This window comes from Ursus maritimus, unplaced genomic scaffold (assembly GCF_017311325.1).
Source record: "Ursus maritimus isolate PB19 unplaced genomic scaffold, ASM1731132v1 scaffold_14, whole genome shotgun sequence".
NCBI classification, from domain to species: domain Eukaryota; kingdom Metazoa; phylum Chordata; class Mammalia; order Carnivora; family Ursidae; genus Ursus; species Ursus maritimus.
Window position 1 is genome coordinate 36,411,705 of NW_024423786.1, and position 69,415 is coordinate 36,481,119.

The 69,415-nt window shown below is 50.7% G+C and overlaps 2 protein-coding genes and 1 long non-coding RNA gene across 9 annotated transcripts in view; 2 read left to right on the plus strand and 1 right to left on the minus strand.

Annotated features, from left to right (window-relative positions):
- The first annotated feature begins 656 nt into the window (after positions 1-656).
- RFT1 (RFT1 homolog) lies at positions 657-36,190 on the plus strand. 3 transcript variants are annotated; one of them, XR_571703.2, is made up of 14 exons: positions 657-785; positions 5,128-5,213; positions 7,266-7,382; positions 8,502-8,691; positions 9,248-9,349; positions 12,747-12,884; positions 18,956-19,034; positions 22,250-22,300; positions 23,664-23,794; positions 24,905-25,049; positions 29,310-29,415; positions 35,192-35,441; positions 35,579-35,684; positions 35,772-35,912. XR_571703.2 is itself a non-coding variant. In XM_008703666.2 (13 exons), the coding sequence occupies exons 1-13, from the start codon at positions 723-725 to the stop codon at positions 35,937-35,939; spliced, it is 1,626 nt and encodes a 541-aa protein (XP_008701888.1). In that variant the 5' UTR covers positions 657-722; the 3' UTR covers positions 35,940-36,190. The 3 variants fall into 3 exon arrangements, 2 of the variants coding, with proteins under 2 accessions (XP_008701888.1, XP_008701889.1); XM_008703666.2 differs by lacking the exon at positions 35,579-35,684 and having other exon boundaries at positions 35,772-36,190; XM_008703667.2 differs by lacking the exons at positions 657-785; positions 35,579-35,684 and adding an exon at positions 5,542-5,620 and having other exon boundaries at positions 5,122-5,213; positions 35,772-36,190.
- Positions 36,191-36,207: 17 nt separating this feature from the next.
- Positions 36,208-40,414, minus strand: LOC121102494. Its single transcript, XR_005834544.1, has 2 exons — positions 37,710-40,414; positions 36,208-36,454 (listed from the first exon to the last, which is right to left on the minus strand). It is a non-coding gene; the product is annotated as an uncharacterized LOC121102494 (long non-coding RNA).
- Positions 40,415-68,194: 27,780 nt separating this feature from the next.
- The window catches only part of SFMBT1 (Scm like with four mbt domains 1), a 121,821-nt gene continuing 120,600 nt past the window's right edge, over positions 68,195-69,415 (plus strand). For 2 of the 5 annotated variants that reach the window (XM_040628691.1, XM_040628692.1), the window contains exon 1: positions 68,195-68,318. The gene's annotated coding sequence lies outside the window, so the exon portion shown is untranslated. Of the gene's footprint in view, positions 68,319-68,810; positions 68,988-69,415 lie in introns of those variants that run through there. The other 3 variants (XM_040628689.1, XM_040628690.1, XM_040628693.1) reach the window with 2 other exon arrangements.

Below are 69,415 nucleotides of genomic sequence, written 5' to 3' on the forward strand. Positions count from 1 at the left end.
ACCCAGCAGCTGATGCTGTGTGTTGGGTGCTTTACGTTTTACAAAGCACTTCCCGACCATTCCTCTGCTCTGTCCTCACAACTGGTAGCATGTAGGCAAAAGCGGCAACTTTAGGATCTCAAGCCCAGGGTCGGCTCCACTCAGGAACAAGTTGTGCAGATTTGAACAGGTCACCTCACATCTCCAGGTCTCATCTTACTCATCTGACAACAGGGCCCAATTCTCAGCTCTTTAGGAAGGACTACACAAAACCACACACGTGAAAATGCTGATTTAACTTCCAGTCCTTCAGTCCTTTCTGTGTAAAATGCTGACCAATCCCGTCCTGCCTAATTCCGGGGACTGTGGCGCAACTTTCTAAACCAAGGCCAAACGGCAAGAATCTTACGAACGACGCCGGAGAAGTGGGTGTTTCTTGGTTGGTAGGCTGAGAGCCTCAGGGAAGGGGCTTTGGCTACTTTAACAGCTTCTCTTAACCTGTTTGGGAGGGAGAAGGGCAGGGACAGAGAGCTCACAAGCTCAACCCAAACGAGAGACGAGATGCGGCGCCGGCACACTGACGTCACTCAAGCCGGCCGCTTAAAGGACCAGAACCTCTCGTGCTCCGCCTCCGCTGCCCCAAGATCACCAATCAGAGGGCGGGCCTCTCCGTGACGCTCTCTCCTCGCGACGAGGCTGCTTGGCGGTGCGTTTCCTGGTGACCGAACCCGGGCGCCGAAGCTATGGGCAGCCGGGAGGTGCTGGGTCAAGCGGCCCGCCTGGCCTCCTCGGGTCTGCTCCTGCAGGTACTCTCTGCCCGCCGGCCCCAGCCCGACCTGCAGCCGGAATGCGCGGGGAGGCGGACCTGGGGTCCTTGAGTGCGCGCCCCGGGGCACACCGAGTCCCAGCGTGGACCCTACTTACAGAGGGGTTGGACAGGAGGCGGTGGCGGCGGCGAAGGGGCGCCTGGGCCTGGAGTGCAGAGCTCTGGCTGGGAGGCTGCAGACAAGTCACTTTCGTTCTGAGCGTTGTATTTCCCATATGGTAGTAGGCGACGGGTCAGGTGGCAGGGGTGCCTTTGGTGCTCTAGTATCTGATGCTTTCGAGGGAAGGAGTTCACTTTCTCCGTGCCCCACCGCTGACCCTCAGACACCGTTTTCAAGCGCTCTGACTCCCACTGAGTTCAGAGAGACAGTATGACATAACTAAGAAAAAGATACCTAGGTGTAGGAATCGTGGTTCTGCCTTATGCTTGCTCTATGACCCAGGACAGAGGACTTATGCTAAGCCTCAGCTCCTCATCGGAAAATTGGGGTCATAAGAGTATCTAGCTCATAAAGTCCCTATGAGGCTTGACTGGAGTCATTCAGATAATTGTACTTAATGCTGTACTTGACTCTTTGTATGCACTTAGTAAATATTGGCTGCATTTTCCTTCTGGCTATGTGACCTCGGATAAGTCACTTCCCCTTCTTGGCCCTAATTTTTATCATCTGTCAGATAAGGTACATGCCAATTGGTCCAAATGGTCTCTAAATACTCTTTTAACCCCAGGAGCTGGTCATTCTAAGTCAAGCGGCTCAATTTTTCTGTGTTGCACTCTTGAACCATTCAGCTCTTACTCAGAAGAGTCCTGAATCCACCCTCCCCCTTATTTTACAGGCAGCGTTTCACTTGGATATTACAAGAGAGAACCGGGCACACTTAAGGTCGTTTAGTCCTCGTTACTTGGCAGATCCCTGGCCTTGTGAAAAATCGCTTTACTTTGAGCATCAGTTTTCCTCATCTTAAATGAGAACAATAATGCAACCTCCTAGGGTCATTAGCAAGATTAGATGGCAGGACTGTTAAGTGCCTGGCTCATTATAAGTACTTAGTAAATGTTAGGTATTTTTATTATGGTAATAAGGATTTTTTAAATGGTCATTATAGAGATGAAATGATATAATCACATAAAACATGTAGAAGAGTTCCTTGCACAAGATACGTGCTTAGTAAACATTCACCTAACCCTGAAGTAGATGAACCCTGAGTTTACCGAGGTTTTTCCTTCTATTCCACAACACAAATAACTGAGTTCAGTGCTTTATCCACAGTGCTGATTGTTCAGGCTTTGATGATACCACCCAGATTGGCTTCATTAAAAAAAAACAGACCACATCTAAGCAGAAAATACAATGGACTAGGAGTCAGGTGGCCTACCTGTAAAGTGAAGCTGGGTCATATGATTGTTGTGTGACACTGGGCAAATGTCTTTGCTCTGAGTCTTAACTTGCTTCCTGTGCATTCACCACGTTGCTCTGAAGGGTCAAATGATTAACAGTTGTGCAAGACCTTTTTTTAAACTGCAAAGCCCTTGAGGGAGGTGGGTGGGGGATGGGCTAGATGGGTGATAGGTATTAAAGAGGGCCCTTGTGATGAGCACTGGGTGGTGTGTGTAGGGGATGGATCGCTGAATTCTACTCCAGAAACCAATATTGCATTGTGTTAACTACGATTTAAAAAAAAACCCACAATATATATATGATGCATGTAATAAATCCCTCATTTTTAATATAAAAAAATAAACTCTAAAGTCCTTTACAAAGTTAAATGAAGATTGTGTTGCTAATAAGGGCCACTACGTGGAGCAAATACCGCATAGCATGAGCAACTTCAGAGCTTCATTAACTCAACCCTTTCTTCAAACCAGTTAGGAGATAGGGATATAGCCTGAGACATTTTCTTAGACAATGATAACTTTGACTTTTATTTTATTTATTTATTTTTTAAAGATTTTATTTATTTATTTGACAGAGAGAGACACAGCCAGGGAGAAAGGGAACACAAGCCGGGGGAGTGGGAGAGAAAGAAGCAGGCTCCCAGCAGAGCAGGAAGCCCGATGTGGGGCTCGATCCCAGGACCTTGTGACCATGCCCTGGGCCGAAGGCAGACACTTAACGACTGAGCCACCCAGGCACCCCTAACTTTGACTTTTAAGTTAGCGTAAATGTGTGCGTCATTTGAAAACTATAGCCATAATCTAGGCTTCCTGAGTGTTTTAATTCCTGTATGTTTAATCTTGTATGCGTTCTCAAATTACAATGCAGACATTTCAGGTAGCTTTGCAATTAAGTTGTATTCTGCAATAATTCGAGAGCTTATTCTCTGTCTTAATTCTGAGCTGGTCATCATGAAAGTATTAATGTCTTTCATTTGTATGTATTTTTCAAAAAATGCTTTCACCTTCACGATCTTGTTTGATCCTTGTTACCAACACTATGAGATAGGTAGCCTCACCACACAGGAGGAAATTGAGACTCATAGCTATGAGTTAGGAGATGATGGGTTTAACAGCTAAAGGATAATTTGAGACTCTGAGCCGAGCGCTTTTTCCATTCAGGACTCCATGAATTGGCTTCGAACGTCTAAGATTGAGCCAAGAATTTGGTATATATGTATCTGCATGTTTCCAAGGAGAGCTACAGAGCTTTCAGCAGACTCTCAAAAGGCCACCTTTGACTCCATAAAGGTTAAGATGGTTATGTCTTGGCTTTGGAGACCTTGTTGCTCCGTGACACCCTAGGGTTACAGACACTGACAGTGTTACACTGTACTGTCTGTTTTTGGTCATACCTTTTACCAGAGATTTTCAAGCCGTCATGGCCCATTGACATATTTTGATTGAATCTTTCAAATTTCAGCTGTTGAGGGATGTCTGGGTGGCTCAGTCAGTTAAGCGTCCAACTCTTGATTTTGGCTTTCAGGGTTGTGAGATCGAGCCCTGTGTCCGGCTCCATGCTGGGTGTGGAGCCTGCTTAAGATTTTAAGATTCTCTCTGTCCCTCTCCCTCTGCTCCCTTCTCTTTCCCCCACCCCCACACAAGGGCGTGGGTGCTCTTTCTCAAAAAAAAAAAATGACCAAATTGCAGCTGTTCACAGGTAACTCTGAGAGTCATTTGTCATTTGCTGTGGAGCGCACTTGAGTTACACCTGCCGTGCTGCCTGGATGCAGAGGGGGGCTGAGGTTTGCACCTGGTCAACGTCCCCATTTAGCATCCCCACTTAGCACCCTGTTCTTCTCTGTCTCCTGGAAGAATTCTTTGCTCAGATAGTTTTCTTGAATTGACAGGTTTGAAATCTTGGGATATATCCCCTTCGAATGGCAATAGCTGGACTCTGTCTCCCTTTCCCCATTTTTTTTTTAAGATTTATTTTATTTATTTGACAGAGAGAGACAGCCAGTGAGAGAGGGAACACAAGCAGGGGGAGTGGGAGAGGAAGAAGCAGGCTCCCAGCAGAAGAACCTGCTGTGGGGCTCGATCCCAGAACTCCGGGATCACGCCCTGAGCTGAAGGCAGACGCTTAACGACTGAGCCACCCAGGCGCCCCTCCCTTTCCCCATTTTATATTATCTTATTGTTTGCCGTTATCATTTACTGCAAGTTACTTCACTGTGTGTCAATGGTACTCAAAAATTGTTTTAAGGATTTTATTTTTAAGTAATCTCTATACCCAGCTTGGGGCTCAAACTCATAACCCCAAGATCAAGTGTCACATGCCCCACTGACTGAGCCAGCCAGGCGCCCCTGTACTCAAATTAAAAAAGTTTTTTTTCAACTCCTCTCAGGAAAGTGGCAAATATGTAGTAAATACAGCCTTTTTTCTTTTCTAATTGGAAAAACAAGTTCAAAGAGATTAAATGTTATTATCAGAATCCCCAGATATTACTAGGCAGAGAAGAAAGAGAAATTAGACCCTGGGATTCCTAGAGATTCTGCCATAGCCTGTGGGCTCTCACTTGCTAAGTGTGTGCTATTTCTAAACAGGTTCAAGGGAGGGCCAATGTGAAGCATTAACTAGAATTTTCTTCTTCTGGAGTGCTTAACTTTGAACCCGAAGAAATTCACTGAATATGTCAGGGCCTCCCTCTTATCAGAAAATTAGCCTTCCAAGTGCCTTTGTGGGTTCTTTGACCATCGCACAGGAGTGCCGAGGGACCCCAAGGCATGAAATTTCAGAAGAAATGCAGACGGGTGGCATGTTTTTGAGAGGGCAAAGCTGCCGTATGTCGGTATGTTATTAGGAAGAAGAGCCACGTTGTTTTCGTTTCACAAATAAATATTCCCAACATAATTCCCTCTCATGTAATTTTCCTCTTTTTCTGTAGGTGTTGTTTCGATTGATCACCTTTGTCTCGAATGCATTTATTCTCCGCTTCCTGTCAAAGGAAACCGTCGGCATAGTGAATGTAAGGTAAGAAGGCACGTGCCCTGGCATTGCCCACAGCTCACATCCCTAGGCCGGGCCCCTGTGTGTCGGCCTCGGGTTTTAGAAGCATGGACCTTTCCCAGAAGCGGAGTGTTTTAGCGGGGGCTGAGGAAGAGCACGCCAGGATAGGGGAATGAGCTTGCGATGTTGCTTTTAATGGCCCCATGGAGTGTTTTCCATTAGCGGCCTCCAAATGCACACTTCTCTGCCGGCTGTTCCGGTTTGCCTACTCTGAGAACCCAGGAGAGGAGTGGGAGTCGTTCCTTGCAAACCCTGGCTCAGGTGTGATCCTGTGTTCTCGTCCTGCTGACAGCGCAGGAGGCAGGGATTCTGCAGTGCATGCGGATGTGCTTCGTAATTGCAGGGCTGGAGCCGGCCGCCTTCCCTCCTTGGTGAGTTTTATAATCGGAAAATGGTAGTTAGGGTGAGAGCTGGAGTCCTTGTCATGAGTCCCTCGGCGCCTCTTAGAAAGCTGCCTTGCTTTGTCTTTTAGACTCCATTTTGTTTCTTCTGCTCTCCTTTCTGCTCAAGGGCACCCACACGTGTTCTGTATTCACAAATGACACAAAAGTGTATGAAGTGATGGGAGTGCTCAGAATAGCTCAGCTTCTCAGGTGGATCTTCACGTCCTGATAAACAAGACAGTGTGTTCCAGACAGCGTTTCACATCGAATACCCACCAGACATATGCTCTGGGCTCTGTTCTCAGAGCTTGGAGGAGGTTCCCAAACTTGGACGGGCAAAGGAATCATCTGGGGAGTTTTGCACTAGGTGGGACTGAGGAGGGGCCCAGGAATCAGTATTTTGACAAGCTCTTTGGGTAATTTTAAAGTAGGGACCATACTTTGAGAAATACTGTTTTAAAAGCGGGAAGAGGGGTGCCTGGCTGCTCAGTGGGTGGAGCACATGACTCTTGATCTTGGGGCTGTGAGTTCGAGCCCTATGTGGGCTGTAGAGATTACTTAAAAATAAAATCTTCAAAAAAATTTTTAAAAAGGGGGCACCTGGGTGTCTCAGTCAGTTAAGGGTCTGCCTTCAGCTCAGGTTATGGTCCTGGGGTCCTGGGATAGAGCCCCGTGTGGGGCTCCCTGCTCAGCAGAAAGTCTGTTTCTCCCTCTGCCCCCTCCCCCTGCTTGTCCCTCTCTTTTTCTCTCTCAAGTAAATAAATAAATCTTCAAAAAAATTTTTTTTTAAAGCAGGAAGGAAGAGGACCAAATCTCCTCTTAGGTGCTCAGATTTGAAAACAGTTTGGGCCTCTTGCCATCTGGTCTCCTCCAGATTGGCAGGTCTCTGCTTTGACAACCATGGTGTGGCCTGCCCCCTACTTAACATATGGTTCAGTCTCCTCATTGGCAGTGACAGACGGAAGCACTGGGTAGCAGCATGATCCTTGGACAGCCTCAGACAGACCTTAACCCTGGGCTGTCCCCGCTCTGGCTTCATCAGCCACAGCCTGTTGATGAGGGAAAACCTCAGCTACCACTCACCCAGGTGCAGGAGGGTCCACGTAGGTACTGGCCACCCGGGAAGTATGCAGACAAGCCTTGCTGACCTGGGTTGCAGTGACCTCTGTAGCAAGTCTGTTGCCTGTCCTGAGATGCTTTTGGCCAGAGCTTCCACTCAGTAGAGCCTCAGCTTCTCTTACAAGAACTGATGGGTCACCAGTCTCAGGGTGACCAAGAGGTCCCCTTGCTGTGTGCAGTCATATCTTGTCCTTTTCTCCTCCTTATGGTCAGAGCCACACCTCTGCCTCCAGCTGTGAAGCATTAGGTTTTGGGGGCCACTGTGGCAGTGTCTGTCCTGGCATAATGCTCTGTGGGCACACTCTCAGGTGTCCCTTGTTCAGTTCCTAACTCTGTCGTTCACGTGGACCAGGTTAGTACGGGGCTCTGTCGGAACTCACGGCCCTTCACATCACCACCAGTGATTTATGCCCCAAGACTTTGTTTTCCCGTCACTGGCAAAATCTCAGAAATTCTCTCCGTGAAAAAAAAAAAAAAACTAGAGTCATTATCGATGTCTGCTTTTCCTTTACAGGCTAACACTGCTGTACTCGACCACCATCTTCCTGGCCAGAGAGGCCTTCCGTAGAGCGTGTCTGAGTGGGAGCGCCCAGCGAGACTGGAGCCAGACCTTCAACCTCTTGTGGCTAACGTGAGTTGTGCTCCGGCAGGAGACGGTACGAAAGCAAGTGCCCTAAGTCTTATAGGTGAAACAGCAACCCTTGCCCCAAGCTGAATTGTCTCCAGCTTTGGTTTCATGGGGGGCTTCTGGGGACTGGGTATGGGACGGGAGGGAGAGGGCGTCCATGTGGAAGGAGTTTGTTGGCTGTTTTCTCTGTGGATGGCCAAGAGCTCCGAGTGGGGGTTTCGGGCCAGGTTTCTAGCCCCGTGTCTACCCTCTTGGGAAATTGTTTCTGCCATTCCTGATGCCCATTCTGGGCCCCGCTGGGCCTGGGCCATCTCCTTTATTCCTAATCTTCCCCCCTGTAGTCTTTTCTGAGCTTTTAACAACCACTTAGTATTTTTTGAAAGCCTTTTAGGGCTTTCATTATATCTTTCTTCAATTTTGTTAGGTTGATTTGAGTTCTGAGCCTTTTAGAATATTCTTGAAGGCCAAGTCCATCAGCTAAAACTTGTAATGGCTCCTCTGCAGTTAGATCCCTGCAGGGAGGGCTGGTGCTTGAGGTTTTTGCTCAGTGCCGCCTTACATAACTTCTTCTTGCCTCATGGAAATGACTGTCATGAGGCTGGTACGTGTTCATTTTATTTGAGTTAACTACTCAGTCATATTGAAGTGCTCTGTGGTGCACATGCAAAGGGACATTGTGCACTGGACTGTTGCTTAGTTGGGTGCAAGAACCAACTGGATACCGTCTTTAAGTCATTCGAGGTGCAAACAACAGGCATGTACTTTCCAGCAAATTTGCTTATCTCGTCAGCTTAACACAGTGGATAGGAGTGCAGGGTTTGGCGTTAGATGGGGATCGGGTCCTGCTTCTGCCCTTGACCAGCTGTCCATGACCTTGGCCAGATTACCCAGTGTTTGTCATCAGTCTTAGTTCCTCATCACTTAAATGGGGATAATGACAGGATCATTGTGAGGTGTCCAAGAGGTAAAGGGGGTGGATCCGAGTGTCTGGTGTGTAGGAAGTGCCTTGATAAGTGGTAGCTGTTTTTATGATTATATTTCCTTTCTGTTCAGTGTTACTATTTTAATATATATTTATTTTTATATTTAGCATATTAAAAAACATTTTTTTCCCTTTTCTAGAGTCCCCCTGGGTGTGTTTTGGTCCTTGCTCCTGGGCTGGGTGTGGTTACAGTTGCTTGAAGTGCCTGACCCTAATGCCGTCCCCCACTATGGAACTGGAGTGGTGTTGTTTGGCCTTTCAGCCGTGGTAGAGCTTCTGGGAGAGCCCTTCTGGGTCTTGGCACAAGCACAGATGTTTGTCAAACTCAAGGTCAGTGTGCCTTCTGCTTTGATGAAAAATGTGAAGAATAAGGGAAAGAGTTTTCTAGGAGTGAATGATTTTTTTCAGAGTTGCATCTAAAAAGAAATTTGGAAAAAGGTAACATGATCGGTCACGTTCATTCCCTTGAAATTTGGCAGATGGGTTGGGCTTAAGTTTACCTCTGCTGTACTATTAATGCATAATAGGTTTACTAATAGACAAGTTATTAATCTAGATAAGAATGTAAGGGCTGTAAAGATTTTTCAGATTTTTCTAGTGATTCTGTTTTTAATTGTATACTAATATTAACTTTTCATCTTTCAAAATTTGTAATTTGATATGTACAAAAGAATATATAGCATATGTATGAATCTTAAAACAGGATAGTATACTGAAGATCCATGAACTTACCGTCCAGCCCAACTAGAACATTATCGGTGCTGGATCTAACCCTGTGCCCCATCCTCGTTGCCAGGGTAACCACTATCCCAGTTTCCTATCTGTCATTCCTGTGCATCTTTAGTTTTTAATAACGTAACGTGCACCCTTTACCATGTTTCTGCAGGTGATTGCCGAGAGCCTGTCCGTCATCCTCAAGAGTGTCCTGACAGCTTTTCTTGTGCTGTGGTTGCCTCACTGGGGGCTATACATTTTCTCTTTGGCCCAGGTAAGAGTTACGGCTTTTCACTTTTGTTTAATCGATGTTTCTCCATTTGATTTTTTTCTTCTTGTTCCCATTACTGTGTGGTTTACATTTGCAGTACTCATGCATGTGAGGCAGGCTGGAAGCTCTAGAAAGATGTTCTTGATAGCGCTTGTCCTTTGGCTGTCCATCCTGTTCCACGTCCCCAGGGGCCTGGTGAGGACCCCACACTAGGCCTTGCTGTCAAACATAACGACTCCTTTAGATGTTCTGTGGTCAAGCCCATACCAAACTCATCTTTGATTGTCTTACTGTCTAATGGAGGAGGGAAAAAAGCAGTAAGGGGGTAGGGTGGGAATCGAATTGTATGTGTGTGATTTTCCCTGGATTTCAATCAGGTGTTTTCAGAATAGGAGGAAACTCTGCCAAGCCTGTTTGGAACTTGCACTGCAATCTCACACAATGCAGAGGCACAGGAACCAAGTCCTGGCAGGCACGCTCTCACTTCCGGCAGGTCTGGCCTCGTTGCCATCCCGTGTTCTAGTTCTAGTTCATATCCCTAGCTCCAATGAAAGTACAACTAGAGTACAGTGCTCATTTTAAAAACGAAACCAAAGATCACATAGTTACTGGAACAGCTTATAGTACGAAGCAGTTTGTTATTTTTCTTAATGTATACAAATGTAAGTTAAAAGTTTTAGTAGCGGTTTATGGGAAAGTCTTTCCCATGTCCTGAGCAAAAACTACAAGTATTTTTGTGAAACACAGAAAAAGTAGATTTCAAATCGATATTATAAGAATGAGAAGTGCCTCCTAAAAGCAGCTCGCAAATAGTTGTGTATCTTAGAGGAGTTATTTGTGATCATTTTTGCCGTGTTTTATGAGATCTGGAACTACAGTTCTCCGCATTCATCATGTTTTTGATACACTCTCCCTAATAGGACAGGAGGCCTTGGAGATGCCCAGTTATTGGTTGACTCCTCTTGGGAAGGACACTTGGCATTATGACTTTCTGATGCTCCCACCCAGGATACATCCTGGGTCAGCAAGGCCCATTCTGAGTTTATTTGCTTTCTTTTTTTTTTTTTAAGATTTTATTTTATTTATTTGACAGAGAGAGAGACAGCCAGTGAGAGAGGGAACACAAGCAGGGGGAGTGGGAGAGGAAGAAGCAGGCTCCCAGCAGAGGAGCCTGATGTGGGCTTGATCCCAGAATGCCGGGATCACGCCCTGAGCCAAAGGCAGATGCTTAACAACTGAGCCACCCAGGCACCCCTGAGTTTATTTGCTTTCTTATTAAAGACTTCAGAGAGCTCTTCTCTGGTACATTCTTTGTCAGTGTCTTTGTGAGAGGTCTAAGAGGCAACAGCACCTCATATCATCAGGCGATCCCCACCAGGGCTCTGGGATTCCCCTTTGTCCAGCCCACCTCCAGGCTCCTCCTTACACAGCCCCTTACCACATGACATCATATATCGAATAAAGGGGTCACTCTAGAATATATAAAGAATTCTTACAATTCAACAACAAAAAGACAGAGTACCCAAAAAGGGGGCAAAGGACCTCAGTAAACATCTCTCCAAAGAAGATATCCAAACAAATAGCCAATAAGCACATGAAAAGATGCTCCATTATCATCCATTATTAGACCAATGTGAATCAAAACCACAATGAGATACTGCTTTACGCCTGTTAGGGTGGCTGTTATCAAAAAAACCAGAAAATAACAAGTGTTGACATGGATGGGCAGAAATTGGAGCTCTCACATGTCGCTGGTGGGAATGTAACATGGTGCGGCCACTGTGGAAACGAGTTTGGCAGTTCCTCGAAAAGTTAAATATAGAACTGACGTATGCCCAGCAATTCTGCACCTAGGCACATACCCAGAAGATTGAAAACGTGTTCAAACAACTTGTACACAGTTGTTCACAGCAACACTATTCACCACAGCCAAAAGGTGCAAACAAGCCAGATGTCCGTCACCTGATGAATGGGATGAACAAAATGTGGCGTATGTGTGCGGTGGAATATTACTCAGCCATGACAATGACAGCTGCCATGGCACGATGAACTTGGAAACCATTATGCTAAGTGGGCGAAGCCAGACACAAAAGGCCACCAATTGCATGATTCCATTAATATGCTGTGTGCAGAGGAGGCAAGTCCATAGAGACAAAGCTGGTTTTGATTGCCAGGGTGTGGAGGAGCGGAGAGTGACCGTTTAATGGACGCAGAATTTCCTTTTGGAGTGATGGAAGTGTTCTGGAATGAAATAACGGCAGTGGTTTTACAACAATGTGCATGTACTAAAAGCCACTGCGTTGTATGTTTTAAAATGGTTAAAATGCTCGGTGTTATGTGAATTTTTCTTCCATAGAAAGGGGGAAGGATCACGTAGTTAGGGCGCCCGGCATGAAGGCTACCTGTGGATTGTTACTGTTTCCCCAGGCGCTGGGCTGTGGGAAGATGAGGGGAGGTGGGGAAGGGAGTCCTCTTGTGGTTTGGCTCACGGCAGAGCTGCTGTGTCTTCTTACAGGGCTTGAGGCGTGAAAGAGGACGGTGGATGGTGGGCTCCGTGCTCAGGCACGGATAAGGGTGGAGAGCCGCGGAGCCCGAACCCACTGAACAAGGCTTCCCTTTCTCCTTGCTCTCCGCCTTTGCCAGAGGAGCAGGCTTAGCGTTTCCAGATTGAAAGCGGCACCTGGAGGCCTCATTCCTTCCCGAGCTAGTGCGCCTTGCTGTTCCCAGCGGTTCCCAGCGCGGGGAGAAGGCAGAGGGGAGCTTGTGAAAGGGGCTTTTGGATACTCCTCCCAACCTGCAAACAAAAGCCTGGGCTGTGGCTCCTGGCCAAAAGCCACCCTTCTGTCCGGGCTGTGTGGAGGGAAGGGTGGGCCCTCTTTTCACCTCCCCCCTCCTGGAGTGGCTCTTGCCCTGCCCATTCACTGGGCTGCGAGGAGGGAGCCAACAGCTCGGTTCTGCTTTGTAGCCCGTGTCACGGCTTATGGGCTTATGGGAAAGCCCCCGTCATCTAGGACGGCAAGTGTCTGCATATTAGCACAGGACACGTGGGTCCTCGCAGGCTGCCGTCGAGGCGGGAGAGTCGTTCCTTTGAGAACATGTCTGCCATGGCGGTGGTGGTGGCACTAGGGGATGTCTGTCAGGGAGATGATGTTCTGCCCGCCCAGAACTGTTCTCCCAGTCAGGTGACGTGTTTGGAGCACTTTCCCCAGAGAGGCCGCAGTGGGGCTGGCTCTTCGTGAGTAGTGCTTCTCTCTGGAGCGGGAGGCATTGCTCTGGCAGGTGTGGATAATAAAGACAGTTCTCTTTTTGGTTTGGCCTCTGAGGTCCGGTTTCCAGGCATATCTTAATTCTGCCTATGTTAAAACAGTGCCCTTTAAATCCATTATTTTCTTTTTTTCAGCTTTTCTATACTGCAACTCTGGTGCTCTGCTATGTTATTTATTTCACAAAGTTATTGGGCTCCTCGGAATCAACCAAGGAACAGACTCTTCCTGTCTCCAGAATGACAGACCTGTTACCCAGTCTTACAAGAAGCAGAGTAAGTGATGCGCTCCATCTCTTATCATGTTAATCCCAGTTGCTGATTATCCTGGAAAGAAGGAAACTCTTGCGTTCTTGTTTATCGCTATAATAGTGTGGATAGTTTCATAGCTTATATTTATTGGGTGCTCGCTGTGTGCTAAGCCAGGGTTTCTCGGCCTTGGCACTGCTGGTGTCTGGGGCTGTCCTGGGCATGGTAGGGTGTTTAGCAGCACTCTTGATCTGTACTCACTAAATGCCAGGAGCTGCCACCTCTCAGCGGTCATAAAAATGTCTCCATGGGGGACCAGTGGCCCATGGGAGACAACACGGCTCCCCTCTTAGAGCCACTGTGTAGCCCCTATGCTGAATGCTTTCTGTGCCTTATTTAATGCTTATGCCAACCCTGTGAGGCGGACCTTATTATTTCTCTTTTGGGGTTAAGGAGCTGAGGCTTAGAGACTAACTGCCCAAGGTGAGGTTCAGAGTGAGGGCAGGACCCTGGAGTGGCTTGAATCCCCACAGAGCACGGGCTGTAACCACCGTGTGCCGGTCTCTCTGTTCGGCTGCGTCTTGGTTTTTCCCAGGACTGCCTTCCAGTGCAGAGAGTCGAGCACACTGAAAGCAGGATGACCCCTGCAAAGCTCTGTTACCTAGAGTCAGGCCGGTCTTTCCAGTGACCCACTTTCCCACGGAGACCACTGAGGATTCTAGGTGCCGATGTGTGGGAGCGAGGCATAACCTTTTTCTTCTGAATCTTCAGCTCTCAGTCCTTTTGACTTTTATCTCCTGACGCTGGTAGGGTCGTTGCTACCGTCTGCGGCCCTGGAGCTGTACACGGGACGTTATGCCCCACTGCCTCTGCTCAGATGCCTTGTCACAGGGCCGGCCCACTTTCCCTTTCCCCATGCTTTTTTGCCGGCCAGATGTGCCGCACGGAGCTGGGGTAAGGCTTCAGCTGGACATCTCCTTATTCCTCTCTTGTGATTACTTGAGAAAGTAGTAAAGTATTTGAGACGTGAATCTCAGAACTTACGGAATCCTGTTACACAGCTTTGCAAGAAAGAGCAGATATTATGTAACAAAGAAAGATATGTTCTCATTTGTTAGGTAAGAGTTCTCCATTCTGATCAAACGGATCTCACCGTGAACCTAAATCAGCCTGGCGGTTTTGGGATACCCAGTGCCTCATCTGCAGGCTTAGAGGATAAGGCCTTGGGATCACTTCTGCCTGGAGCTGCATAGAGCACGTCTGAGAGTGCAGGAAAGTTCCCCTCCCGAGTGCTCCCCCGTGTTCATCTGTACCAGGCCTGGCCGGCCTTTCATACTGGGCCAGCCCCGGTGCCCAGCAGTATTTTGGAAAGGAGCCTTTGGACCGTTAATATAGGCAAGGAGACAGAGGGTAGTGAAAAGAGCCTAAGTGTGTATTTAACCCGGTGGTGGGCTCACAGCTCCGAGCTGCGGTTTCCTTATCTGACAAGTGGGGTTACTAAAAGTACCTTTCTCCTGAGGTGCTTGTGGGAGTGTGGTGAAATAGGGCATGGGAGGTACTGAATATCGTGGCTGACACAGTGGCTGTCCGTAAGTAACAGCTGATACCGTCACCCCCATGCCGCTGCTGCTCTGAGCAGAAGTAGCTCCACCGGCATAGCCTAGCAAGGCAGCGTCTGATGGCACTGGGCTGGGAACTCGGTGCTTTAATCTGGCATCCCATCCCGCAAGTCCCCAGGCTCCTACTGGCGGGCGGAAGCCTCACCCTTGAGAAGGGATGTGTACCTGTCTTACACAGTGGCGCCGTTCCTGCTGACCCACAGAGCACAGCCCCATCCTGGGTGCCATCTGGGAAACAGACATGTGGGAAGGTGCTTGCTGGGCCTCGGGGAGCTTCCTGTGTGTTTGGGAGGTGGGAAGTGCAGATATGAAGCCTGCAGGATACTCTCCAGACCTCAGGGTCCTTATTTTTAAGGTGAGATTATTGGTCTACACGACCCGTGAGGCCCCTTTGAAGACTTGAGAAATTGTGAAGGTATTTGAACTTGGACAAAGAGCCATTTATAGCTGCATGCTTACCCTGTGCCTGGCACTGTGCGGAGCACTTGACGTGGACTTGTGTGTTCAGCCATCCTAGTAACCCTGTGAGATACTGTCTCCGTTTTGCAGATGAGAAAACTGAGGTTCAGAGGAGTTAAGTGACCAAACCAACATCACACGCCTGACTTAGGACCCACTTCTCTCTAACTTGTGTCTGTGGACTAGCCTTGGTCTGTGCGTTTAATCTCTCTGCTGTGTAGTCTTCCAACAGAAGACTTGTTGACTTAACGATTGGGAAGTTCCAGGTAGAACAATTCATTATTCAAGTTGATTTTTTGTAAAAGAGAAAAGAAATGCGATGAATCTGAGTGCAGTGGATGACTTTACCACCAGCAGTGTGCCCAGCTTAACTCTCGGGAGCAGCTTTGCGTCCTGGGGGCTCCCTTAGACAGAGCTGCTCAAGCAGTTACATCCAAAACCGATTTGACCAAATTGGGAGATTTGTTTCCTGTACTTGTAGAATTCCATCTTCTGTAAAGAGACGTATTTAGCCTTAACATAAATAAGTGATACCTCAAATAATGGCTGCCTTGTATATCTTTTATATTCTTTGACACATCTGAGTGATTTCATAGAAGAGATCTGCTAATGTTTAAGTAAAGCTGAGGAATTAAACACAGCAAGCATGTAATAAGCAGTGTTCTGTGGTAAGCACTGTTCCGGGTACCCTGAGCGGGGTCCCCGCCCTCAGAAGTGGAGGGGAGATAAGGTGTGTACTCAGCCAACCACGGCAAGACAGTGTGTGTGTAGTGTTAACAAAACAGAAGCACAGAAAAAGGACATGAATTCCATGTGGGAACATTGAGGAAGGCTTCCTGGAGGAAGCTGCTTTTGAGCTGGGCCTCGACACATGGGCAGGCAGAGGTGACTGTGCACGTGTGGTGGAAATGCGCGCTTGCGGCTGCGGGAAGAAAGAACATTTGCTTGGGGCCCGTTATATGCCCATCGCTGTGTTGGCATTGGGATTGCAGGGATGACTGCGGTACTTAGGTTGGCTGGACAATGAGGGTTTAGGCGAGGAAACAAAAGGTGGAAGGAGGTTATGGCCTGCTGGGCTAGGGCCGGGTAGTGGTAGCCTCAGTGCCCTGGAGTACGGGCTTGATTCAGGGGCAGGGGAGCCTAATGACAGTTTTGTGAACAGTACCGTGATCCAATTGCCTGTGTTGAGGCACTTACCATCTGTTTCACTTTTACCAAGTGTCTCGTTTTCTCTTGTTCGGTCCTTATACCGGCTCCAGGAGATAAGACTCCTTATCCCATTTTGCAGATGGGAAAATGGAGGCTTAGTAAAATTAAGGGTCTTGCCCATGGCTTTTGCACTCAGAAGTTGGGAGCTGCAGCTTGAGCCTCAATGTCTGAGCTTGACTCCAAAGCCCGAACCCTCCCAAGAGAAGGATGGGCTAGAGAAAAGGTCGGAAATGAGCAAGCTCACAAGGAGGCAGTGACAGTTGTCCAAATGATAAGTGATGAGGACAGTGGGAGGGTGGGTGGAAGTGTACTTGAGTGTGGACACAGCTGGGCAGAGTCGATGGCCCCAGAGCAAGAGGGAGGGGAAGGGGTCCTGTGTGGGACATGGAGGTGATAAGGGGCAGGACACAGGACCATGGCTGCAGACTCCCCAGTGACTCTTGTCAGTGTGGGAGGCACATGGCTACTGGACCATCCTGAGGCAGAAGAGTTTGGGAAGGGGAAGACGGACTCACTTCATCATGAGTCCCCGAGTTCTGACTGCAAACCTTCCCCCGAGATACTGCCCACCACCTTTCGTTGTCCGTGCCTCAGTTTCTCCACCAGTACAGCGAGGCAGTGGAATGGCTTGTTGGTCAGAGGATTCCAGAGAAACGCACGGCCATAAAGACCAGCTAGGCAGTACCAACCTAGCTCTTGTGAAATAGGCCTCTTCTGACCTCCCAAGTGACAAACCCATCTGAATCAAAATGTGAAAGTGCAAAGAATATGCTGCTGCTTTTCTACCACTTAGCAGACACCTCTGAGAAGGAACGCAATCTCTGATCAGACTTCCTGCCTCTATGTTCTGAGTGAGCATTTTGGAGATAAGCAGTGTGACCATTCCTTCTGCGCTGTGGGGGCGTTTAAATCGAAGGCATTAGGAGAATGGGATGCTCCCGTATGAGCTTGCAGGACAGATACACTGTCAAGATTACACTCTGGTAAACAGCCTGTTTTTAGAGAGCTCGGTCATGTTCCCAAACCTATTCACAGCCTCTGTCAAGAAGACCCCACAAAAACCCCATGGCCAGCTGTAACTGTTCATTTCCTTGGAAGAGAGCACAGGCACTGCTGCCCAGCACCCCCCCCCCCACCACCCGGTGTGGGGGCGCAGAGTGTGACAGGGAGAGAGAAGGTGCTGCCCACAGCTAAGGGCGGGATCAGTGCTGATGTGGCTCGCAGTGCCCCCTAGTGGTGCTAAATACTCCGGCGCTCTTTGTTCTGGGAAAGGAGAGGTCTAATTTTCTCGGACAGCGAGCGAGATTTCCTCCCGGACTAGAGCCCGGGGTGGCATCCGCTCCAGGTGCAGTGATGCTCTGAGGGCAGCATGGTTTGGGAGGATTCGGGCCTGTCTTCACAGTGTCTGGAAGAAAGGCTCTGAAACCAAGGGGTGAAGAGATTTGAAGACTGAATATGACCCTTATTTTCAAGGGATACGCTAGACTTACTTTGTCCTAAATGGTAGCCACCGGCCACGTGTGGCTGGAGAGCATTTAGAATCGAGATGGGCTGTACGTGCAGCACAAGCACTGGAGTTCAAAGACTTAGTATGAAAAAATAATATGAGATGCCTCTAATAGTTACATGAAACGATTGTGTTTTGGGTTAAATAAAGATATTAAAATAATTTTACTTTTTTTTTTTTTTTTTAACTGTTCACTGTGGCTACTAGAAAATTTTAAATTCTGTGTGTGGCCTACATTACATTTCCACCGGCCAGCAGTACTCTACACAAATGGGCCTGGGGCCGAGATCAGGGGCCCACGTGACTGGGACAGAGTCTACATCTGCCCTTCGGCCAACTTCCATGGCTGTTAACTGATCTTTTGGAGAGGAAGAGTGGGCTGGGCCTTTGCGATTCACCCCTTTCCTCCCAAAGAGCCCCCTGAAATCCTACTTTTCCAAGTCATAACTTGAAGTTAATAAGAAGTTTTCAAAATGCAGGTAACCCTGTAAGCACCTAACACCTAGACTAAACATTCTGGGACCCCAGGAATTCTCCATGAGAGAGGAGGCGCCTCCAGAGGGGACTGCGGGAGAGAGAAAGACAGAAGTCTTGTCCAGCGAGGTGCCTTACTCCTCCATGTTGTGTTCGGCAATCTGGCTTTGAGGCCGTCTGCCTCTTCCAGGCTGACCTCTGCCCTTGCTAAGTGTTTGCTTTATTCTTACCCTCCTTGTCTTTAGGAAATGGACAGTTTTGGAAGAGCTGTACCAAAAGTTCTGGGTTTGTTTTTCCTTTCCTCTGTCACAACAGTTCTGAGCGGTTTGACTGACCTAGGCAGCCTGGTTTCCTTTTGAAATACACAAACAAAGCTCATATACTTTGTGTAAAGGGACCCTGGGTGGCTAAATATAGCATTAAAATGTGGGGTGTGTGGAGCCGAATTCATTCTGCAGCTTGGCATGCTTCAGACATTTTTTAAGGAAAGAAATGACTCGGAGCTGTGCGTGTGTTAGATATGGTCAGCCTACCGTCTGGGCAGCGAGGGGACAGCACGGGTCCTTAGGCGTCTCAGTGAATGATTCCTGGGCAGGATCCTTCACCACTGCTCTTTCCACCTAGAGACTTTGTCTTCGTGGTTAGCAACGGAAGCCCTCTGCCAGAATTCGTTGGGTGCCTTCTGTGTGCTTAGCATTAAATGAAAAATGAGTGGGGATCTCCAAGTAGGGATTTAGGGACAAGATGAGTTTGCCTCTCATGGAAGCTTCTTGTACTTGCAGACTTGCAGTGCCTGGGAGCTCTTGCTTTTGTTTTGTTTTCTCTTCTAGGCTTTTGTAAATTGGAAAGAGGCTAAATTGACTTGGAGTTTTTTCAAACAGTCTTTCTTGAAGCAGATTTTGACAGAAGGTAAGTAAAAGGTCACTCTGAGCAGTCAGGACACCATAGTATAACTGAGGGGATTCCACAGAACTGCTCGTTACCTAGATCCAGACTACCTGCTTTCTAGAGCCCCCGTGGGCAGAGGGACCTCAGAAACAGAAGCTTTTAAAGTAGGGAGAGGAAAACTAACGTTGATTTCGTTTGATAGTGAGGGCCAGTGCTGTTATATAACTTCTACGGGGCCCTACAGTAATGAGGAGCAACTTACTTTGAATCCAAGTCTAATTCCCAAACCCCAGGTTTTATCCTTTAAAGAAATGTATTATGAAGTTTTACATCCTTTAGAGAAAATTTGGAAAAGAGAGAAAATTATCCATAATCTCATTATCCTGTTCTAATTTTTTATACACTTCTTTTTTTGAACATAATTTTTAAGAAACAGGTTTTCATCATTTTATTTTCTTAAATAATAAGACTTTACCTGTGTGATAGTTTGGCCAGCCTTCCAATTTCTTAAGGCTCTCCAGTGTAACAGTGACAGAGCTCTCCACACACAGGGCTGGCACGGAGCTGAACGTACATCTCGTTTTTCTGCGCACGTGCGTTGGTTTGTTTATGCCCAGCTTTAGTTCAAAGAATGAGATTTGAGGCAGCTAGAAGTGGGTGAATGTAGTGGTTTCTCTCTATATAAGTTTGCTATGTCTATACATCCATGTATCTATTGCTGAATATATTTTTAAATCTTTTTAAAAATTGTCTTTTTTTTTTTTTTTTTTTTTTTGGGGGGGGGGGGGCTCCACCTCGAGCCCAGAGCCAGGTACAGGGCTCAATCTCGTGTCCCTGAGACCAGGACCTGAGCCGAAATCAACCATTGGTCTTTTAACCTACCGAGCCACCCAGGCGCCCGTCAAACATTGTCTTTTAATTATAAAAATAGTATAACCTCATTACAAAAATTTTGGAAATTAGGAAAAAGTTCCCTATGATTCTAGCATTCTAATACAACCATCATTATTACTACCTTATTATTTTCCTTTTTCCCGCTCTATTTTTCATTAATTATGCTTCCAAAGGGAAGTAACTCCCCTAGGCCTCACTTGCCCCGTCTGTGAGTTAAAGGATAGGACCGGGAGCAGTCTGAGGGCTCTTGCGCCTTGAGAGTGCTTAGTCCTAGCCTGAGCCTGTGACACTGCCGTTACAAAAGTGGAACTTGTTCACAGGACCCCTGAGGGAAGTAAGGGTCACAAGCCTTTGGAGAGCAGAGTGAAGGTGCCTTAATTATATGTTTCTTGGGAGCAGAATGTGCCGTTTACCACTGTCTCCCCAATACCCTGCTGGAACTGGCATGTGATCACTGTTCAACAAGTATCTTTTGATAAAGAAAGGTATCCGTAGTGAAATAGTATATTGTGATAGTTCACATTGTTAGAACAAGAAAATCAATAGCAGGAATTTGGAAAGGGCATTTTCTTTATGCACTTTCTTTTCCTCCCAAAGTTTTAAGAGCAGTTTAAATGAGTTGAGGAATGGATCCAGTCCAAACAATGGCCCTAAATTGGTTGTCTGGACCGCAGTGGCTAGACAGCAGCAGGTGTAAGTAAGCCAGGCCTCAGTGTGGTGCCGATTGCTCACTCGCTTCATGGCTGGACCACCCTGGCCTGACTGGCAGAGGGCTGTTAGGAACCTCTCAGGGCTTCCGTCTCCATCGCTGTGAAATAAGGAAGTGACTGGACAAGAACTCCCCACCCCCAAATTCTTCTTATCTAAAAACTAGAACTCTAAAAAAAGGTGAAGTCATTCATTGTAATAGCAAAAATATAGATGCTGTTACCTTCTGCCCCCACATTTCCTGAACACTGTGTGCCAGGTGCTGAGAATACACAGATGAATGAGTTACAGGCCACAGCCTCAAGGAGCTCATTCTCTCACCCAAGACACAGACTTTTGTGTGGTTAGCTCTGAACCAGGGCTGTGAGGTCTGTACTTGGAAACATTAGCGTCTCTCAAGTGCCCTTGCACTTCCTGGAGCTCTGCTAGGAAACCAGGGACAGAGAAATGAGAGAGATGTGGTTCCTGCCCCCAGGGAGCTTACAGAGTGTGAGAAGAGAGGCTGATTGTACCAGAGCACAGGGCGGTCCCTACGGTGAAGCCAGTTTAGGTGGCCCGCATGCTAAAAGCCGAGGCTGGGAGGAGGGACCCAGCCTGAAGCAGAGCAGCTGGAGGGGCTAAAACCTAGCCGGGTATCGCAGAGGATGACAATGTAATGCTGCGAGGTGGGCAGGAGGTTGGTGAAGAAAAGCCAAAAAGATAGCCTGGGGTCAATTTATAAAAGGCCTCAAATGCAGAATTAAGGAGCCTGGACTTTTTGCAAACACCAAAGAGCAATTTAAAGGTGTGAAGCAGGGGTTGCCTTAAGATCTGTATTGCTGAAGCCAGGACTGCTAGCGGTGAGAATGGATCAGAGCAGGGTAGAGATGCAGACAGGGCCAAGTGCTGTCCTGTGGGCCACACCTGGGAGGGCCTGTAGAGGCCCATAGACACAGTGCTGGGGGAGTGCGGGAAGGCCAGGGCCAAAGGGAGACTTTAGAGAAGATCCTCACTGCTTCTGGTCTCTGAATATTGCTTTCCTTTTTGAGCAGGTTGCTAGGAGGTGAGAATTTGCCCTTTAGGGCTGTGGTCACTCCAGAGGTCTCCACTGTGGGCTGTTTTCCACTGATGGATGATAAAATGTTTGGAAGGTGGGGGTGGGGCTCTGGGCTGGTGTCTTCACCTTGGAGGCATTAGCCTGTCTTATGTTTGAATCATGAGCTTGGGCTCCAGAGCCCTTCCAGGCTCTCTGGAGCTTTCTCCACCCAGGGAGGCAACTTGAAGAGTCTCTGCACACGATCATGGACCTCTCATTTCACAGAACTTACACTTAAAATTTGGGACAATCATTTTCATTATTAACATTTTTGTAATCCCCCCTTTGTAAATTATTAGACTGGTTTCATTGATTTTGTTTTGTTTTTAATTTAACTGGTTTGGAGATTTGCTGTCAATAAATCCCCCAGCACTTTTCCAATTGTTACTATTTTGAGATTATTTGAAATCAATGTTAGGACAAGGAAGATGTCTTTAATTGATTACATAATTTTTCTCCTTTGAGAGTATTTCCCAGCTGAAAAGGATAGACGGTAAGAAAAAAGGAAACAAAATAATGAGCCCTTGAAATGCTAATTATTTTGTTCTTCTATTTGTAGGCGAGCGATACGTAATGACGTTTTTGAACGTGTTAAATTTTGGTGATCAGGGTAAGATGAAAATTCTGTAGTGAATACCGTTCATAGATACTTTCTAATATTTTTCTCAGCAGTTTGATACATTTAATGAAAAATAAGCCTGATTATTATGAAAGATGAAGACTGTAATAAAATGATTCCTGAAGATTGAAAATTGCAGGTCTCTGCAAATATCCACAGTGTACTGACTACCCCCTCTCATGTGACTCGGGTGGCAGGTCCTCTTTTGAGATCCCCTGGTTTCTGCAGAGTTCTGGTGCCCATTGCACTGTTGGGGGTGCTATGAGAAAAGGGGGCTCGTCATCACAATCACAGATCCGCCCTGTGTTTGTACAGCTAGATAGGTCTCAGTATTTTTTCTTTCTTTCTCTTTCTTTCTTTCTCTCTCTTTCTCTCTTTCTTTCTTTCTTTCTTTCTTTCTGATTTTATTTGAGAGAGAGTGCAAGCAGGGGGAGGGGCAGAGGAAAAGAGAGAGAGAGAATCCTAAGCAGACTCACCTCTGAGGACAGGGCTCGATCCCAGGACCCTCAGATCATGACCTGAGCTAAAGTCAGGCGCTTAACCAACTGAACCACCCAGTCGCCCCTCTTCATATTTATTTTTAACTGTAATCCTGAAGTAGTGGAAAGAAAAAATTTTAAAAATTAACTTGGCGTTAATGATTTTTTTTTTTTTTAAGATTTAGTTATTTATTTGAGAGAGAGAGTGAGGGGAGGGGTAGAGGGAGAGAATCCTCAAGCCGACTACCTCCTGAGCCCAGAGCCTGATGCAGGACTCGATCCCAGGACCCTGAGATCATGACCTGAGCTGAAACCAGGAGGAGTTGGACACCCACCTGACTGAGCCACCCAAGCACCCCTGGCATTAATGATTTTTTAAAAAGATTTTATTTATATATTTGAGAGAGAGAGAGAGCACAAGCAGGCGGAGGGGGCAGAGGGAGAGGAGAAGCAGACGCCCCACTGAGCAGGGAGCCCGATTCGGGGATCGATCCTATGACCCTGATTAGGATCATGACCTGAGCTGAAGGCAGACGCTTAATCAGCTGAGCTACCCAGGTGCCCAGCATTAATGATTTTTATATAAAAAGGTGCTGGTGATGGAAATGTTCTGTATCTTGACTGCATCAAGGGAAGTTTCTGCAGCAAGGGATGCAGTATCCTAGCTGTGGTATTGTGCAATGCTCTCACAAGATGTTACTGTTCAGGAAACTGGCTAATGGATCTGTTATGTTTTAGGACTACATGTGAATCTATAATTATCTCAAACAGTAATTTTAATTTAAAAAATTAAATCAGAAAAAATGTTGATGGTGCTGTGAAAATTCAAATAGAAAAACCAGAAGGATTGCCATTTCTTCCTTTTTGTCTTCCAGGTGTATACGATATAGTGAATAATCTGGGCTCTCTCGTGGCCAGGTTAATCTTCCAGCCGATAGAGGAGAGTTTTTACGTATTCTTCGCTAAAGTGCTGGAGAGAGGAAAGGATGCCACGCTTCAGAAGCAGGTAGTCCTGGTTCTAACGTCACTGTCTCTCAAGTGAATTCTCCAACTGCAGGATGAACGGACTGAAATGTAGAGCAGTCAGTTTCCCTTCTGTTTGAAATTTCCTTCTAGGTTTCATTCTTCCATCACCTTCTGAATGGTGGCAGGACTCTGAGCTCCCTTCTTTTGCAGACTCCTCCCTTTGCCCTGGCTGGCCCTTCCCTTCTGACCCTTCTTCTCTGTGACCTCATTCTTGACCCAGAACTCTCTGCGGCCATCCCCAGTGTGGCGCAGACCCCCTTCCCATGGTCCAGGCTTAGTGGGAAGATTGAGATTGCCTCCCCCATCCTCAGATTCTCAAGAACCAGGGGTGAGCCGACGGATGCAGAGGCAGGGGCAAGGCTCGCATACTGCCTGGGGAGGAAAGGACGTAGTCATTTGGTTTCACTCACCGCACAGTTGTTTAAGCTTCTTCAAGACTGCGAAGTGCCCAGACTGCACTCCGACCGTGCGAATCTGCCTACTCCGATTGGCAAATGCAGATGAGATTTTAATCCAGGCGTATTTGGTTGTAGAAACTTCCCTTTTTCTAAAACCTTTGAAAATGTCTGACTTATCTGAGAATTAAAAGGAAGCTACGTTGGCCTCTTACATGTCTTAGAAGACACTTCGCAAAATACAGTTTACGCGCAGTATCTCAAAATGAACTAATCTGGTTCTCGGTTGATTTAGGAATATTTTCCTAAGCATACTTTGACAGGAATGTCAGGATTTAGGGACATTTGTCAGGAGAAGCACTCCAACAAAGCTAGCCAGCTAGCACGTAAAAACTTGCTCTCCGTTTAAGAATAAGTATCGGAGAGGAAAGTGAATGTTTCCTAAGCAACCTTTGAAATAATCCTAAATGAGCCAAAACCACACCTCCCCTGCGGTACCTCAGGAAGCACAGATTGGCTCTTCCCCTTCATTTCCTTCATGCTAATTGACGTGAAAACAAACACAGGCTGCAGGAAAGCAGGGATGCCGCTCAGCAGCTGAGTGATCTGTGAGACAGCAGACAGAGAAGGCCAGATGTGAAGTTTTTCTTTAGCTCATGATTCACCCAACTTCCTTCCCTCTCCCCCCACCCCAGGAGGACGTTGCTGTGGCCGCCGCGGTTTTGGAGTCGCTGCTCAAGCTGGCCCTGCTGACCGGCCTGACCATCACCATTTTTGGCTTTGCCTATTCTCAGCTGGCTTTGGATATCTATGGAGGGGCCATGCTTAGCTCTGGATCAGGTGCGCACAAGAGTTCTGCCAGATTTGTTCTAATTTTCAAACAGCAATAGGAGAGTCTCGTGAAATTCAAAACCTTGTGTGCATATAGGTTGGTATCTGTCGGTGTAGGGAGCACTGTCCGTGGCTGGGGCTCTGACACCGTTGCCCTCACACGAGGTCAGAAACAGCTCAGTGCCCTCTGGGGGCTTTGGTACCAGGGCAGGCGGTCCCCCAGTCTCACTTGGACAAGTCATTATGCATCCTTGGCTCTCCTCCCAGGCCTAAAATGTGTTTTGCTGGGCACTTCCCTGCGCACCCTCTGGGGTGAGGGAAGAAGGCAGAGAGCAGGCTCTAATGAGTCTCCGCTTGATACTAAACACATCTGAAGGCAGTAAATGCCACATAAATCTCACAGCCTGATGCATGAGTCTCTGAGGGATAACTCAGAGCCATTTGCAGAGAATAAAATTGATCTCGGCAAGCAAATGGTGTATTTAATCCAGTGACTCTTGGTTTTTGAAGGACAAAAGTATCAATTGTATCTGACTTAGGAACACCTGGTGCCCATGCCACTGAGCGTCTTACAGCACTTGCTAGGCAGGGGACGTCACCAGTTTCAAAATGTGCTGGGCCATAGGCTGGGAGTCCATTTGCAGTCCGTTTCATCTTGGGTTAAGGAAAGATGTTTTCAGTTCCTCGGGTCACTAGACAAGAACTCTGAAGACTTCTTTCTGCTTCTCCATCTCAATGTGAAGGGCTTTGTCAAATGCCATTTTACAAGTTCACTGGTATGTTTTGGTCTCCGCTATAATGGGCCCAAACTTTGGGTATTAGGGGAGGAGGGGCCAAGTTTCTACCCAAGAGCAAAGGTCATTCAGTTTGGAGAAACACCTGCTGTGAAACCATGATGTAGTCGCAGCTGCCTGGGGCTCGTGCTGTGAGGCCTGAGTTTCCAGCAGGCAAGCAGGGAGGCTCATTAGGGAGCCGTTAGTAAGTCACAGGCACTCAACCATTTCACAGCAGCATGGCCCCTCTAGAAAGGTGTTCGCCAAGGAACAGCCTTTATTGTCATGCAGTCACAGGATGTCGCCGTGAGAAGGCTGTCCTGTCAGCACAGCGTTCACCTGGTGGAATACTTAGTCATAGAAGGTATAGAAGCAGGCTGCTGTGACTGTGTGGGCCTTCGGCGCGAGTGAGAGGCTGGTGCCTGTTTTCAGTGTTGGTAGTAAGAGTTATCGGTTAAAAAGGTCAGTGGTAGTTGATTTTTAAGGTAGTATATTCTGTTTCTAGTGGCTTATGTCAGAGCCATTAATAATTTTAGACTCAACCCAATGAACACTGAGTAATGTATAGGATTATTGAATCACTGTATTGTACACATGAAACTAATATAACACTAATATAACACTAATATAACAATAATTTTAGACTCAAAAAGATATTCTCTTGGTATCATCTCCTGAAAGAGGAGAATCCTAAGAATGGTCTGCTTTCTCAGTCTCTGGAAAGAATGTGCTGTCTGGTGAGCCAGGACCATTGTCCTCTCTGGCCCCGGGCCCCATCAGTGTCACTGTCCCAACAGGGTCTTCTAGCATTTGTCTCCTTCTCCACTTTGCCCAAACTTTGAGCTCTCTGTAAAGCCCATAGTGGCTCCTGGTAGGTAGTGGCTGCTAGTAGTCCATCCCCCCCGGGCCCCTGCTGGCTTTCCTTCCCTCGTCTCCAGGCCACCCCGCATCTCCTTGCCCTGCTCCTGACTCTGGACTAGTGCTGTGGACTCAAAAACCTTTCCTGTGCCGGAAAAGAACACTGCCGCTCTGCCCTCCCCACTAGTCTTCTTCATTCACTTCAGTACTCCACAAAACTTGGGGCATCTGCGTGGCTCAATCGATTAAGCCTCCCACCCTTGATTTCAGCTCAACTCATGATCTCAGGGTGGTGGGATTGAGCCCCACATGGGGCTCTGCACTCAGGGCAGAGTCTGCTTGAGATTCTCTCTCCCTCCCTCTCCCTCTGTCCTTCCCCTGACTCGTGTGCTCTCTCTTTAAATAAATAAATAAATAAATAAATAAATAAATAAATAAAATCTTTAAAAAAAAATACTCCACAAAACTTGACTGTCTCCAGCCTGAATTTAATCAGGAAAGAATGGCAACTTTCTGTGGCTCAGCCGAACCACCTGAGTTTTGAAAGTGGAACTTGCAACGCTGCTGTCCTCAGTTGTCCCAGTTGCGTATCAGTCTTTGTCCTCACCTGGGAAGTGGACTTACCTGTGACCTGAACTGGCCTCTTTGACCCCCCCCCCCCCATACCCTGTGCTGCCATCTCCATGTGTGGGACTTGGATGCAGCATCGGTGGGGGCCAACATCCTGGTTAAGATCTACGACATTTCCATTATCCCGGAAAGTCCTTTCAGGACTCTTTCCAGTCAACTGCCCTCCCTCCACCTCAGAGGCAACCACTGTTCTGATTTCTATCACCATAGATTAGTATTGCTTTTATAATTTTTAAAAAAGATTTTATTTATCCATTCACTTGAGAGCAAGAGAGAGCGAGAGAGCGTGCGTGTGTGCACACACAAGTGGGGGGAGGGGCAGGGGAGAAGCAGACTCCGTGCTCAGCGTGGAGCCCGTTGTGGGGCTCGATCCCATGACCGCAAGATAATGACCTGAGCCCAAACCAAGAGTCAGATGCTTAACCAACTAAGCCACCCAGGTGTCCCAGATTAGTATTGCCTTTAAAAGGGACTTCATATCAATGAAATCCTACAGCATGGACGCTTTGGTGTTTGGCTTCTTTCTCTCAATATACAGTTTTGGGGATTCATCCATATCTTTACATGGATCAGTACCTTTTTTCTCTTAGATTGCTTCTCTGAGAAGTATTTCTTTGTATGGATGCCCACAGTTTGTTTATCCTTTCTCTTGTTGATGGTCAGTTTGGACTATTATGAGTAAAACTGCTACAGACATTTTTGTACAAGTGCTTATGTGAAATGTACGTATATTTCTGTTGGTTGTATATGTGGGAGTGGGATTACTGGGTCACAGGTTGTTTTATTAGAAGTTGCTTGGCTGCCTCGTGGTAATGGCCCTCCTAAAAGAGGGGATCGATTCCATTTTTAAGACTCCCAGTCTTTTCTTAGCAGATTTTTCTAGAGCTTGTTAGTTAGCTCTAGGACTGCATCACCATGTTTGAGAAGAAAACATGGTTCTTCTGATTCTCTGTGCAGATTTGTGGGTGTGTTCTGTCTCTAGTTTCTTGCTGCTCCCAAGTCCTGGGCTTCTCCCCATGGTTTTTTTTTTTTTTTTTTTTTTTTAAAGATTTTATTTATTTATGTGACAGAGAGACAGCCAGCGAGAGAGGGAACACAGCAGGGGGAGTGGGAGAGGAAGAAGCAGGCTCATAGCGGAAGAGCCTGATGTGGGACTCGATCCCCCTACGCCAGGATCACGCCCTGAGCCGAAGGCAGACGCTTTAACGACTGCGCTACCCAGGCGCCCCATCCCCATGGTTTTGTCTTCAGGACGTCTTCAGACAAGTTCTCTGCCATGCAAGGCCACTAGTGCCCTTGAGTGCCCAAGCCAGCAGACCTCTTCCTGCTGATTTAAGAAGCGAGAAGGTTTGCTTCCTGGCCAGATAAGCTTTTAGTTGTTAAGTGAGACATTTGTAGGGGCGCCTGGGTGGCTCAGCCGTTAAGCGTCTGACTTCGGCTCAGGTCATGATCCCAGGGTCCTGGGATCGAGCCCTGCATTGGGCTCCCTGCTCCGCGGGAAGCCTGCTTCTCCCTCTCATACTCCCCTTGCTTGTGTTCCCTCTCTCACTGTCTCTCTCTGTCAAATAAATCTTAAAAAAAAAAGCACGAGACATTTGTAGATTTATTCCTTTTTTTTAAAGATTTTATTTATTTGTTTATTTAAGAGAGAGAGAGCACACAAGCAGGAGAGGGAGAGAGACAAGCAGACTCCACACTGAGCGGGGAGCCCAAAGAGGGGCTCGATCCCAGGACCCCAAGTTCATGACCTGAGCCGAAACTGAGAGGCAGACACTTAAGGCAGCTGAGCCACCCAGGTGCCCCTGCAGGTTTATTCTTAATTGCCCTTTCTTTTTTAGTTGTTAATTTTAATCAGTGCCATGGAGTACTGGAAGTCCTTCCAGATGATTGAGACCGTAGGTTCAAGTCTGCATCTGCCTGTTGAGGACAGCTGCCGGGCTCCTGACCCAGTTCTGGTACACGCGGGCCTCCTGTTTGGGCTCTAGAGTCTTGGGTTGTTTCCTTATAGGTCCTGTTCTGCTGCGTTCCTACTGTCTCTACGTCCTCCTGCTTGCCATCAATGGAGTGACCGAGTGTTTCACATTTGCTGCCATGAGCAAAGAGGAGGTCGACAGGTAGGTAACCGTCAAGGCCCGCCTAAATCATAGCCTTTGGCCAAACTGAAGTAACTTGCCAATCTTCTTTCTTTTTGTTCTGAACACGCGTCCCCAGAAAGCCTCTTAGAGGTAGCGCTACCCCAGTAGTGTGGCACCGTCCCTGGGCGCCCCGGGGCTTGTGCTGGCACCAGGCAGTTCGTCCTCCCCACGCACGCTGGGGGCAGCAGCCGCCCTTCGCCTCCCTTCGGAGGAGGAAGAAGCCTGGGCCCTGAAGGGCTGTGTTAGCCTAGGTTTGCAGAGGTGGGCACGAGACAAGCTCCACTCCTCCGCCTCCTTGCCCGGCGCCCCAGTGGGTTACCGTGGAGCTTCTTCAAGATGCAGAGTCCTACCCTCGAGACTGACTCGTGGGCCCTGGAGAAGCTCAGGGGTTTGTGTCACCTCTCCTCAGAGAAAAGCCCAAGTGCACATACACGGTTTGCCACCATTTTTCCCACCGTTGACCCCAGATCAGGACCTCTGCTCTGATACCTCCCACAGTGGTTCCTGACACTGGTTATCAGTCACAGTCCCCCGTGGAGCTCGCTAGATTGCAGATTCCCGCCCAGCCTTCCTCCGCCGCCCTCTCCTAGCACACCTGCAGGCAGGCAGCCCGGAGCATAGGTGTGGTTTTTAAAAGCTGATTCTGACGCGAACTAGTAAACTGGAGCTTCCGACCCACACCCGGGGCGTGTCCCGAAGGCCAGAAGTAGCATGGCAGTATCTTAAGGCACCACTACCAGATGAGGCTGAGGAGAAGGGTAAAATCGATAGGGGAGAAGGAGGAGAAGAGAAGGCAAAGACAGTAGAGGGGTGGCTGTAGGTAATGGGGCACTCGGTCCTTGTTATCCCTTTACCCCCTGACCCCTGGGTCCCTTGGGGGCTTTGGTGCTGTCTCTGAAAGGCCTTGAGTGCCCAGACCAACTGAACTAGCATTTGAGGGGCTCGGGCCAAGGAATCTGTCATCACGCAGCCCCGGGAGATTTCCGATGATGCTAGGGCCTTAGGAACTGCTGGCGCAGACCAGCTTGTCAGTAAAACTACACGGAGCCCTGTGACGCTCCACGTATTCAGGTGGGCGTGACCGAGTGACGCTTTCACGAAGCAGGAAGTACCCCAGCGATGCGCGAGACACACGGATGGTTTTTAATTCTGTTACGTTTCATTTTTCAAACTGCCATGTCATGACCCACTCAGGTGATTTCCCCGCCTGCTTTTAGCTCACAGCCCGTAGTTTTCAAATATTGGTCTAGTTAGGGTTTTCACTTCAGATCGTTAAATGTATAGCTGTAAAACTACTTTGAGGCCATCCTCCCCACCCCTTAGTTTTTTCATGGATGAAAAGGTCAATTTAAGTTTGATTTTGAGATAATGTGTTTTTACTTGAAAGGTGCTTCAAACGTGAAATAATTTTTAGATATAATGTAAAACACGCTACAGGAGGCACTGAGCCGTGGTAGAGAGGGCTCCGGACTAGGAATCTGTCTCTTTGAAGGCAATTTTATTGCAATGATTTCAGCCTTAGTGTGGAGGGGGAGAGTCAGCATGAGGCCTGCTTAAAATGTTAAAATGGACCTTGCAATCAAATCATGAGGGAATATAGACAGTGGCTAGTTGCTTTCTTTCCTCTTACATAGCATTGAACCAAAAGAAACAACTCTTTAAGTTAGCTGTAATGGGATTTTGACGATATATGAACACCTGGGAGATTATTTTCATGATATGAGTAGTCAACATAGACAAAAGACAGAACCAGAGCGCCTTCTAACGCAGTTCTCATCTGTAGTAATGCGCTTCTCCGGAGAGTTAAATGTGACTTCAAGCGTGGTCTTCCTCCATGTGTCACCACGGCAGCCCAGGTTCATCTGGGCCCCTGGCCCAGCCCCCAGCCCTTGTCTGAGCACATGGCACCTGGACTCATCACAGACCCCAGCATTTTTTCATCTCTGTGAATTTAACGAGAGATAAAACTCAAGTAAGGATTTTTATGGTGGGATTGGGTAGCTTAGTTAAATGTCATGATTGATTAACATTGGACATTTCAGATTCTGAATTGAAAAAAAATACTGTATTGATAAAATCGTGGGCTTTTACTTAACAACTTCAGGCCAGTCAGTGTTTTTCTAAATAAAAATAGGGCATCTGGTTGGATGTGAAATATTAGAACAGCCTTTGAATTCCAAGTTGCTTTTTTGTTAACAACTGTATAATATATATCAAATATGATTGATGGATTTTTCAACCTGCCCTATTGAAGAATTTTTGTTCTGTTTTGTTAAGGACATCTCAGTTTCTTTTGTCCCTTTGACAAGTGCTTTTTGAGCCTCTACTCTCTACCGGGCATCATTTTAAGTTCCAGGAATACAGCAGGAGAAAGAGACAAGATCCCTGCTCTCCTGGAGCTGGCGGTGGGGGAGGCAGAGAGCAAACAAGTAAATAAATAGGGACATATAGCGCAGTACCGATAACTAAACCAGGGTTATGCCGCGAGAGTGGGGCTCTTTTAGATTGGGAGGCCGCTCTGAGAAGGTGGCATTTAGGCTGAGGCTGGGTGACCAAGCAGAGTCTGCCAGGCACAGAGGACAGTGACGCAAAAGCCCAAGACTGTCTGATTTGTTGCCCCTTAAATGCCCACCTTGGAGCTGGACTCCATAACTGTCGCGTGAAGGATGAGCGCGATCTCACGTCGGCGAGGAGAGACCAGCGCCATCCCTTTCTTGCTGTGGGGGCTACACTGATGGCTGTGCCTTGATGTATTCAGCCAGTACCCACCGGGGGGCACTTCACTTGCTGCCGCAGTCAACATCCTTGACCTGCCATCTTTTGATAAGCCTGATTTTAAGCCCAGTATTTTCCTGGGGCCATGGAAAAGCTAAGCATTCATAAATAATTGACTGTTTATGTTAACCAAACCTTATAGAATAGTCATTATTGTCACTAATTTTGCATTGATTTTACAAGTAGCATTTTTTTTAGTTTAATAAGATACACAAAATATATATGGTTTAGGATCCCTGAGTTTAATAAGATACACAAAATATATATATATATATAGGATCTCTGAGTGGAAGGGAATTTAGGTCTCAAGAGGTTTTGAGCCTGCTATGTTTTCTGGAAATCATTTAACTGAGCTTAAGACCCCTGAAAAAAAATACAAAAACTGGTTCTAGGAAACCAACCATTAGATTTTGAAATCAAACTGTGGGTTAAGTCAGCAAACTCAGAATTGGGGCAGTTCCTCTTTTGTGTTTCCCACACTCAAATTCGCCCTGGGAAACAGAAGCCTCATTTACTGGAAGACAGGATGGACACGCAGTGCGGTGCTGTGCTCAACATCGAGGCGGGCCCCATCGATGGGCTGGCAAGTTGATGGAGGAATGGTAAGGATTTTGAGGGGTTTGAGCAACGATGAGAAAAGTGACTGTAGACAACACATAAGGTTAGATCAGAAATTATACACTGGTAATGACACCGACTACATGATTTTTCTCAGTAGCCTGTAGGAATGGATAAGATAAGTTCACCCAAGATGACTGAAGACTTGGAATGACCAATGGTGTACTTTTAAATAAAGCCAACCATATTTTGTCTACTAAGGTGGCTAGTGGGTTCATAATGATCACAGACACCACAGATAAAGCATTTAAAATTCTGATCAAAGCCAACTTTAATTTTTTAAAAAAAAGATTTTATTTATTTATTTGACAGAGAGAGAGACAGCCAGCGAGAGAGGGAACACAAGCAGGGAGAGTGGGAGAGGAAGAAGCAGGCTCCCAGTGGAGGAGCCGGATGTGGGGCTCGATCCCAGGACTCTGGGATCACGCCCTGAGCCCAAAGCAGACGCTTAACGACTGAGCCACCCAGGCGCCCCCCAACTTTAATTTTTTATCCTCACACTTAAGAGGTTATCTGATGGCCACCAGTTTCTCAATCCTGACGTTGGTTACTAGCTTACAAATCTCAAGGTAAATTCTTCTCCTTTACCTGATGTTCAGTTTCCATCAGTTTTAATATACACCAGTATAAATACCATTACTACTTTGTATGAAATTTGGTATTCTGTAGATCCCATGGAATTGTGGGGTAGAGCCAGGAGCCTCCACCTTTTATGTGAACTTAAGTGGTACTGTGGAGACCAAGGCAATTTTGCTTAGCTTTACTTATTTATTTTCATTTGTAAGAGAACCCTCTTGCAACAGGCTTATTCAATTTAAAAAATGGTATTTTAATTGCATCTTTAAGTTTCTTTTTTTCCGGAAGTGGATTATGCTTTTAAGGCTATAGATTTGTGAGTTCTGGAAAGTTCAACAGCTGCAGAGCCCTATTCTAATGAGAAACAGTAGACCCCTATCATTATCAGCTCTTCCCAAATGGCCACACCAATGAAGCCGCAGTGTTGAATTAGCATGAATTAGCTACTGATTTCATTCATTATTGACATTTTACTTGGAGTTGGGTGAAGATGACTTTGATAGTTTGTGAACCTATAGCCTCAACTCCAAGGATTTGAGATAGTTTCTGGGGTGGGGTGGGGGGAGATCATACATCTCTACTTCTTTTTGGAAAAGAGGCCAGATAACTAACCTATCTGTGATGGTCCCCACCCTTGGTGGCTTGTCAGAAAGGTGGCTGTTCTGATCATTGATCAGTAGTTAGTGAAAAGCATCTCTCTCCTGTTGGAGGATAGTGTGTGTGTGTGTGTGTGTGTGTGTGTAGTATTATCACCCCCTCTGATAAAGTGTATCTCCATAGCACCTTGGGCTTGGTCACCTGGGCATTCAGCAGGCGCAGTGGCTTTCTTACCACCCCTTGTGCACAGACCCCGAGTGGCCTCCCTAACCCAGTAGACAGGGCCGGGGACCTAACGGTTTGGTTCCCTCAACAACTATGTACTTAGAATGCCTGCTGCTCGGTAGGCAGAAACCAGATGCTGGAGAATTTTGTTCGTGGCTGTCCCACAAGCCTTTTGGAAGACGACAGCGGCTGTTTTGTCCTTGTGGAGACTCCGTTTCCCTTGCTGAGAACGGAAGGTAACTAAGGTGACTAAGTGGAAAGGCCGTGTACTCCATGCAGTGAGGAATCCAGAGAGCTCTGGAGACGTGGAGAGCAGAGGGAAGGATGTGTAAGCGTCGGGGGGACACCGATGTGGGCCAGGCCTTCCTCCCTGTGTGCATGTCATTTTGAGGGCTGGTCACTTACTTGAAGTGAGCTCCACTGGCCAAGGTTACGGGGCTTCTGCATTTCCCCCAGCTTAGGGGCCAGAGTCAGGTCACTCCTTAGGCAAATTTCTCGCCTCTCTGTGCCTGGTTTCCTTGTCTGTAAAACGCATCCAGACCTCACAGGGCAAGGGCCTCGTGTGTTCATTCATCAGCGTATCCCGGTGCCCCTGACCGTGGCTGTCACCGAGTTTGCCTTCACATGTAATTATTACCCGGGTCGTATTCTTGGGCCTCACACTGAAGACTTGGGCTGAGCAGGATTTTTATGCGTGTGGATCACAAAGTGTCACTTAAACTAACCAGTCGTCCTTAAAAACCATAATATCTTGAGTTGTTCATTTCCTCACTGTTCTGTTCGGGGTGGGGGGATAGTGACATCCCCATGTCATCCGTAGCCTGTTGACAGCTAAGAAAACCAGCTGGGCCACGGCAACTCAGAGGCGCTCTCTGGGATTCCGTGTTCACGGCCACCTGGTTTGGAGCAGGCTTGTTCGGGACAGGTACCCACTCCCCCGCTCTGCTTGTCTCCGTCTCCCCAGGTACAATTTCACGATGCTGGCCCTCTCGTCTTCCTTCCTGGTGTTATCCTATCTCCTGACCCGATGGTGCGGCAGCGTGGGCTTCATCTTGGCCAACTGCTTTAACATGGGCATTCGCATCGCGCAGAGCCTTCGCTTCATCCGCCGCTACTACGGCAGGAGCCCGCACAGGCCCCTGGCGGGCCTGCACCTCCCGCCCGCCCTCCTCGGGGCCTTCGCCCTCAGTGCCGGGATTACTGGCGCGTCCGAGGTGAGACTCCCCGCAGCCCTCACACCCCGTGCTTTTGCAGGCTGCCCACTGTCCCTGGCTCTGGGCTTCCCTCCCTGCTCGTCCCGAACCAGCTGGGCAAGTAGCTCCCTCCTCTTCCCCCTTCCCCACGCCTCCAGGACAGCATGTTATGACAGATGTGGCCAAACCACGTCACCAGTGGGAACAGAGTTGGCCCCTCAGTACGCAGCTGTCACACCTTTTACCTGACTCGAAGCTGGAACGGTCAGGCCTCCGCTGTCCCTGGCGTGCCCCCGAGGGAGGGTGTACAGGTGGAGGGGCCAGGGCGGTGACGGTGGTTTCTCTCCGCAGGTGTTCCTCTGCTGTGAGCAGGGCTGGCCAGCCAGGCTGGCGCACGTTGCCGTGGGGGCCTTCTGTTTGGGAATGACTCTTGGGACAGCGTTCCTCACGGAGACCAAGCTGATCCACTTTGTGAGGACTCAGTTAGGTGTGTTCAGACTGGCTGACAAAACCTCGTGACCTCGGGGGCATTGAGGCCTGTGGCACCTGGGCCAGCTGCGGGGCGGTTTCGTGGGCGGAACGCATTAGCTGTGCGGGAGAGCCCTGCTGACGGGTCTGCTGCGGGGGAGGACCGACCCGGCAGGCCAGACGTCGGAGAGAACTGCCGGCCCGAACACCATCCGTTTGAAGCCTCAAACAGGAAGGAGGAGTTCCACTTTTAAGGGAAGACCCAAAGCTCTTTTAAAATAGATACATTATTTTTGTCACCATTTTGTTCTCATCAACATTTTTCTTTTTGGTTAATGTATTCCTTCTGGTCGTGATTGATCTAAGGAGCTGCGTAAGCCAACAAACTATATCTTGGATGTAATAGTCAACAATAATCTGGTCCAGAAAGAGAGATGTAGCCATTTTACATGTCACAGGAGCATGTCACTTACTCTGTAAAAGCAGGAAGGAGACCTGGTGTGGTGCACCGAATGAGACCCGAGGTGGCCCTGGAGTCGTGCCTCTCCCCATGCAAACACTGTGGTCTGGGTTTTTAGAGAGGGAACAACATTCCTCAGTGAGAAATCCAGGAAATGAAAACGCAGTCTTTCGGGGAGCATTTCCCAGAGTCAGCTAGGGGGAGTCGCGCCCCTCATCGTGATTGCTGCGTGCCCCGGACCGCGTGCCTCCCCAGGGCCGGTGCGGGCTGGTGCAAGACCCCTGGCCCGGCCGCCTGAGAGAGAAGGCTCTGAGGGAAGTGGCGATCCCGCGTGAGCTATTGGCCCCCGGAAGGCAACACCATTCATGTGGAGATTGCACAGGCAGCAGCAGATGGGAAGTGATGTGTGTTTTCCCCTCCGAATAAAATGGGGTATGTGCTATACAGCAAGCCCTTCCCCCCACCCGGTGCTTCCAGCCCTGGTCAGTAAACCCGAATGGCAGCCCCGGCTGAGGCTCACCTCCCTGCATCCCGCACCCCGCACCCAGCGGGCAACGTCACCGGGCATTGTTCTGAGGCAACAAAGCATTTTTCTTCTTTTGATAATATATTAATTCCTTCTGGGTGTGATTGACCCTCAGAGCTACACGCGCCCACTGTATCTTGGATGATAACCGTCATCATCTGGCCCCGATGTCCCAGACTTTCTGTTTACACCCAGAGAGCCGGGCACCTTGCATCAGATGGTGGTGTGGCTAAAATGCCCATGTTTAAATCCACTGGCTTGGAGCCAGAGGAAGAGGACCAAGGATCAAGGCCCACCAGCGCACTGAGACTAGCACCAGGCACTTGGGCTTTTTATCTCTTCAAAGGGAGAATGCTTCCCACTGATTGGAAAAGTAGCTAAATGTAAGATATCACTGACCATTCAGAGACCCTCCAAAAGCATGGCCGTGGTTATGCTCTTACGAGGCGCAGTCAGGCTGGCTCAGAAGAACCGATTGTCCCATGGGGTGGGGGCGGGGGGGTGGCACACACTGAGGCAGCCCTCCCTCCCTCTCATGTACTTTTCTTTGTCTCTTGAGTGCACAGAAATGGACCCTTAGACCTCAAAAGTTCCTTCTCTGCTCCCCTTGACCACCAGTTCCTCCCCTAGAACCCTGTTACCCATCCCATGCCCCGTTGACCCCAGACTTCAAGCATGGCCCTTAAACTGCCTGCCTCAGAATTGCCTGGTTGCAAGTCAGAAATGTAGGTTCCCAGGACCCACTCCAGACCTTTGGAACCATCGTCTCTGGGGGCAGGGCTCTGGGATCAGCTCTTTTTGGCAAATCAAGGTTGGCACACCCCATTGTCCTCACCTGCGCCGGGGCCCAAGACCAGTCGTTCACAATGTCTGTTCTCTGCTCCAGGAAGAGTGGCCGTTGCCTGAACATTGCCAGCCCCCCAGCTCCTGGGAGTAGGCCCACCCAGGTTTCTGCTCTGCTCTCCTGCGTGAAGGGAGGCTGTGTCTGATAGCCAGTGCTCAGTCTCTCCTCATCCCATGCCGTCCTGCTGGCGCTTCTGTCAGCACAGGGCCACTGCAGGCAGGACCAGTTCCTCTTGAAAGATGGCCAGCTAGGCGGGCAGCCCGGGGCTCCTTCCCACGTCCTACTTCCCTGTTTATAGGAAAAGTCCCATGGGAAGCGGGTGTGTACTTACAACTAGCACCTGCCCCCTGGGCTGTCAGCACCGAGGCAGCAGGCCCTTTGCACCTCACTGACCTCTGCCTCCACCCGCTGGCCGCCTCCTGGAAGTGCACTTGGGCCTGACCCCTGCCTCTGGAGCTTTCCCTGGCTGGCTCCCTAAAGCCACACGGGTGCCTCAGGGAGCTTGCATACACGTGTGCTAGCTGCCTCGCTTTACCCAGGAAGGGCTTCTGGGGGATTCACACGTTTGGCTTTAAGTACCACTTAAAATATCGTGAGGCTACTTCTCCATGGAAACAAGTCTCTAAAGCACATCCTTTCATGAAACGAAGAAGCCTTTGATGGTGAGAATCGCGGCATTCCTTCTGTGCTGCTCTGGCCACATGTACGTGTTGGTGACTTCAGATTTGGCCTGTCGGGTCCCTCAGTGAGGGGTTGCTGCCGCCTCGCCACTTCCTGCTCGCTCCTGGCTCTGGAGGGGTGCTGTGCTCTGTCCCACTCCCGGCCACGGGCCAGCCGGATTCCAGCAGGGCGCGGCCTCTGCCTGTCTCCTTTCATCGTGAATTTGTGTTGCTAGTTTCATGTCAGTCTTCTGATTTTCAAGCAAATCAAGTATTTTCTTCACATCTCTTCCAAAGAAGAAGAAAAAATTTTTCAAAAGGAAGGTGGGCAAATAGCTTGAGTACGTGAACCATCTTTATGCTTTTCTCCGCATACGGATGCTGTGGCTGGGCTGTGGGTCCTGACTCTGAAGACGGGCCGTTGCCTGGCCTCTGCGAGGGAGCCCTCTGTGTCCGGAGCAGAAAGGTCTGGCAGAGCGTCCCTGCTCTTCCCTTCCCGGCCAAGCACTGTATCCCTCCCCTTGCTGTGTGCTTCTCTGTCTGGCGTGGTCCTCATCTTCTTCATTATTTTTGATTAAGCAGCCATTCTTTGACAGGTGAGGGCTCATATTTTGGGCTGGTAGGGAAAGTGTGTTATTTTAATGTGATTTGGGGGGAGCCCAGGGTACCCTCTCACCTTTATCCAGGTGCTGGGCCGTGTATTTACTTTGGACATTGGACTTGTGAGCCAGTCAGATGCTATTGTTTTGTTCTCCTGGTGCTTACTGTACCTGGGTGAGGGAGCTTTTAATGTCAGTATTTCATTTGCTAATTAACTTTCAAAAGTAGGGGGGGAAAGATGCTTTTTTGGAAGAATTTGAAGGGAAGGAAGACTTCTGTTGATTTGTGTCATCTGTTTGACCCCAGCTACCATGGCATCATCAGTCCTGCTATTTAACGTCAGTTCCTTTTTAACCAGAATCGTCTGGGCCCATCACGGCAAAATTGAAAAACTGGGCTCCTAGCGTCATTCGGCCTCCTTTAGGGGCCTAATGAAGAAGGTCTCATAAATGCTTGTTACTTAACAGAAGTTGCTGGGTGCCCCTCTCCCAAAGTGCAGGCGGTTCTTTGCCCAGCAACTTCAACATCCCTGGGCAGTGTGGCTTAGGTAGAAAGTGCTGGAGGTGAGGGCTGTAGGGAGTTAGTAGGTCTTTCCCCTCGTGACTAGGTCCTCACCAGTCAGTGCACGCAGAACTCAGCGCCGGCCTCTGCGGGCTCCAGCAGCCTCGTGGAGACCCTCCCCACAGCTTGTCAGAGCTGGTGCAGTGCACTGTGCACCCCCCATCGAACATAATGAGTGCACACGTGCACAAAAGTTGTGGTTGGCCAATTGGCATGCTGTTTTGTTGCTGGGTCAGGTTCTTGAGGAGTTGAGGGCCCCTGGATCCTGCACCCACGAGGCCCAGTGAACATGGGGCATCGGGAGCTGGGGAAGGAGGGAGGGGTGCCTGTGAAGCCTCCTGGCTGGGAGGCCGGAGGTCTGGCATGGGCACCAGGGCAGCTCCTGGCCCGCTCCGCTCTTTCTGGCCTCATGCTGGGGTGATTCTCACCTCTCCTGGGGCCCAGAAAGTGGGGATGGGGTGGGGGAGTGTCAGTCTGGTGGGCAGTGCAGGGAGGGGTCCTCAGAACCAGGTGCTGCCTCAACTTTCACCTTTTCTTTTGTCTCCAGCCCCCAATCCTCTCATCTTTAACTTCTGTTCCCAATGCAAAGCCCTTGCAGGAGAAAGGGAATTGGGCTATGTTACCCATAGGGCAGAGGCTGTGGGTCAGGGCTATAAGTGAGCCAGTGGCCGGGCCGCCCGTGGGGCAGCAGAGCCCCGGTTCAGTCCGCTCTCGCTGGGTAGGGGCCAGGCAGGGTGGCACACGCCATCCAGGTTTGCCCCTTCAGCCTCAGGAGCTGCATGAGGGCCCACGGCAGAACAGCTGACTTGTGAAGGAATCTTCTAAAGCCCCACTGGTTTGTCTCATTTCCTCCCTCCCTCCAATAAATGTGTCCCAAAGTTATGACCCTGTTGACCCCGCTGTGTCAGCGTCGCCCTGCACTGACAAACGCATTTGGCCGAGGCCACCTGGTTCACAGTGCTCTGTGGGAAAAGAGCCGGAAAAATGGGGGGGTCTCAGTCCTTGCATCTCACCCTTACCACCCTGTCACAAACCGGGGCCTCAAGGCAGGGCTCTGATGCCGTCAGAGCAGGCCGTGAGCAGGGGCAGATTAAGACACGACTGCTTTAGTCACATTGGACATGACAGCTGAGCAGCGTGTTTCTGGTTCGTGTCTGAGAGACCCCGACACCCTTTTCAATTATGTGGAAGTAGTAGCGTTGTGGCTTGTCCGCAGCCTTGTGCGGCCGGGGAGCAGGCGGCCCGGACTGAAAGCGTGGCTCGCCGTGGGCAGCACCAGTGTTGCTCCCAGCTCACCTGCCCCTCTCTCACTTTTTGCACTTGCTTTTGAAAATCAAAAGGTGACACAAGCGAGCATGGCATAGAGGGTGCCAGAGGGCCTCTCCCAGAGGGCCTTTTCACTTCCACCACATGTCCAGGCGAACTACGGGACAACTCGGGTGATCCAGGAGCCTCCCTCCTTTCCACAGGCACGCGGACCCCCTAGCGCTGGTTAACTCCAGCCTCCCCGGTCTCAGGGCACACTCTTGTCCCACCCTCCTCAGGGCCTGGCCTGGCCGAGCAGTGGGGACGATGAAAACACGGGAAAAGCAAACCTCTGTAGCCATGACAAAAATGGGAATGTTTTCCTCCACACATAATCTCAACCAAACTAGGGAATGTTGCTAAAATAGCTTTCTGTTTCCCCTAGGGCATGCACGGTTTTACGAACAGACCAGATGAGCAGAGTGCATTTTTATGTTCCCAAACTAGAGCCCAGGATTCCTCTCTTCCTTGTGTAGCTCATGAGAGCCCTGAGTGGCAGCTCTCCAATGACAAGAGGATGTCTTGCAGGTGTGCAGATGTCAGGCTGTGGGGGGCCATAGAAGGGACAGAGCTCCTTGCCATTTTTTCTTTTGTATCCATGAGTGAAATCATGTGGCGCTCTGGCTCCCCAACGGGGTGATGGCATGATGCCCAGGCACTCTGGCGACTTGTCCTCGCCTCCTCTCGGCTCTCCTGCAGCAAACCTGCAAACACAGGGCTGAGAGCCAGGCTCTGGGTGGCAGGACCCCAGAGGTATCCTGCCTGCACGTTTCTTCCATCTGCACAGTCACTGAGGGAACCCACTGGCATCCACGTCTGTCTTCAGAAGCACGCGAGCAGGGTTTGGTTTTCTAAACAGCTTGTGGCCATGTACATGTGCTGTCGCTCATACCGCAGCCTAGCCGCCCTTGCCTAACTCACTAGGTGACCTTGAACAAGCCCCTCGCTCCACCAGTTAGGGAGCACCGAGCATGTGCCAGGTACTGAGTGACCACACACCTGATGGGTGTCAGTGGTTAGATCTCCACAGCAGCCCCCTCAGTGGTCTGCGTGTTACAGGTGAGGATGCTGAGGCACAGAGAAGGCGCTTGATTTGCCGTGGGCTGCCCAGCTCGGAAGATGGCAGCAGAACAGGGGGTCTGCCCAATTCCTGAGCTCCACCCTCTACCTCGACAGATCCGATCCTCCCTGATCCAAAGGCCTGCTGCGATCTGTGGTGGTAACGCCTGAGCCTGAGCGGGGGGTGGGCACTGTCCTGCTCCTGCTCTGTTCCTGCTCTGCTCCTGCTCTGCTCCTGTTCCTGCTCCTGCTGCTGTTCCTGCTCTGTTCCTGCTCTGCTCCTGTTCCTGCTCTGTTCCTGCCCCTGCTCTGCTCCTGTTCCTGCTCTGCTCCTGTTCTGCTCCTGTTCCTGCTTCTGCTGCTGTTCCTGCTCTGTTCCTGCTCTGCTCCTGTTCCTGCTCTGTTCCTGCTCTGCTCCTGTTCCTGCTCTGTTCCTGCTCTGTTCCTGCTCTGTTCCTGCTCTGCTCCTGCTCTGTTCCTGCTCTGTTCCTGCTCTGCTCCTGTTCCTGCTCTGTTCCTGCTCTGTTCCTGCTCCTGCTCTACTCCTGCTCTGCTCCTGTTCCTGCTCCTGCTCCTGTTCCTGCTCTGTTCCTGCTCTGCTCCTGTTCCTGCTCCTGCTGCTGTTCCTGCTCTGTTCCTGCTCTGCTCCTGTTCCTGCTCCTGCTCCTGTTCCTGCTCTGTTCCTGCTCTGCTCCTGCTCTGCTCCTGTTCCTGCTCCTGTTCCTGCTCTGCTCCTGCTCTTCTGCTCTGCTCCTGCTCCTGTTCCTGCTGCTGTTCCTGCTCTGTTCCTGCTCTGCTCCTGCTCTGCTCCTGTTCCTGCTGCTGCTGCTGTTCCTGCTCTGCTCCTGTTCCGGCTCTGTTCCTGTTCCTGCTGTGCTCCTGCTCTGCTCCTGCTCCTGCTCTGTTTCTGCTCCTGCTCTGCTCCTGCTCTGTTTTTGCTCCTGCTCCTGCTCTGCTCCTGCTGCTCCTGCTCTGCTCCTGCTGCTCCTGCTCCTGCTCTGTTCCTGCTCTGCTCCTGTTCCTGCTCCTGCTCCTGTTCCTGTTCTGCTCCTGCTCTGCTCCTGCTCCTGCTCTGTTCCTGCTCTGCTCCTGTTCCTGCTCTGCTCCTGTTCCTGCTCTGCTCCTGCTCTGCTCCTGCTCCTGCTCTGTTTCTGCTCCTGCTCCTGTTCTGCTCCTGCTGCTCCTGCTCTGCTCCTGCTGCTCCTGCTCCTGCTGCTCCTGCTCCTGCTCTGTTCCTGCTCTGTTCCTACTCTGCTCCTGCTGCTCCTGCTCCTGCTCTGCTCCTGCTGCTCCTGCTCCTGCTCTGCTCCTGCTGCTCCTGCTCCTGCTCTGCTCCTGCTGCTCCTGCTCCTGCTCTGCTCCTGCTCCTGCTCCTGCTCTGTTCCTGCTCTGCTCCTGTTCCTGCTCTGCTCCTGCTCTGCTCCTGTTCCGGCTCTGTTCCTGTTCCTGCTCTGCTCCTGCTCTGCTCCTGCTCCTGCTCTGTTTCTACTCCTGCTCCTGCTCTGCTCCTGCTGCTCCTGCTCCTGTTCCGGCTCTGTTCCTGTTCCTGCTCTGCTCCTGCTCTGTTCCTACTCTGCTCCTGCTGCTCCTGCTCCTGCTCCTGCTGCTCCTGCTCCTGCTCTGCTCCTGCTCCTGCTCCTGCTCTGTTCCTGCTCTGCTCCTGCTGCTCCTGCTCCTGTTCCTGCTCTGCTCCTGCTGCTCCTGCTCCTGCTCTGCTCCTGCTCCTCTCCTGCTCCTGCTCCTGCTCCTGCTCCTGCTCCTGCTCCTGCTGCTCCTGCTCTGTTCCTGCTCCTGCTCCTGCTCCTGCTCCTGCTCCTGCTGCTCCTGCTCCTGCTCCTGCTCCTGCTGCTCCTGCTCCTGCTCTGCTCCTGCTCCAGGAAGAGCAGTGCCGCTTTTATTCAATTTGAAATTTGGGGGTTAGTTTAAGAGTTTGCTTGAAAGAAGAATTCTTTTCGTTAAAAAAAAAAACACTTTGAAATCTACAGGGTTTGATGTTTTAAGGCTCTACCCTGACCTTCTAAGGCTCATTTCCCCCTACAACTCCTGCCCTGCCTCAGTCCCTCAGTCTTTGTCCCATGTTAAAAAATTTGAGGTTGTTGCTTTGCACAGGCATCAGCATTAGCTCAAATAAGAAATATTTGAGAGAAATCAATCTTACCAAAAAATGATGTTGCATTATAAAGAAAAAGCTCCCCCCTACCCATCTGTGGATGTCCTTGACCCCAGGTGATGCCACCAAGGAGTGGGAAGGTGGCTGACTCTGGGACTCCCAGGCCCCTTACTCACTTTGCAGGAGATCTTGCCCTCTGTGCTCAGCTTTCTCATCTGTCACTAGGCACCCCCCCGCCCCATGGCCCAGGGAAGGTGAAAGGACAGAGGTAGGCCAGCAGATGCAGCTCTGAGAGCCACAGGAAACAGGCCACAGCAAAGGCTTCCTACACACCCCGTGTTCCCTGCCTTCCCACCCACTTTCTCTTCTGCTCCCCATCCCCTGGCCAGTTTACTCCCCCGACACTCTTCACCCCCCTCCATGCCCACCGGGGTCCCATTCTCCCACCCTGTGAGCCCAACTCAAAGGCCTATTTCAGCCTGAGCTAGCAGAGGAGAGAGAAGCAAGGGCGTTACACACTCAGGAGTTCACCGCTTTTCCTTGGCTGTCACCCACCGAAGGCATTCACCCAGAGCACGTGGCATTGGAAACACAGCTCCCTGTCCCTTTCCTCGGATCCCATGGGGGCTGACTCTAAGGGCGCCCTGGGGAGCACAGCTGCTGTCTACACCTGCTGTCCAGTCTCCAACCCTCACACCTCTCCTCGCCTCCCTGGCTGCTGGGCCCTTGCCCCCATCAGGCTCCGTTGCCTGTGCTATTGACCTCGCAGGCTGCTCTGTCCCCGTCCCACTCCTTTCCCTTTCTTCCAACAGCCCTGTGCTCTTTCTCCCTTGAGAATTAGGAGGGCGGGTTATGGTGGGGGTTCCTCCAGAGAGGGGCATGGAGGCAGATCCAGCCCCACTTCAAACTGTGTGACCTTGAGCAAGGCACTTTCCCTTGGAGCCTCAGTTGACTCATCTGAAAATGGGCCCAAGAGCACTTGCCTCCTAGGGTGTGGCCAGAAATCAAGGAGAGGATGGAGGGCCCTGCAAGGGGGTGCCTAGCGCCAGCCTCGTGTTTGCCCTGTGAGTGAAATGATAAGTCTGCCAAACAGAGTTAGTGAGGACCTGTGGCTCTGGGGACATTGGTTTCACCCCTGCCTGCTTCCTCCTCCCCGTCCCCAGTCCACGGAAGTTACAGGCATGCGGTCAAGAGTCCTTTCTTCGTCAAGCAGAAGCATTTCTTTCCCCTTTCCTTGAAGGTTAAGCTACAAGTGAAGAGGAAATGAAAGCTTCTGTTCAGACCGGCTTGCCCGGGAGGGGCTTAGCCAGGGCGAGAATGTGGGTTGGGACTGTGCGGAGCTAGGCCCTAGGCCTCCTAAATCTTGGCAAACTCTGGCGGCCAGGCCTGGGGAGGCAAAGCCACAGCTTCCGGAGAGGGCTATGAGTGGCCAGCCAATGCCTCTCTTGGGCTCAGCCTAGCAGCTTCCCAGAACGAGAGGGAATGTTCCAGAAGCTGGTTAAGTGATTTTCAGCAATTTCAGAAATTGCCTCAGCTCGTTGTTTATATTTCCCCACAGCCTTAGATTAAAGCAGAAAGAAAAAGGTCCCCTGGTGATTAGAGGAGAACGTGGCTTTGTCCTAGGACGGCCAGCCACTGTTGGTTGCTTCTGAAGGAGAGGGAGAGGCCTGAGTTGGTCCTGCCATCCGGGCGCATGGCCACACACACTGCGCTGGCTCCCGCTGGCCTCAGCTTTAGGCCCGGGGCCCTGGCAACCCAACACAGCCTCCCTCACCAGTTTGCCAGGGTCCTCGGCTTGAACCCACTTATCACAGCTGATCTTACAGTTGTGGAGTTCTTCCTCCTCACCCTAAAACAAGAACACAACAAAAACCAAGCATTGTCTCTGCAGTCAGCCTATCAGACTTAACCTCTGTAAACTCTGTGTTTGCTTCTGTTGTTCCTTCGCTGGACTGGGATGACGGTGCCAGGTTCAGATCAACGGGCTTTCTCCTTCTAGTTCTGGCCACAGCTAGGACTCGTGGACAGCGAGCAGCACCAGGCATGTCTGGGCCTGGCGCTGATCCCTGGGGAAGGAGTAAGGCTGTTGACTTTCGGTATCTGGGTCATATCGCAGTGGTGGGGGTCCATCAGGCCTTCCCCTTCCTCCCCTTCTTCCTCTTGCTCCTCCTCCAAGAGCTGTGACCTGGATGTGCCTGGTTCTGAGCCGCACAGCCCGCTGCTCCAGGTTGCCCCATTCCCATCTGCCTCCATGGGCCACCCCTCCAACCTCGGCCAGGGCTCCAGTTGCCTTGGCAGCCTGAGAGATGAGGTTCTGGCCCTGGAGCCGGCTGTTGATCCAGCAGAGCCAGAGAGCCTGAGAATCACATCCTAACTCCAGCCCTGCCTTTGTCTCTGCGTAAGACCCTGGGGGTTAACTTGACCTCTTTTCCGTCTCCAGAACATTCTCATCCCCGCTCACTATGCTCTGGGGCCATCATGGGAGCCAAGGAAAAGTCCCTGTGCAGCAGCTCTTGGGGGCTGGAGTGGGGAGCTGGAGGGCAGGCGGGCCTGTGCGCTCCGAGGCTGGAGCCTGGGCCGTGTTCACCCGGGGAAGTGGACCAGAGTCACATGTCTGCATGCACGGTTTTGCCTGATAACAAATGATTTTATCACCCGATGCTATTATGTATTTCATCTATTTCCTAATATTTAATTATAAATTGTAAATTATAAATTATCCCTGGGCAGGGGCACCTGGGTGGCTCAGTCGGTTAAGCATCTGACTCTTGGTTTCAGCTCAGGTCCTGATCTCAGGGTCGTGAGATCGAGCCCCGTGTTGGGCTCTGCACTCAGCGAGGAGTCTGCTTGTCCCTCTCCCTCTGCCCCTTCCCCCTCTTCTGAAATAAATAAATGAAATCTTAAAAAAAAAAAAATTATCCCCAAGCAGCCAGTGCCCTGCAGACAGTTTAAAAGGCCACATCCTGTCCGTGCCTCTTTTCACCTCACATGTAGAGCACACCTCGCCCTGCTTCTGCTGGCCCCCGTGATGCTCTTTCTCTTACCACGTGTATACACTTTCAGGTTGTCTCCGGTTTTTTGCTATGTTGTAAACTGCACGGTAGTCAATATCCTGGCACGAAGACTTCTCCGTACCGGACCTGCTTCTACATTTTGCCTGCAGATGAACCCTGACGGCGCCCTTGCTGGATCAGAGCAGGTCTGCCTGTCAGCGCCAGTCGGAGCCCAGTCGGAGCCCAAGGAAGCCGGGGATGGAGAAGAGACTGCTCAGTTCACGCTGAGCTCGTGACCAACCGGCCAGCCTGGAGGCCCGGACCCAGGACCTGCTGGCCAGGGGGCCGAATCCCTCCTTTCACTGGGGTCCCATGTCTGGAAAGGGCTTCACATGATGCCAGGTGCCCAGCAGTGTGCAGCATTAACTGTGGTATCAAGGCAGCCTGTCACTTGGTCACTCAATCAACAGTCTTTCTCACTGCTAAGGCCAGGAAAACCCTGGAGGAACAGCGGCCTCGGTGTCCCTGGTGCCCACACGCCGGCAACAAGGACCGGACATTCCAGGTTCTATGGCCTCCTCGGCCGCAGACAGAAGGAGAGTGTGTGTCTGTCCCAAGGAATTGTTTCCCAGAAAGTGTCAGGAATGTCATCGATGCCCCAGCTCTCCTCTGATTAATGTGATTAATCAGCCTGACTGCCTGGGGAACTTGGGGACAAAAAGCCACCAGAAGCAGAAAGGAAGGGGACAGCCCGGAAGGCATCTCTTCTGCTGTTCCTGCTCCGCCCCGGGGTTGACGCGCCCTCCACGAGCTAGTGGCTTTGAGCCTCTGTGTCCCCGCCCAGAGGCACGGCGTGCATCCCCTTAAGCTCCGAGCCCGTCTTTGCAGCCTTCGTGCGGGTTTGGTGAGCTGCCCGGCCCATAGGTTGAGTCCATAGTCTTGACAAAGTCACCCCAAGTTCCCGTGCTTTTGGCCGTAGACCTGAGCGCAGATCCCTGCTGTGCTGTCTCCTGACTTCATGAGTTACTGGGCGATTTACGAACTCTTTATCTAAACCCTACCTGGTTTTCTTTTCAATTTTTCTTTTGATCAGAATAATACATGTCCACAGTTTTAAAAGTCGAATGATACCAAAGGCCGGTAACCCACACCTGGCGGGTTCTGCTCCACACCCTAGCTTCCCTCTCCCCGGCCCGTCCTTTCAGTTCTTTTGGCCAATTCTTCTGTTTCCTTTCTCATTTCTGAATAATTTGCTTATATTGCTATTTCTCGATTTTTCCCCTTTTAGAACATAGACCTCATAGTATGGAAAAATGAGCTCTGGTAGTCACGTCTCCACACACTTCCCTTCTATCCTTCCAATGGCACAGTCTGGGGCAAATGGATAGTGTTTCTATGTTTAAAACTATGTCAACACTGTTCTCTGCTAAACCAAGTAGTGTACCGCTTCCTTTCTGCTACAATCCATTGTTTTTCCTCAAGCTATTAATTATTACCTCTTTTCTTTCCATATTCTGCTGCTGATTCTTTTTCTTTTTCTTTTTTTCTTCTGTACTTTATGCTCTCTCCTACAAACTCAGAAAACTCTGAGTGAACACCATAAAGGCCTAAACCAGGAGACAGCCCCCGGCCTGGGGCTGCCGCAGCCCAGGGGGGTGACAGCCACATGAAAAGGACCACGTGGAGGGTTCAACAGGACTGCACGTGAGTCCTGAGGGCAGAGGGCAGAGGCAGGTCCTCCTGCTTGTCCCGAACGTTCCCCCATGCCCTTTCCTAGCCTGGGAACACCCGACCACAGGCTGGGCCACCCTTTCTCTGACCACCCCCTGGCTACCTGCCCTTCAGTGTGCTAAACCCCAGCCGGCTGCCAGGCTGAACCTGGGCAGTGTCACGGCTCCAGACCAGGCACCGAGCATTCAGCACTAACAAGGTGGGCCTGCCTGGCCCTGGGGACAGCTGGCATCCAGAATAGGAGGTGACCAATCATGGCCTAAGCCCTCTGGAGAGAAGGACTCGGTGCCCATGATGCCCCTGCCCAAGTACCCTGCATGCCTCCCAGGGCCACCAGCCCCCATCCCAGACAGGGCTTTTCTTCCTCCTCCCAAGTCTCCTTCGTTGGGGGGCTGAGCTCTGACCCCACTCACAGTGAGCTCTGATCTTTGATAGTCAGAGTTGGCTAAGGTCGGCTCTGGGGAAAGTGCAGAGGTTAAGATCATTCTGGGGGCCCGAGGGCCCAGTCATCCAGTTGTTCACACAAAGGCAACCCTCAGCCATGGTTGCCTGAGTCCCTAAAGCAGCACACACCCCTGCAGGGGACAGAGAGAGCCTTGTGAGTCCAGAGCTCTTGTCAGAAACCCCTGTGCCTCACGTCAAAGAGGCCTGAACATTGTCCGGGGCCACCGACAGCCACTGTCCAGCTTACCTCGGAGATGACACACCAGAGTGCTGTCCATGCGGTTGTGCCGGTGGGAAGCCATATCTCAGGGGGTCTGCCGCTGGGCTGGAACCACCCCCAGCAGCGCCCCGGGGAGCAGGGCAGGGCGCATCTCCTCGGCCTCAGCCATCAGGAAACAAGGAGCCGCGTGCTTTCTGAACAGACAACTCACCAGGATTTAATCTGCAACTCAGATTCAATCTGCTAAGTAGGGAAGAAGAAAGTGTGTGGTTGTCATGGCAACACCAAATTGCCCAGGACTGCTCCATCTCTAAGGTGGGGAAGGGAGGGGAGCAGAGCCAAGCTTCTGTCTCCCTGAGGGGGATGTTCTGGGGGATGGAGGCCAGGCCAGACCCACCTGCATTCCCCCTGTGCCCCCAGCTCGGGACAGTGGGCCTGAGCCGTGTGGTGTGGCGCCCAGGGGGCTGGCTGGCTCAGGGCCCGCGATCCGGGGCCAGGCTCATGTGGCTCAGGCACACGTGGTCCAGCCCCACCACGTAGCAGCTTGGGCTTGGAGTCCCCCGCTCCTCCTGACCCGCGGTGCTGGGCCTTCCTGCCAGGGCTTGTGCCCTCAGGCCTGCTCATGGATGGCACGGCCCCTGAGTCCAGTCTGGGTGATCAAGGGAATGACAGCCTCACCAGAGAGGGCCACCCACAGCGGCACGGAGGAGGGTATGCGGCCGATCCTTCCACTCCCAGCACGCCACGCCGCCAGCCTGGCCTTTTCTCCTCACCGAGAATGAAACGGAACCAGCCCACTGGGTTGCCAGTGTAGCCCATGCCAACCTGGGCCCCGGCCTGGACGGGGGTGAGTGGTAGAGGAGAGGCCAGCTTCGGTGGAGTGGAACCCCAGGGACCTCCTACCCTGAGGCCCACCCTATCACTGGTCTGCGTTGGACCATCCAGGGCCCTCAGGAGGAGGTCCTGGCCCTCAGCAGGCCTCCAAGTCCCTGCCGAAGGCTGCGTGTCATTTTTGTGGCTGCAGGGCCTGGCCATAGGGGGCCAATGCATGAATGAATGAGTGAATACATGAATGGGTGGATGGGTGTGTGAGGACTCAGAGCAGAAGAAATGAGAGGCCAGGTTGGGGTGAGTAGCTGGTGTGAAGGCCTCAAATGCTAGGCTAGAGGGGGGCTGTGTGTCAGGCTCCCCATCCCCAACTTTGCCCTAGCCCTGGAGAAGCTCCTGTCTTCCAGAGGGACCACTGGGGTCCCTGGCAGATGTGGCCTTGTCACTTGATCTCCCCTCAGAAAGACAGAGACCCCAGGGCCCATCCCCCAAAGCCTGGCTCACCTGGGCCCCAGTGGGGCCTGCCTCCCTGGGACCCTACAGACTTGACTGCTTTTGCCGCACGGTCTGTGGGTTCTCCCTCTTGTCCAATTAGTGCTAATTGGGAGCAGAAAGAGCAGGAAGTGTGTGTGGTGGTGGTGGTGGGGGGGGGGACTGGAGCTCTGATGTCCTGGGCAGAACCTAGAGGCTTCCTGGAACAGGCCCTTCCCCAGAGCTGCGGGGTCTCCTGTAGGACCCCAGTGAGAAGGCTCTGAGCCACTGCAGCTTGGGCTGTCCTGGCCACTGCCTAGCCCGGGTGCCAGCTGCCCCCAGGGATGGGCGGGTCCACCATGTTTGCGCTGAATCTTGTGCCTGGCAAGAGTCGTGACCCTTCACGGTTTCAGACTCTAGAAATGAAGGGCAGGGGGCTCAGGGCTGGCACAGAGGGCCTGGGGGTCTCCTGAGGCTGAGCTCTTAGCCTCAGCCCATGGCTCAGTCAAGGCAAGGAGCGACTTGCTAGTCTGCCCCGGCACGCACGCTTGCCTCCCTGGAGAGGTGGCATTTCCCCTTCGGTTCCCCTCCTCCCCCGTGTCCCCTGCCCCCTTTCTCTTGGGGCTTGGTGCAGAGAGGGGGGTGTCCAAAGGCAAAGTTCCTTTTGTGTCAAGCCCTAGGTCAAATTCTCAACTCCAGTGATGCTTCCCCACCCACAGGTACTGGCCACAGCCGGACGTCGGACGCTGCAGTCGGGGAAGGCCAGCTGGGCAGAAGCACGCTCCCCATTCCAGAGCTAAGGCTCTCCTAACCCCTGGAGCGCTCGTATGGACCACCATCTGTGAGTGCCCTCATGCTGGGCACAGCAGGCATCCCTCATGGCAGACTCAGACCCTGTTACCCTAGGACCACCCAGAGCCTCGGGCTGGGGGCTCATGTCTGGAAGCAGGGACGTCAGAGCTCAAAGGTGCTCAGAGATCAAGATTCCTGGGCTCTGGCTCCAGGGACCAGCCTCAGTTCCAGCCCCTGGGAAATGGGCCTGTTCCTGTGCAGCAAGCAGGCACTTCGAGAAGGCGGAGGGGGAAGTGAGCTCCGCTGAGGCTCGGGAGCTAGGGAGAGCCCCGGCCACCAGTGGCCACTAGAGGGCAGAGCCCTCCCGTGTGTTTCCTCCAGAAGGCTGGTGAGCTGAGCGGGCCGGAAGGAAACAATGGCGCCGCGGGCCCGTGGCTGGGGCCGGCCTCTGCTGCAGGACTGCTCTAGGCTCCCGCCGAGGCTGGGACGCTGGCCAGAAGCCCACCTGGGCCCCAGACCCCACAAGACCTCCACGTGCCTTTAGGCTTTCACTTCCGGCAGGCCCAGTCCTGAGCCTGCCCAGTCACTCTCCCTTCTTAGAACATCAGCTGGAGTGGCCCTCCAACCTCCTCTGGGCACATTAAGGAAACTGAGGCCGGGAAGCACTCACGGGACTGCACCCTGTGGGTTGGGTTAGGGTAGACATTTCTGGAGGGCTGACCATGAGCCAGGCACCCACCATAACTTCTTGGGGCCACTGCTGTTGGAATCACCCTGACTTTGCAGATGAGGAAACTGAGGCTTAGATACGCTTTCATTTGACTCAGTTTCCGTAGCAAGGGTAGTACCTGGATCCCAACCCAGGCACGGTCATGGCTGAGCAGAGACATCCTCCTGTAACCCTCCTGACGAGAATATGTGCGAGCAGGGCCCCTGGTGGCTGTAGCAGGAACGGGGTGCCAGGCACCTGCCATCTGCCCTCATCTGGACCTGACCAACTCCGAGGCCAAGGAGCGCTGCTGGGGCCCATGCTCTCCGTGCGGATGCCCACCCCCACCCCTGGGCAGGAGGAGCGCAAGGAGCTGCTCCATGCCTGACCGCTCCTCATGTAGGGCCACTTGGTGCTATCAGGAAGTGGGTGCCAATTAAGGGAACCAGTGGCAGGTTGCTGACCCCTTGAGGCCCTGCCTGCAGCCATGGCGATCAAGGACCTGCGTGTGAGCCCTTTGCTTGGCCTGGCTCTTCCAGCCGAGCTTGGAGCTCTCTGACCAGGGCAGGGGAGGGGTAGTTCCTGGCCCAGGCAGCCCCACTTCTGCCCTGTGACAGAGAGGAAGACGGCCTCGGGCCCAAGCTGCCGGGCGTCATATCCCCAGGGAGAACCCGAGCAGTTGGAGGCTGATGCTGGCTTTCCCAATACTGCCAGGGAGCACCGCAGATCGAGGGTGTCTTGGGGGCCTGTTCGTGGAGCTCCTGCTGCGGTATGGCCCATACGGCTCACGAGGCTGATGTGAATGGAGACCCAGCTTGGCTGCTGGGTCGGGGTGCAGGGGTCTGTCAAGGACCGGGGTCCGATGGGAGAGGTAGTCCTGAAACCAGATCTTTCTCGATAGCCCAGACAGGGGCCCCTGGTGTGTGGAGACCATGAACATCAGCTGCATAGGCAGGTACAAACGAGGGGCTCAGGTGGACCCTGCCCTCCAGCCAAGTATCTGGGGAATAAACCCCCTCAGACTGCGGAGAGCACTCCCATCAGTGCAGGGGTCCCCTCAGCAGCTCTGGGGCCCGATAGAATCACTGTACCCATTTTACAGATGAGGACACTCAGGCTCAGGCCTCACCACCCTTCGCCAACAGCTTCACCAATCTCCTCGGCTTTAGTTTGCTCTTTTTCTTCCTTGCTTTCAGCTTTCAAAAAAATTTTATTTTAACTTCTAAAATTAGTTATTTAGTTTTTACTATGTAAAAATACATGAGCACATCTTCGTTTTTAAAATGTAATACAGGGGGGCCTGGGCGGCTTGGTTGGTTAAGCCTTGCTTTCAGCTAGGGTCGTGATCTCAGGGTGCTGGGATCGAGCCCTGCTTTGGGGGGGGATCTCTGCTCAGCGGGGAGCCTGCTTCTCCCTCTGCCTGCTGCTCCCCCCTCTCTCTCTGTCAAATAATTTTTCAAAAAATCTTTAAAATATAATACAGAAAAATTAGGGACACTTCAGCGGCTCAGTCAGTTAAGCGTCCAGCTCCTGGTTTCACTCAGGTCATGATCTCGGGGTCCCGGAATCAGTTCCCGTGGGGGCTCCACGCTCAGTGCAGAGTCTGCTCGGGATTCTCTCTCTCCCTCCCCCTCTGCCCTCCGCCCTGCTCACGCACGTGCGTGTGTGTGCACGTGCACATGCGCTCGCTCTCTCTCCATCTCAAATAAATAAATAAATATCTTAAAAAAGAAACAAAAAAATTTTTAATAATAAAATAAAATGTAATACAAAAAAACTAAGTCGAAAGACTCCCATGGCCTGTTCCCCACAAGTTCAGGGTTTGCTAGGGTTAGTAGTTTGGTATTTCGCTATAAAATGAGAATAAGAATACTTGTGCTACTCAACCAATGTGTTTATTACATAAAAACAGAAAGTTGTTAGCATGTGAGTTTCACATAATAGAGCTGATTTGTCCGGTGTTTTGTGAACGTGAAATGGTTGCAGATCTGCCGGTGACGGTGGTGGCGCTGACGGCTCCGGCTCCGGAGGCCTCCCGTCGGTAAGGACACGCCGCCCCACGCCCTGACTCCCTCCCGCCAGCCCTCATGTCGGCTTCAAGACTCAATCCTTCTTTGAAAGTTCACATTTCTAACTATTTTTAGAGCTTATTTTCTCCTTTCTCTCCACCCCACCCCCCAACAATTACATTTGGGTTGGGATGGGGGCAGGTAGGGAGATGGGAGAAGCCTGTGCCCCACCCGGGATAAGGGGACTTGTTGAGCTAACCCTTTGCCAAAGCATCTTCTTTCAACGTGAGTTTCTGTCATTACTCACAAGTTTACCCAGCTTATTGTTTATTCGTACGTATGTACGCGTATAAGCTGGTGATTTAATATGCATATGCAGTGTGATAATCAAGATAATCAACATATCCATCATTTCACATGGTTACCTTTTGCGTGTGTGTATGGTGAGAACTTAGGACCCCCTTTCTCAGCAAAGTTCAAGCACACAGTACAGTCTTGTTACCCACAGTCACCGTGTTGCACGTCAGCTCTCCAGAACCCCTCCGCCTTGCATAACCGTCGTCGACGTCTCCCAGGACATCCCTCCCCCCAGACCTTGGTGACCATTCTACTCTTTGCTTCTGTGAGTTTGGGCTATTTTAGATTTCACGTATAAGTGAGACCGTACAGTATTCGTTTTTCTGTGTCTGGCTTAATTCACTTGGCATGATGCTCTCCAGGTCCATCCATGTCACCAGTCTTTTTGTAGCTGAATAATATTCCTTTGTGTGTGTGTACGTGTGCGTACGTGTGCGTGTACGCGCGTGCATGTGTGTACGTGCACACGCGTGTGTACGTGTGTACTGCACATACGTGCATATGTGTGTACATGCGCACATGTGTGCATGTGTGTGTACGTGCGTGTGTGTACGCACGTGTGTGCGTGCGCGCGTGTGTGTGTACGTGTGCGTGTGCACGTACCACAGTTTCTTTATCCATTTATCCACTGGCTTCCATGTCTTGGCTATTGTGAATAATGCTGCAGTGAACCTGGGAGTACAGATGTCTCTTTGAGACCCTGAATTCAGTTTCTCTGGATCCATACCAAAAAGTGGCCCTGCTGGGTCACGCGTTCCCACCGACAGAGTGCCAGGGTTCTCTTGGCTCCCCGTCTTCACCAATACCTGTTCCCTTCCTTCCTTCCTTCCTTCCTTTCTGATAAGATCCATCCTAACAGGTGTCAGGTGGCATCTCACTGAGGTTTTGATTAGTGATGGTGAGCACTTTGGCATATGCCTATGGGCCATTTGTCAGCTGAAAAACGTCTATTCATTTCCTTTGCCCATTTCTTAATCAGGTTATTTGTTTTTGTTTTTGCTGTCGAGTTGTTCGAGTTCCTTCTGTAGTTTGGGTATTAACCTGTCATCAGACACAGGGTTTGCATGTATTTCCTCCTATTCCGTAGGTTGCCTTTTCATGTTGCTAACTCATCTTTTCTTATTTAGTGACCACTTTTTTTTTTTTTAAGATTTTGTTTATTTATTTGAGAGAGTGAGCATGAGCCCGAGAGCTCAAGCAGGGGGAAGGGCAGAGGGAGAGGGAGAAGCAGACTCTCCTGCTGAGTGGGGAGCCCAGATTGTGGGGGCGTTGATCCCAGGACCCTGGGATCACGACTGACTGGGCCAAAGTTAGACGTCCAACCGACTGAGCCACCCAGGTGCCCCTTTAGCGACCACTTTTATTTCCTCTTTTATGAAGAGTCTGTTTATATCCTTGGTCCAACCCTGCTATGCTTTTATCTGTTTCTTACTGACTCTGCGTTAGGGACTTTACTCCTTTGTTACACGTGGGCAAGTGTTTTCTCTAGTCTCTCACTTGCATTTTAACTTCGTTTATGGTGTCACTTGCCACACACACGTATACTCTTTCCAAAATGTGTGCCTGACCTTGTCTCTTCCTTGCGCAAATTCCTGGCTGTATCCCCAGATGGTAGTGTGTGCCCGCCACCTGTGGGGGGGCGGGGTACAGGGACTGAGAGCCCAGGGCTCCCTGTTTACTCCCTGCGGCCCTCTCTGAGCCTCAGAGTTCACACTGTACGAGGGGCTAATGACAGTCCCCACCTCCTGCGGCTGCAGTGGGAGGATCACAGGTGCGAATGAGCCCTTGGTACCGTCGATGTCAGTATCATTACCATTCCCTGCATCCAGGCCCTTTGTGATCAACCCCCAAACCCCTTCCAGTCCGGCCAGGGGAACTGCTCACTGTTCCCTGCACTTGCCCGTGTCCCCGCTCCAGACCTTGTCTTGGCCTGTCTCATTCTTCTTCTCTGTCCCTCCCCACCCCAGTCCTCTCACAATTTCTTGGTCTAGCCCCACTAAATTTCCATCCGCCTCCCTTGGCTGAGACCTGGCCCCTCACCGCCCCCCACTCCAGGACCCCTCCTGCTTCTCTCGCTCTCCTGAGGCCCACCCCACGGCCTTGATCCTCAGCTGCTGTGATTTGGGGCCTGGCTGGTCTTGCCATGGGTGGTGCTCTTCTCAGGGATGGAGGCCAGGTGTCTCACATCTCCGTCAGCCTCCCGTGCTCCCCGCCTGACCCACCAGCGGATCTCACTGGGGCCTGCCGTCTACCCCGCTCTCCTATCCGAACTACCTAACCAAGACGATACCTCTCACACTCAGCTTACCTGGAAGGGCAGGGGCAGGGCTGGGAAGATCACCCGAGAGTCTGACCTCTGCCCAACCCCTGGGGACATGCCCAGATTACAGAATGAGGGCAGCTGGCCCCACCCCAAAGGTCTTTGTGTCTACTGAGGCAGGAGCTGATGGTGAGCCCTGTCCTGAAGCACAGCCTGCCGACTCCTGACCTCAGCTCCTTCCCTGAGCCAGGGAGACCTGGAGATGGTGGTCAGCTGCTTGAGGGGCCCTCTCCTCCAGGGTAGGCTTGGACCACACCCCGGCCCCAAGTTCTCCCTGACATCTGACAGCAGGGCTGGCTGGAGATGTGGCTGGATGGTCCTTGCTTAGGCCTAAAGCAACCCACTTGGAAAAGGTCAGCTTTCCTGGGCCTCTGCCTCTGGATGAGTGATCTCATTCTCTCTGGCTTTACCTTCTGTCTCCAGGAAATGGGGTGCAGGGGGACCTGGGACAGGAGGTAGAGAGGCAATAGGCAGGTGGGTGCTTTGGGCAGCTGAAAAGTGAGGCCCAGGTGCTGGGAGCTCAGTATGGATTTTAGTATCCACCGGGCTAGGTGCTGGGAAAGGCTGAAGTGTCCTGGACCTGTCTCAGGTGTTTCTGCAGACCCTCCCTGACCCTGTTGTCCCTCTTCCGTGCCCTCCTACAAAGGCCACTGGAGATGTCTGGCTAGACACCAAGGGCTCCAGGGCAAGAGAGGGCAAACCCAGTTGATAATGGAAATAGGCTTTCAGAAAAGCCCACTCGTAGGAGGCCCTAGGCTCACTTTCCTTTGCCCAAAGAAGGCCCTGAGTGGGAGATGGTGGGTAGAGAGGGAGAGCAGGGGAGAGGGCGGGATGGGCCTCCTATCTGACTGAGGCACTTTGGGGGTTATGTTAGAGAATGTCTGGGCAGGTGATTTTTCTCCGAGCTTCTGCCTCACAATCTGTAAAGGGGGCAGAATACTGCCTACGTCACACGGCTGTGGTGAGAACTGAATGAGCCAGCACATGGACAGACCACCCAGGGCGGGGCTGCACACATGGGAGGGGGCCACAAACCTCTGCTTGTCCAAAATTGCCCAGGGTTTAGTAGATAGACCCCCAAGAAATGGTGCCGGCTGTCTGTGGGTCCTCCTGGGAGGGGTGTGTGGGGGGGGTCTGTTCCCACGTGAGGAAACCATGTCTTGGCACAGGTGTGGGTCCCTGGGGTTCATTTCTCCCGCAGAATCGGCGCTCAGAAGGTAACAGGTAGGGGGCAGTCTCCGGAAGGCTGGTGCTCAGTGGGGGGAACGGTGGACAGGCCAAACTCGGGGGAAAAAGGGCAGACAAAAAACACAGACAGGTGACCCCAGAGTGGGCGCAGTGGCTAAGGTCTATCGGGGTCCAGCCCTGTGGCCTCCTGCACCAGAGCGGACCCTCAGGAGAGGGTCGTGCTGAGCACCCCCTCCCAGCAAGGTTGGCTAGAGTTGGCCTTCGTGTCCCACCCTGGCCAGGCAGTCCGAGGGCCTCAGAAGAGCCCTGGGGCCCAATGCTGAAAGGTGGCCCTGTTCCCTGGAGGGCAGGATGTGGCCTATCAAGCTGAGATCTGCCGGCGTGTCTGGGGGAAAGGCCTCCAAAGCCTCCATGCTGTGAACTGTGCTTGCCCGTCACTGAGCTCATTCACCAGCCAGTGGGCCCGGCGTTCCGTTGAGACTGATTCCCGAACCAGGAGGGCGAATTCCCAGCCAGGGTCCTGCAGCGTGTGTCGGACTAAGGCAGTCCTGGCGCACAGGCACAAGCCCCCGCCTGCTTCTCCCCACAGCTGCCCTTTCCCAAGGGCACACGTGGGAGGTTTATTTTTCCTATTGAGGAATAACCTACATTCAGTAAAGGGCACTAATCATGACAGTACAACGTGCTGGACAGACACCTGTGTGACGGTGACCCTGAGCAAGGTTCCTCATTCCAGAAAATTCCCTTGTATCCCTTGCCCGTTGATATACCCTACCCCAGAATTAACCAGTATTCTTTTTTTTTAAATTTATTTATTCGACAGAGATAGAGACAGCCAGCGAGAGAGGGAACACAAGCAGGGGAGTGGGAGAGGAAGAAGCAGGCTCATAGCGGAGGAGCCTGATGTGGGGCTCGATCCCATAACGCCGGGATCACGCCCTGAGCCGAAGGCAGACGCTTAACCGCTGTGCCACCCAGGTGCCCCATGAATTAACCAGTATTCTGACCTCTGTCATCGGAGATTGGTTTGGTGTCCTAGACCATCGAGTAAATGTGGTCATGCAGTAGGTTCTTTTTTGGGTCCGTCTTCTTTTGATCAGAATCATGTTATTTGGATTCCTCCTCGTTGTTATGGGTGACATTTGTTCGTTCTTTTTTACCACGGGGTAGTATCGCTTTGTATGGGCGTACCACAGTTGGTTTATCTGTGCTTCTGTCGGTGGGCGTTTGGGCGATTTCCAAAGTTTTCGGCCATAATGAATTAAAGCGCTGTGAATATTCTTGTGCCAGCTTGTGTGTGTGGACATGTTTTTATTTCTGTGGTTTTATTTCTCCACCTACGAGTGGAGAAACTGGATCACAGGGTAAGTTTGTGTTGAACTTTAGAAGAAACTGCCATTAGCAACGTGTGCAAATTTCAGTTGTTTCTCATCCTTGGAAGTCCTTCTGCTCCAGACCCTCCGGTGCCTCAAAGAGCCACCTCCTTGCCCCATCTGGAGATGCTCCTGGCTGTAGGAGAGGCAGACATCCTCCAGGGACCCAGAAGCCTCCCGCAATGGAGGGGTCTGGCTGGTGTGGGCAGGTGCGGGCTGCACCCTCCGGGAGGGAGAAAGGAGCTCACATTTGGTGATCACCAGCTACAAATTGAGCACCACACGAAGGTACATGCCCTTACCGAATCCTCTGGCTGCTGGGGTCCTGTCAGGAAGGGCCGGAAGGGCACACAAGACATTTGCTGTTTGAAGACAGCCTGTCCCCAAGGCTGCCTGTCCTTAGCAGCCCTTCCCCTGCCACCATATTGGATCTAGTACGTGACCGAGCACAAAGGCTCTGAGAAGGTCTACAGAGCCTCTCTCCAACCTGCCCACCCCTCTCTCCTGCACAGAGGAAGAGCAAGGCCCTGGGAGAGAAGGGACTATGCCCCCACAGTTATAAGCAGAGCTGGGCTATGACTCAGGTTTCCTGCTTCCTTCTCAGGAGAGGAAATCAGGCCTCCTCCCTTGGAGGGAGGCTTTGTCTATACCCCTCTGTCATGGAACCAACCCTAGGGAGGGTGTCACCCAGCTGGGAACACCTCTGGGGGCAGGGCAGTGAGGACTCAATCCAGCTTGCTCAGGCACACAGCAAGCGTCAACGAGAGGAAGGAGGGATGAATGATTTAGTCTGGCTCTGCTGCTTGGGAACATGCTAGAAAACTCCTTCTCTGAAATATTCACAAGCTCAGTCCTGGATCTTGGAGCTGAAAGAATCTCCAGACATCTTTGAGCGCCATGCTCTGCTTTCAACAGCCCGGGTGCTACTAGCCGAATTTTAAGGATAAAGTAATTGATATCAAGATGTTAAGTGACTGCTCCAGGTTTTGTACTCCAGACCTGACTGGATGAGGACAGTGGAGAGTGGAAATTGGAGGCCTTAGGAGCAGGACCCAGCAGGAATGAAGAGCACACATCTCAGGAATTACAAAGTAAGTAATGAGAAAATTAGGATTCAATTGGCCATACTTCATTTTGTACAAAGCCACTGGGTAAAGCGAGGTCCATCGGTATTTCTCCTGATTCTGTCTGTATTTGGCAGAAATCTCTTTCCCCCTAAATCCACCCAGTGCACAACCAGACACCAAATTGGGGGCATAGAGGTGGCATCATGCTTTTGGCTGGTAAGCCCAGCTGGGTAACTGTGAGGCTTTTGTTCATCAGGGAGATTAAGCAGCCCTGTTGCTATAAGGGCAGCAAACATATTAAATGTCCTTGTTAACATTTTATAGATTCGCGACAATATGCTAACAGTTATTATATATAAGCTAATCTTAATAAAAAGGAACAATGGCAGCATGGGAAGGAGTGGGGATGGGACACAAGGTCTATGACAGGTGGGGACGATGGTCTCCAATAATAGTAAGCAGGCAGGGTGTGGAGAGAGGACTCTGAGCATCAGGGGGATTCAGGCTATGTTTGCCCAAGCCCCGCAGGTGGCTCTGGGGAGAGACTGGGAGGGTCCGTGGTCACATCTCCCTCTACCTTATCCTCTCCCAGTGGGCTTGAGCAACCAACTCCCTTCCAAGGGCCCAAAAGTGAGCTCTCTTCGCAAATCTCCTAACTTTGACCCTCCACGAGGGCCATGACAGGCCTGGAGAATGTTCTATGAGCTGGCTGTACTCCCGACTCCCTCCTGGCTCTTGGACTGCAAGCAGCCAGAGATAGGAGTCCTTGGCCAGCATAGGGAGACTTGGTGTCCTAGTTTCGAATGCCAGCCCCTCAGCCCCAACCCCCAGCGCTTAGAATTTGCCTCCCTGGGGTGAAGCCTGGGTGACTGCTTTTTTTCAGTGTGCTACCCAGAGCAAATGGGTAGAGGACTGCAAGGAACGGGGGAACTAAATGCCCCATTAAAGACATACACGTTAAATAAAAGTATGCGTGTATATTTATATATTTACATATATAAGTATGTGTGCATGTGTATATGTACACTTTTTGATGTGTATGACTGTTAATGAGGCATTTATTATATATTGAATATATACATTATATATTATTCTCATATGTGTTATATAATTACATTATATTCTCATTTACACATTACATATTTCACATTACATGTACATATTCATTTAACATTTCACATTAAATTTTATTATAGATTATATTTTCATAAATATGTTATATTACTAATTAATAATTATTTGTTCATAGTAACCCTACACTGGAAAGAACCCAAATGCCTATCAATAAGGGAATGGATAAACAAATTGTGGTATATCCATACAAGGACTACTACTGGGCAAGAAAAAGGAATCAACTACTATTACACGCAGTAGCATGAAAGGATCTCAAAACGATATAGGAGAGAAGACAGGCAAAAGAGACTACCTAGTATGTCATTCCATTTATATAAGATTCTAGAAAATGCAAACTAATCTGTAGTTTAAAAAAGCAGACCAGTGGCTTTCTCGGGGTGTGGCAGAGGGAGGGTAGATTGCAAAGAGATGTGAAGACACTTTGGGGATGATGAAAATCGTTGTTTTCTTTATTGTACTGATGGTTTCATAGGTATAGTTGTATGTCAAAATTGATCAATTTCTACAATTCAATACGTGTAATTTATTGTATGTCTTCATATATACTTTAGCAATGTAAAAACGTGATTTTCAATCATATTCCTTTCTTTAACATTGTTGATATCATAATTTTCTTTAATATTATTATATAATCATTTAATATATTTTGTGAGGGGCACAATGGTTATGTCCTTTGATAAATGAAAATTATTTAAAAGTAGCATTTTCTCATCTTCCTTTTAAAATTTCTTTATTTAGCATATGTTTTGTAATGTATGTGATATTTTACTAAAATAGTACATATGTATAAAATAATACGATTTAAGCAGAAGTAAACGTACTGAAGGATATGTACTCAAAATGTCACTGGTGTGGGCACACTATTTTGAAGACCAGTAGGATAAGGAGCTGCTGAACTTCTATTCCTTGGGCATTCTGTATGATTGAAATAATTTTTAACCTGAAACCAAGGAGTGGTTGAATATTAGAGGGAAAAAAAAAAAAGAATCATCTGGGAGACTGGCTGGCTCAGTCAGTAGAGCATGTGACTCTTGAGCTCAGGGTCATGAGTTCAAGCTCCACGCTGGGTATGGAGCCTACTTAAAAAAAAAAATAAAAAAGAATCATCTTCTGATACACCTAACATGGGTGAATCTCAAACACAGACACAAAAGAGTGCTACTGTATGATGAATTTTTAATTTTTATCTAGCTACAGAGATAGAAGTCAGATCAGTGGTTGCCTGTGAGCAGGGCAGTCCCTGGAAGGGGATGAGAGGAACTTTCTGGGGTGATGGAAAGCTCCGTATCTTGATTGTGCTGTTGGGCACCTCTGTCAGCACCCAGGGAACTGTACACCTATAAAATGGGTGCATTTTACTGTATGCAAATTATACGTAAAAAAAAAAAAAGAGAGACTATTGTGAACAACCTCACTGTGCTGCCCCAGGCAACGTACCACGTGGGTCACACCTGACCCAAGGGTTACCAGTTTCTGTCCCCTGCGACAGTCACTGTAGACTTTTCTCATAAATTTTTTTTAAAGATTTATTTATTTGAGAAAGAAAGAAAGAATGAGCAGGAGGAGCCAGAGGGAGAGGGAGAAGCAGACTCCCCGCTGAGCAAGGAGCCCGATGCGGGACTCGATCCCAGGACCCCAGGATCATGACCTGAGCCAAAGGCAGATGCTTAACCAACTGAGCCACCCAGGCGCCCCTAAATTTTTTTTAAAGTAAGCTTTATGTTCAGTGTGGGGCTTGAACTCACGACCCTGAGATCAAGAGTCACGTGCTCTATCAACTGAGCCAGCCAGGCGCCCCGCTCATACAAGTTTCTAATTGAGGTCTTAGTCACATACCATAAAATTCACCCCTTTAAAGTGTTTTTCAGTATATTGTGAAGTTGTGCAACCACCACCATATCTAATTTTAGAACATTTCACCACCCCAGAGAGAAAGCCCACCCTGTTGCCCTTGCATTGCTGAGTGTCCTTGGTCACCTGTTTGGTACCTGTGAGCTCATTAGCAGGTAAGAAGTTGATGGTGCAAAAATGTATGGCTTAATAATATAAAATTGAGAACATTGTGCCCATTAATTTATTTTTCTTCCATCAATTGAAAAAAGAGGGGTGTAGAGGCAGAAAGGGCCCCCTGGGAATGAATGGGGCATGGCCCTGGGCTTGCAGCACTCAAGATTGGAAAATGGGGTCCAGGCCTGTGTCTTTCCCAAGATAGGCAACTGGGAAAAAACAAGCTAAATGACTTAGGTTGACAGAGAAAGAAATGGAGAGATCTTGAGAGGTCTCCTGGAGGAGTGGCTTTGGGAGCAGGCCAATTATTTCTCATAACTCTGTTGTTCACAGTTTGCAAAGAGTATTTAAAACATTCTGTCCTTGGATTCTCAGGACCCGGGTAGGCAGGTGGCTTTATCCCCATTTTACAGCGATGAGGGAACTAAGGCCCAGAGAAGTGAAGGCTCCCGTAAAGAAGGTTCCATAAAGAAGCGATGATTAAATCTGGACTTGACTGAAGCCTCTTCCATTCCAACACAGGATAGGAAAGAGGGATGCCTGGTGGAGGCATTTGCAGGAGCTAAGACATGGAGGTGGAGCAGGGCAGGTGCTGGGGGGACAAATGTCAGTGGCCTGTGCCCCCAAGGCAGCAGGGCCAGCAAGTGGACCAGGCCTCTGTGGCGATTGGCATGATGTGAGCAGTGACTTGTTGGTAGTAATCACTTGATCACTTGGGTAATTAGCCACAGGGACTCATTATGTGACTTGTGTCACTTGGGCTGACTAAAGGGAGCTGGCTGCCCAGTGGCAATGGAGGGCTGCTGATGGCTGACAACAGGGCCTGGCAGGCTTCGGAACTTAATTAAGTTTTTCTGGGGTTGAAAACAGCCCCTCTCTCTGGCCCAGGGCTCTACTGGTGCCTGGGGCCCAGGCCTGGCCCTCATGTTCTCATCCAGAACAAGGTCCTGGGCGAATACACAACCGCAGAGAGCAGGCCTGCCTGCAAGTAGCACGCGAGGGTTGGAGGGATAGGGCATTCATATGGGATGATTAAACACTCACCCCTTGGTCCGTGAGGACAGGGGGTAAAAGCTCTACCCCACAGAGCCAGTGGGAAATAGAGACAGCATTGGGAATGGCCAAGCTGCTTCATGGGGTGCCTGCCTCTGGTGTTACACGCTACCAGCTGACCAGTAGACACCCTCTCATCCACCCAATGCCTGTCAGGGAAAGGGCTGGCTTCATCTCTGCCCTCAGGGGGCCTGATATCTTTCTGTGGGATTAGACAAGGTGACAGAACCCAAACAAATGACAAATACAGATTACATTATAAGAAGTAACTGTGAAGAAACAATTAGGAGGGAGGAAGGGAGGGAAGGAGGTTGAGAGAGAGAGAGAGAGAGAGAGAGAGAGAACCTGTTTATGTGGGATAGGTAGGGACCTCTTTTCTGAGGAGACCACCTTGTTAAAAAGATACTGGAACAATGTGAAGGTACCAGCTATGTGAAGGTGGGTGCAGGAGGCAAAATGAAGAGTGTACCAGGCATTGGAACAATGTGGGCAAGGGCCCAGCGGTGGGAAGGACCTGGGCATACTTACGGGGTGGAAAGGATACAGCAAGCAAAGCAGATGAGTGGTGACTGTAAGTGTGGAGCGTGGGCAGGGCCAGTCTCATAGGCCAAAGCAGGTCTTTGCACGTATTCAAAGTGCAGCGGAAAGCCCTGGGAGGCTTTGGGGCGGGGGTTTGCCATGACCAGGAGTCTGTTTTCTTCAAGCTCTTCTGGGGGCTGTCTCTTCTGTGCATGACTCCCACCTTAATTTCCAAGGAGCAGGAACTGGCATACCTGGCTTGTGGCCTAGCTCTGTCTCTCACTAAGAGTGACCTGGAAGTTTCCAGTTTGCTCTTTGTCCACAGGGAACACCACGATCTACCCCGAGGGATTGTGCAAGGGTTAAAGGAGATTTCATGTGTGTACACCCATACCCACACCTACACCAGCCAGGCACAAGGCAGACTCTCAAAGGGTAGCTTTTAAATCTTCCTCCACTGTAAAGATTCCTTTAAATCTCCACTCTTCCTCTTCCTCAGGGGTCATGAAGTGGAGGAAGGCTGGAGTCAACAAGGAACCTGATTTCTGAGTTTTAAAATATTCAAATAGGGGCGCCTGGGTGGCATAGCGGTTAAAGCGTCTGCCTTCGGCTCAGGGCGTGATCCTGGCGATCTGGGATCGAGCCCCACATCAGGCTCCTCTGCTATGAGCCTGCTTCTTCCTCTCCCACTCCCCCTGCTTGTGTTCCCTCTCTCACTGGCTGTCTCTATCTCTGTCGAATAAATAAAAATAAAATCTTAAAAAAAAAATAAAAAAAAATAAAATAAAATATTCAAATAAATAGAAAGAGAGCACATGTCCCAGTTGGGAAAATGACATATTACAGAATATTTGATCTATTTAAATTAATTCATAGGTTTAATGCAACTCTGTGCAAAAACCTCGATTTTTTTTAGAACTAAAAATATCAGTAACAACAGGTGACATTTACTGAGCATTTACTATGTGTCTAGCATTGAGCTTGTGAGGCAGATGTTACTCTTATTTCCATTTTATATATCCCCTAGGTCTAGATGGGTTAAGTAACTTGCCAAGGTCATGGGGCTGGTAAGTGTTGGACCTGGATGGTCCCATCTTCAAAGCCAGCATTCCTAATCCTTATATGTTAACTAGGATGTGTATGGATACAGAAACCAGTGTGGTTACCAAGCGATATTCTGAATAACGGAAACTCTGTGAAGGGCAAGACAATCCTGTTAGATGTTAGAACCTATTCTAAAGAACCAATAGATCCATATGGTATCTGCTCAAACTGAGGTCTGTGAAAAGAAATGGAGAAACAGATTGACCTGAATCAAAAGCCTAGTGTAAAAATAGATTTTACTGAACAAAGGGTAGGGGAAAAATTATTTAATAAGTGATGATTGCATAAGCAATAAAAACTGGTGATGCTGGTGGCGAGTTAAGTCCATATGTTATTCCACACAGGAAAATAAACTGGGATGGATAGTCATCAAAGAATTAAATATAAAATGAAATTTTAGAAAACTAGCAGAAAACAGACCATCAGATGGGTGGAAGAAAGCTCATTTTGTCAGCATTCAAGCAATAAAATCACAAAGGACTAGAATGACAGATTGAACGTGAAATTATAACAAGAAAGAACAACAGACTGGGAAATGTTTGCATCATTGATGACACAGGAATAATATTGATAATATAAAAAATGCTTATTCAACGTTAGAGAAGCTTCGAGTCCCAGCAGATGAATGGATATGAACAGCCATTCACAGAAAGGCTAATACAGAGAGTAAATGATGAAAAAACATTCATTTTTAAAGCCATCTAAGAAAGGCTAAAGTAACCTTGAACTACTGACATACTAGCAAAGTAGGAGGGGAAAAAAGAGATGTGTATTATACTCCTTACGCTCGTTACTGTAAGACCGCAGAGCAAGCGGGGAAGGTCCAATGGCACCGTGGAGCAAGACCCCTCTGCATTCCACTTGGCAACTCAACTGCCAGGAATTTGTCCTGAGAGCAGAATTAAAGGACATACAAGCAAACAATGGTAAAGAACCCAAATATACCATATTAGAAGACTGAGTAAATGCATGAGGATACCTGCACACCTTCAGAATGAATCATGTGAATAGAAGAAAATGTGAAGTGAGAGTAGCATACACAAGAGAAGAATGTGTGGTTGGTTGCAACTATGTAAAGACATGTATACAGGTGGAAGGTTTTATGGGTTCCCTAGTATTATACTTTATTTGTACATTTTTCTTTCTCTGGTTGCCATGTTGTCTTTCAAGTGGTGGTTAAAACAAATTCAAATTCAGCCACCTAGTGACTTAGGGCAAGTTTGTCTGTAAAGTGGGGTAATGTTTCTCAGCGCGGTGGTGAGGTCAGTGGCAAGTGGCCTGAGCCCGCGTTTGGTACCTCAGACCTCGTTCTTGCAGTGGGGCGCCTCCTTCCTTAAAGGCAGGAGTCATCAGCGCCCAGTCTGAGACCTTCTCCCCGGGCCCGGGGGGTTGGGGCACTCCTGGGTCTCGGCTGCAGGAGGACTCCCTTCCGGAGGGAACTTCCCATAGCAGCAAGGGAGGGGGAGGTGTCCCACCGGCATCTGCGCTCGCAGGGGAAGGGGCGAGCTCGGAGAACATAACCGCTTGTGGGCACCTCGGGTTGCCGGGCCGCCTTGCAGCCACCTTTGAACTTCTGTTCCGACTCGGGGCCCCCGGCTCTCCTGCCCGAATTCGGCAGCCGTCTTGTGCCCCCTCGCTGGGGCCCCGGGCGGCAGGGAAACTCGGATTTACAGGGCGCCTCCTGCGGAGGCCTGGAGACACCCAGTGCGCCTGGGGGCCCGATGCTGACTTCGTAGACACCCGGCACTGGGGTGCCCTTCCAGGTCGCGAAGCACGCACCAGATCCCCGACGTGGGCCAGGCGGGTGGACGCAGCCCTCTCCGGCGGCGACACGCGCCCATCTGGTATCGGCCGCCGCTCCGTCCGTTCCTCCGCTAATGCCATCTTGCCCGAGGCGGTCACGTGCGGACGACAGCGGCGCGCTTAGCCCCGGCCCGGGCGGCAGGACCGAACCGCGGACGCCGCTGGGCTCCGTGCACAACCCGAGGTGAGGCGCGAGGGCCCTTCCCTCGTGGGTCGGGTAAGGGACAGGGTGGGCGCTGGGTCCCTGGGGCGCGTCTCCCTGTTGGGGCCCGTCCGCAAGGGGCCGCCTCGCCGTCGGGGGCCACAGGCGCCGCCGCGTGCCCTGCGCCACGGCCTCGGGGATGTCCGCGGCAAGTTGTGGCTCGGGGCACGAGGGGCGGGGGTGGCTGGCGGCGCCGACCCCCCCGGCCCCTAGCTGCCCGAACACCTAGCATCCCGCGCGGCCCCAGCCGGGCTGGAAGTCTTGCGGGTCGGCTCGGGGAGGCCCGGCCCGGGGGCGCCACGCGCGCCGCGCGAGGGGCGCGGGCTGCCGGGAGGAGCGCGGATGGCGGGGGGGGGGGCGCGGGCGCATGCGCCCTGCGCCCGTGCCATATTGGAATGAGTCGGAGCGCGGAGCGCCGCCGCCGCCGCCGCCTCCGCCGGAGCGCGGGTGGAGGGGGGCGGGGAGAGCTGCCGGCCGCCCCGCTCCGCCGAGCCCAGCAGGAAGGAGGGCGCGAGCGGGCGAGCGCGGGTGGCGCGAGCGGAAAAAGCGCCCGCGCGGGGAAGCGAAAAGAAGGAAAGAAAGAAAGAAAACGAGCGCGAGAAGGGGCAAAGCCAGCGTTCGAGCGAGGGCGCGCGCGAAAACTCCCGGCAGGTAAAAAAGCGGGGCCGCCAGCTGGGCCTTCCCGCGCGGCGGCCTGAAGGGGCGACGGCGGCGCTGGGGCGGGGGACCGCGCGGCGCCCCCCTCGAAGGGGTCGCGCAACTTTGCCAACGAAAAACCGCCGGGAGCCGGCGGGCGGCGGGCGCGCGGGCTGAGGCGCCAACGGGCGGCGGCGGCACGTTGGGGGCGGGGGGCGCGGGGAGCGCGCGGCGCGCGCGCGGCCTCGCGCGCCCCGCGCCCGCGCGTCGGCCGCCCGGGCTGCAGGAGCGCGCCTGGGCGTCTCACCGCGGCGGCGGCGAGCAGCGGCGGCCGGCGGCCCGCGGCGGCGGCGGCGCGGCGCGCGGCAGCCCCGGGGGCGTGAAAGGAAAGTGGCCGGGCGGCGGTACCGGCGGGCGCCCAAGTTCCCCGGCGCGCTGGGCCC

What these genes read in the sequence shown, in the direction of transcription:
- RFT1 (XM_008703666.2), top strand. Translation starts at nt 723, where the DNA reads ATGGGCAGCCGGGAGGTGCTGGGTCAAGCGGCCCGCCTGGCCTCCTCG. An exon ending in TTCAACCTCTTGTGGCTAAC is followed by an intron (nt 7,383 to 8,501) that starts GTGAGTTGTGCT and finishes TCCCTTTTCTAG; the next exon opens with AGTCCCCCTGGGTGTGTTTT. An exon ending in CATGCTTAGCTCTGGATCAG is followed by an intron (nt 25,050 to 29,309) that starts GTGCGCACAAGA and finishes GTTTCCTTATAG; the next exon opens with GTCCTGTTCTGCTGCGTTCC.